This window comes from Petromyzon marinus, chromosome 80, assembly GCF_048934315.1.
Source record: "Petromyzon marinus isolate PM22_M1 ecotype Great Lakes invasive population chromosome 80, UKy_Petmar_22M1.pri1.0, whole genome shotgun sequence".
NCBI classification, from domain to species: domain Eukaryota; kingdom Metazoa; phylum Chordata; class Hyperoartia; order Petromyzontiformes; family Petromyzontidae; genus Petromyzon; species Petromyzon marinus.
Genome location: NC_133746.1, coordinates 4,643,173 through 4,715,261, shown reverse-complemented (window position 1 = coordinate 4,715,261; position 72,089 = coordinate 4,643,173). Strand labels below are relative to the sequence as shown.

Genomic DNA, 72,089 nt, shown 5'->3' with positions numbered 1-72,089 from the left:
GGTGAAGAAACAGGACTGTCCAGAAGACAGCGCTCCAATGAACACTGCTAAGCTTCGCAGCGTCTTTTAAGCTGGGTGGGAGGAGCAGAGCACCTTGACAAAGAAGTTTACATATCAACAGAATAATTTAGCATTGAAGTAGCTAAGTTAATGTGATAGATTAGCAGGATGTTAAAGTCATAAATTAGCATGTAACTGGGAAATTATATTAAACATTACACTGAAAGGTACTAAGAGATTAGCAGGATGTCAAAGTGAGAAATTAGCATGTAACTGGGAGATTAGCATGATGTTAATGTGAGGATTTAGCATGTAACTGGTCACGGAAGTGGCTATTTTAAAGTCAGAGTTTACATATCAACAGAGGCATTTAGTATATTAACGCTAAAGAACTGCAACTACCCACCTATCATACACTAAACCGATGTGGAATAACTAAATATAAACTACATCAATATAATCAATGTACTCACTATATTTTACAATAAGTTGAGCTATTAACATTAAGTAACTGAGTATACACTACACTATATAATGAATACTATATAGTAAACTGATTAAAGAAAACTAAAATATAAACTACATCAATATTATCAATAAACTCAATATACTATCCAATCAGATGAGCTACTAGCAATAAGTCACTAAACATTACAATTCTACGTCGAAAAAAGTAGCGGTTTCTTTTCAACGTTAGCACCATGGAAAGCGGCGAGCGTTCAGACGGACGAGTCCATCTATGCTCGGAATGGAGGAGGGGGGAGAGAGAAACAACCACGGTGCGCTACTCTGTCCTGTGTTGCGTTACAACTATGCTATAAACTAGACTACTATACATTACAATATTATACCTTCCAATCTAAACTACACTGTATAATATCGAATACACAGCCCAATATAAGCTCTAACATTATGCATTATATTGATATGCCTCCAACTAAACTTTTTTCTACATTACACGACTATACACCGTACAATACACTGCCATAGACAAACCCACCATTGAATTATATCATGCGTTACTATACACTACCCTATACTTTAGACTATAATATTAGACTTGTAATATTACACTATGTATTATTCTACCAACCCTGCTGTATACCACAATGCTGTATATTCACTATATAATTACGATACTATATATTGCCTTATAAATTATATTACACATTACACTGTTATACTATGTATTATTGTACAATATGCTATAAACCATATCATTGACCGTCGCGTGAAAGGTACTAAGAGGCAATGCCAGCGAATGGACTGTGGTCTGAAAGTCACCGCAAAACACAATCAATCAAGAACCGAAATTGTTTATCACGTCCTTCCAATGATTACTAAGCCAGAATCCATCTTATCGGTTGAAATTGTCTCTGTGTTTGCATATGTGGATGGCCTCATGAACGAATCTCTCATGGTAGCCGGATGGCTTGCAGAGAACCTCCGTCTTGGAGAAGTCAATGTCATGTGAGCCCACTGAATTATAACAGTGATCTGCCACGGCTGAGGTGTTCGTCCTACCGTGTTTCAGGTCTGCTTTGTGTTCACGGATGCGGTCCGAGACATATCGCTTGGTTTCTCCAATGTAACTGCGACCACAGAGGCAACTTAGTTTGTAGACGCCCGGGTACTGTATGTCTGGAACCACATCTTTTACAGACGGGACCAGATCACGGATTTTATGTACTGTGTTGAATGGGACCTGGATATTGTGTTTATTCAGGATTTTGGAGATCTTTTTTGTGACCCCCGCAATGTAGGGTAAGGTGGTGGTTTTGAATGGCTCCTCAAGAGGATCCTTCTTCATGGTTGGAGTGATGGCTTTGCGGATTATATAGTCGGAGTAACCATTAGCCTTGAGAGCTTGGTGTACGTGCTTGAGATCACTAGCAATGTGTTCCTGGTCGGAGATGCATTTGGCTCTATGATGTAGAGTATTGATGAGGGAATTATTCTGGGATGGATGGTGGGGGGAATCCGGTTTTAGGTAAGCATCCGTATGGGTAGCTTTCCTGTAGACAGAGTGGCTCATTGAACCATCAGGTCTCCTTTTAATTAGGACATCCAAAAAGGGTAGCTTGCCATCTTTTTCGACTTCCATGGTGAATCTGATGGCTGGGTGTATGGAATTGATGTGGTCGAGGAATTGGTCTAGAGCAGGCCGGCCATGTGGCCAGATGACAAAAGTGTCATCCACGTACCTCTTCCATAAGGTCGGGCGTAGAGTGGCAGTCTGGATGGCGTCAGTCTCAAATGTTTCCATGAAAACGTTGGCTACAACCGGAGATAGGGGAGAGCCCATTGGGGTGCCCTCAGTTTGTTTGTAGAAAGTTCCATTCCAGGTGAAGTATGTGTTGGTTAAGCAATGTCTCACCAGGGGGGGTACATCAGTATGCAGTCTTTGATGAGCCAAGTCTTCAATTATTGCGATGGTGTCAGGTACAGGAACTTTGGTGAATAAGGAAACCACATCAAGTGATGAAACAGTAAATACGGGTCCATGTCCTTGACACCAGAACCTACCATGGAACTGATCTGCCCACTGACCATCGGCTTGTCATCTGTAAGATGCGGCTGCCATTCTTATACTCCAGTGGTGGATGTCTACATAGGACCCCATTCAAGCTGGCTGAGGTGCCATCTGTGGAGGAAGTGCGAGGGGCGATCCGTAGTCTGAGACCAGGAATAGTGCTGGGCAGAGATGATCTCCAAAGTGACATGCTGAGGGAGGGTGGAATTTGTGTGCAGACTGTCCTACATGACATCATCACAACTGTCTGGACCACAGGACAGGTTTCACAGTTTTGAAAGGATGTCACGGTGTTCCCCCTCTTTAAGAAAGGGGACCGCACAGATTGTATCAACTACAAGGGCATTTATCTCAGTGTGCCGGGAAAGGTCCTGGCAAGGATGATTTAATATCATTGTTTAAAGCTACTCTATTATACATGTCATATAAAACAGGTGAAATACCACAAATATACCTCTACTCACAATATTTTGTAATATATTGCATCATGCCATTATAATCTACAAGAGTTCGAGTTCATATAGGAACACTGTTGTATCAGTGGTTTCCGAATAATTCAAGTCATTTTGCATTTAGGAACACATGGCGGTGTTCATAATGAGTGCATCTGAAATTAATATGTTGTAAAGATGAAGATTGCTAAAAGAAACGGGTTAACATTACAGCAAAACTACTTCAAGATGGACTCAAGAAAGCAGAATTATTGGGGAAAGCCAAAACGCCTTTTATAAGAAACCAAAGGAATTGTTCACATGTGTGTCAAACTACTCAAGGGAGAATGATTTTAATAATAAGCAAAAAAATGTGTCCAGTGTCATATTTCAGACCGTCCAAAATCAATGGAGAGACACCTTGAAATGCTCCACTAGCAAAGAAGCTTCCGGTCAGTGGAATTATGTGCAAGGACCTTCTGACTGATCACAGCCGTCTAGTCGGATTGTGAATTGTAAGCTGTTCAAACAGACGCGCGACTTCTGTCAGAGCCTGGTGCGTGGATGCAATCTTGTATTCGATACTTTTTTTTAATTGAAGTGTGGTAGAAATTTCTGGACGTGATGCCACTGTAGCCTGCCGAAGTTGCCATATGTGCCGCACAGCAGCTAATTGCAGTAATCTAGTTGTGTGTTCGCAATACTGCAAGTGAGCGTGCTAGCAGTGGCTTTGTTCAATACCGATCGAGTATGATGTGGTAGTTGCAATAGCAGCAGATGTATATAACATGGCAGTTGAAATTTAGACGTTTGAAAAGCACTATTCCAATTATGATTACAGACTCAGAAAATGGCACCAGTGCGCCGGCGACAGAGATTGCCTGTATATTCAGCTTCTTGACTTGTAAAGTCGATGATGATGGTCTTCGATTTTCGTGCAAATAATTTGCAAACACCATCTTGACAATGCAGCCGTGAACCGATTGAAGTTGATATTGATGGCCGATGTGGTATGAGGCTCTTAACGTCACATATAGCATTGTATCATCGGCGTTATAGTGGTGCTGCATTCCGTGACTCGTTATAAGGCGACTGATAGGTGAAACACATATGTAGGAAACAGAAGCAGGCCAAGCACTGAACTCTGAGGTACACCATTGGTGCAGATGCTGGTGAGGATAGATGCTTGGCTGACTTTAACATACTCTTTGGTTCTATTGGGTAAAGTCACGTAGGTAAAAAATAAAATAACAAAAATCACGACGTTTCGGCCACAACACAAGCGGCCTTCATCAGGTGAAGGGACGAGACTGTCTGGAGGACAGCGCTGGAGTGAAAAAAGCCACGCTCAGATCACGACCTTTAAGCTGTGTAAGAAGAAACAAAGCGCCTTGACAAAGGAATTAGCATATAATTTAGCATTGAAATGGCTGAGTGATTAGCTTGTGATTGGTCACAGAAATAGCTATGTTAAAAGTTAAAGCATACACATCCGCAGAGGCACCCCTTGATAAAGGAATTAGCATAGAATTTAGCATTGAAATGGCTAAGTTAAAGTATACACATCCGCAGAGGCACCCCTTGACAAAGGAATTAGCATAGAATTTAGCATTGAAATAGCTGAGTGATTAGCTTGTAACTGGTCACAGAAATAGCTATGTTAAAGTCAGAGCATATACATTCACCGAGGCACCTAGTACAAATCAAACAGGAGTATTTAGCGAAACACAACCACGCTCAGACCGCGGACCTTTAAGCTGTGTGCGAGCAAACAAGGTGTCCTGACAAAGAAATTTGCATAAAAAATAGCATTTGATTAGCCGATTTTAGAAAAGAGGTGGTGTACGTGCCGGTGGACTTGCCGTTTGGCGCGGGGGGGGAGGGGAGGGGGAGTTTACCTATTGATGGTGTGAAAAAGGAATTTATAAGAGCTGCGAAAGTTTGGGGTACCACTACTTGAAAAATATACTGTACCATTGAAATTAGTTTAATGTTTAGTTCGATTTAGAACATCTTTCCAATGTATTCTTAGTTTTTTCGGTAAAGTCACGTTGAAGAGAAACAACAAAATAACAAAATATATATAAAACAATAAAAAATTCTCACGACGTTTCGACCATAACTCAAACGGTCATCATCAGGTGTGTTGGTTTGCATAAATTTATTTTTAAACGGCACATTTATTTATTTATAAAAAAACGTTGGCGTCACGCGCAGCGATTTGGCAGTTTGCCCAGGACTAGTCCATCTATTTTTTGAAAAGAGGAGGGGGGAGACGAAATTTTTTATAATGTATGCTGTCTGAAAGCCACTGTAAGCGTGAACAATCAATTAAGAACTGAAATGGTTTATCAAATCTTTCCAATGATTGCTAAGATAGAATCCATCTTCTCGGTTGAAACTGTCTCTGTGCTTGTATATGTGGATAGCCTCATGAACGAATCTCTCATGGAAGCCAGATGGCTTACAAAGAACCTCCGTCTTGGAAAAGTCAATGGCATGTGAGCCTACTGAATTAGAACAATGATCTGCTACGGCCGAGGTGTTGGTCCTACCGTGTTTAAGGTCTGCTTTATGTTCACGAATGCGGTCCGAGACATGGCGTTTGGTTTCTCCAATGTAACTACTACCACAGAGGCAACTTAGATTGTAGAAACCAGGGTATTGTATGTCCGGAATCACATCTTTTACAGACGGAACCAGATCACGGATTTTATGTAATGTGTTGAAACGGACCTGGATCTTGTGTTTATTCAAGATTTTGGAGATCTTTTTTGTGATCCCAGCAATGTAGGGTAAAGTGATGGTTTTGAAAGGCTCCTCAAGAGGGTTCTTCTTCATGGTTTGAGTGATAGCTTTGTGGATTGTATAGTCGGAGTAACCATTAGCCCTAAGAGCTTGGTGTACGTGCTTGAGTTCACTGCTTATGTGTTCCTGGTCGGATATGCATTGGGCTCTATGATACAGAGTCTTGATGAGAGAATTCTTCTGTGATGGATGGTGGTGGGAATCCGGTTTCAGATAAGCATCCGTATGGGTAGCTTTCCTGTAGTCAGAGTGGCTCATTGAACCATCAGGTCTCTTTTTAATTAGGACATCCAAAAAAGGTATCTTGCCATCTATTTCGACTTCCATGGTAAATCTGATGGCTGGGTGTATGGAATTGATGTGGTCGAAGAATTGGTCTAGAGCAGGCCGGCCATGTGGCCAGATGACAAAAGTGTCATCCACGTACCTCTTCCATAAGGTTGGGCGCAGAGTGGCAGTCTGGATGGCGTCAGTCTCAAATTTCTCCATGAAAATGTTAGCTATAACTGGAGAGAGGGGGGAGCCCATTGGGGTGCCCTCAGTTTGTTTGTAGAAAGTTCCATTCCAAGTGAAGTATGTATTGGTTAAACAGTGTCTCACCAGGGGGGGTACCTCAGTGTTTAGTCCTTGATGAACCAAGTCTTCAATGATTGCAATGGTGTCAGGTACAGGAACCTTGGTGAATAAGGAAACTACATCAAAACTGACAAGCAGGTCGTCTGGGGACAGGGAAATACCCTTGATTGTCGATACCAGGTGAGTAGAATTTTGTACCGCAGAGGTGGTCTTTCCAGTGAAAGGACGCAGGATTTCAGACAAAAAACGAGCTAGTTTGTAGGTGGGGGAGCTGATAGTAGAGACTATGGGACGAAGAGGTGTATCAACTTTATGTATTTTTGGTAAGCCGTATAATCTTGGTGGCCTGGCAGCAGAAGGTTTCAACGAAAACTGTTTAGATTGATCAATTAATGCGGTTGAATCAGAAATTATTTTGTTGGTTTGTGTGACGAGGCTGTTGGTGGGATCTCTTTTTATTTTTGTATAACTACCATCGTCGAGTAATTCTTTAATTTTGTTGTTGTATTCTATTTTATCCATGATGACAGTAGCATTGCCTTTGTCAGCTTTGTAAGCCATCTGGCTTCCATGAGAGATTCGTTCATGAGGCTATCCACATATACAAGCACAGAGACAATTTCAACCGAGAAGATGGATTCTATCTTAGCAATCATTGGAAAGATTTGATAAACCATTTCAGTTCTTAATTGATTGTTCACGCTTACAGTGGCTTTCAGACAGCATACATTATAAAAAAAATTCGTCTCCCCCCTCCTCTTTTCAAAAAATAGATGGACTAGTCCTGGGCAAACTGCCAAATCGCTGCGCGTGACGCCAACGTTTTTTTTAAATAAATAAATGTGCCGTTTAAAAATAAATTTATGCAAACCAACACACCTGATGATGACCGTTTGAGTTATGGTCGAAACGTCGTGAGAATGTTTTATTGTTTTATATATATTTTGTTATTTTGTTGTTTCTCTTCAACGTGACTTTACCGAAAAAACTAAGAATATGAATTACTGCAGTCACGAAAGCTTTAAATCAAAATCTTTCCAATGGTTGCTTAATTTGAAACCATCTTCTCGGTTGAAATTGTGTTTGTGTTTGTAGATCTGAATTGCCTCGTGAACAAATCTCTGATAAAAACCCGTGGGTTTGCAAAGAACCTTGGTATCGGAGAAAATTATATCGTGATCACCCACAGCGTTGTAACAGTGATCAGCCACGGCAGAAGAATTCGTTTTGCCGTGTTTCAAATCTGATTTGTGCTCGCGAATTCGGTCAGAGACATGTCGCTTTGTCTCCCCGATATAGCAATCACCGCAGGTACAACTCAATTTGTAAACCCCGAGGTACTGTAAGTCAGGAATGACATCCTTCACGGATGGGATCAGATCACGAATTTTGTGTACTGTATTGAACCGGACCTGGATCTTGTGTTTGTTTAGAATTTTGGAAATCTTTTTAGTAACGCCTGCTATATATGGTAGTGTGATGGTTTTGACCGGAGTATCAAGTGGTTATTTCTGTATGGAGGGAGAAACAGCTTGGCGGATGGTACGGTCAGAGTAACCATTCCTTTTGAGGGCCAGGTGTACATGTTTTAATTCACTGGTCAGGTGGTGTTGGTCCGAAATGCAATGAGCCCTATGGTATAAAGTTTTGATGAGAGAATTCTTTTGGGCTGGGTGGTGGTGGGAATCAGGTTTCAAGTAGGAATCTGTGTGGGTGGGTTTCCTGTAGACAGAATGCCCCAATGAGCCATCAGGTCTCCTCTCAAACAGAACATCTAAGAATGGTAGCTTGCCATCTTTCTCCACTTCCATGGTGAATTTGATGGCGGGATGTCTGGAATTGATGTGGTGTAGGAAAAGGTTCAGAGCTGGGAGGCCATGTGGCCAAATGACAAAAGTGTCATCCACATATCTCTTCCACAGGGAAGGTCTGAGGGTGGAAGTCTGGATGGCGTCTGATTCAAATTTCTCCATTAAAATATTGGCTATCACTGGTGACAAGGGGGATCCCATGGGGGTACCCTCATTTTGTTTGTAGAAGGAGCCATTCCAAGTAAAGTAGGTATTGTTGAGGCAGTGCCTAACCAGTGCAGGTGTGTCGGGGTCTAGTGCATGTTCGACCAAATTTTGATATTATTTCAATGGTATCAGGTACTGGGACCTTGGTGAACAAAGAGACCACATCGAAGCTGACAAGGATATCGTCAGGTGACAGTACAACGTCTTTGACCATAGAGACCAATTGGGCTGAGTTAAGTACTGCTGAGGTGGTCTTGCCAGTGAAAGGCAACAAGGTATCTGACAGAAAACGGGCTAGTCTATAGGTAGGGGAGTTGATCGCGGATACGATGGGTTGTAGTGGGGTGCCTTCTTTATGAATCTTGGGAAGACCATAGAATCTAGGGGGTCTTGCAGCAGAAGGTTTTAGGGAGGGACGTTTAGTTGGGTCGATTAGGGAGGTCGAACTTGTGATGATCTTGTTGGTTTTTATCGCTAGGCTATTGGTAGGGTCATTTTTGATTTTTGAATAACTTCCATCGTTGAGCAGATTCTGGATTTTGTTGTTGTATGAATCTTTATAAATAATAACAGTAGCGTTGCCTTTATCGGCTGAGAGGATGACTATATCACTTCTGTTTTTCAAATTCGCGAGTTCAGAGCGTTCATTTTTGCTGATGCTACTAATGGGTTTCTTAGCATTCTTAAGAATAGTGGCTATTTCAGCTCTCGCAACGTCTGCTTGGATGTGTCCTACGCCTTTGAGGGCTACATCGACCTGAGAGATGATATCATCTACTGGTATGTGTTTTGGGGTGACAGCAAAATTTAGTCCCCTAGCCAGTATTGTTTTCAGATAGTCCGAAATCGGGGTATTACTCTGATTAATGACGATTTTGTTAACATCTAGTTTTGTTATATGTGGAACTGGGTTCTTCTTTGATAGGTGGTTGAATTTAGAAATCAGGTTAGCTTTACATTTGACTGACAGTGACTCAGCAGAAGAAGCAGTCATGTTGTCTACGTGATTCCAATCAGAAGGTGACATTTTTTGTGTTAACATTAAATGAGCTTGTAGGAGAGTCCTGTCTAAAGTATCGAGTTCAAATCGGAGTAGCCTTATCCTCTCTGAGATTAAAGATAGGCTGGCCTTAAGCAGAATCTGTTTAGAATTCGGAGAAGATACAGCAGCAGAAGTGAGTGTGAAAGCGATGGGTATTACCTTGTGATCGCGGCATCTTTTGAGGAAGGTCAGCGTCTCGATGAGCTGTGACTTCTTGTCCCGTTGTCTGTTAAAAGCTCTAACAGATAGGTGAAAGCCCTCCCCATAGAGGTTATCAATTCTAGATTTAATGCTAATTCCTTTGTCAAGGGGTGCCTCTGCGGATGTGTATACTTTAACTTAGCTATTTCAATGCTAATTTCTATGCTAATTCCTTTGTCAAGGGGTGCCTTTGCGGATGTGTATGCTTTAACTTTAACATAGCCATTTCTGTAACCAGTCACAAGCTAATCACTCAGCCATTTCAGTGCTAAATTACATGCTAATTCCTTTGTCAAGGCGCTTTGTTTCTTCTCACACAGCTTAAAGGTCGTGATCTGAACGTGGCTTTTTTCACTCCAGCGCTGTCCTTCAGACAGTCTCGTCCCTTCACCTGATGAAGGCCGCTTGTGTTGTGGCCGAAACGTCGTGGTTTTTGTTATTTTATTTTTTACCTACGTGACTTCACCCAATAGAACCAAAGAGTATGGATCATTGCAGTCACGAAAGCTTTAAATCTAGAATTGACTTTAACATACTGAGTTTGGGCATCCCATTGCTCGTTGACTCAAACAACTCTGCTGAGGATTTGTCGATGAATTATTGTGTCGAATGCTACTGTAATATTAAGAGACACCAAAATTGATGCACTACCAGAATAAATCATTGTGGTTAGGTTATTCGCCACGAGTACAGCTGTTTCTGTAGAATTCTAAGACTCATCTGAAGATTAAAATGTTCTAAATTTGGCGCTAGGCTGGATGTAGGAGCAGAGTCGAGAGTACCAGGCATTCTAAAATATTGCTGATCGTGCTCAGATGAGATATTGGTTGGTAACTGTGGAGATCGTCACGATTAAGATGAGTTTTTTTTTTAAGATCTCTTACAGGTGGATGGAAAGTAACGTCGAAAGAAGGAAGGCTTGGCTAAGTCGTCAAGCATTGGCGAGAATATGTCAGAGCAGTATTTGACGATAGTGGTTGTAATACAATCTCATGGCGGTGATTTGCGCAATCGGTTGACCTCATCAACAGTGAGTAGTGGGAATGAGTGAAATTGGGTTGATGGATGAACAGGCATATGGTAGAGCAGGCTATTGTTGTGTCATTCTGAGTCGAATGGCAATGTCTAACCCAACTGGGTCAACTTTTGGGACTCAGCATAGGCGAGAGTGAATTGTTCCTTTCTGGCATGAATATTTTTTTTACTGCATGCCATAATCCCCGTCACCGGCAGATTGTGTGACGTGCGTCCCGCCATAAGGTTCAAATAACGGTTCAAAAAAGCCCCTTATGAATGGTTCTGAAATGTTATGCTGATGCATTTTAATGTGTGTTTCGGCGATGCACGGTTTACTTATTGAGGTACATTTTCCGGAATATGGGGCGCTGTATCGGCAATATGTAAGACTGCATTTTCCAAGAGGTACAGTAGGTGCTGTCCCTGGGGCCTACATAAACTTGTTTTTATTTTATGATTTACCATGTTTTTATTTTTATGATAAAACATGTAACCAATATATTAACCTTATGGCTGGACCCCGGGGTCCCATAAGCCCCCGGCTCTCGCATAAACTGCGTTGTGACGTCATTATATGTCGAAGGCGACCGCTACTGCAATATATTCCTCTCGACGAGCTCTACACGATGCGCTAATCAAAGTTTCAAAGTTTTGTTTCTTCTGCACATTCGTCCTCGCTGCGCTTGGACGACATGACAACAGAATGATCTGCCCCTGGTGGGTCGCGGCGTTTATATGCGCAGTGGGACAGAGTCGCCAAAAAATAATGAAGTACGATTTTGACTCCCGTTTATTTGGGACCCCGGGGTCCCGCCATAAGGTTCAATTAACGGTTTAAAAAAGCCCCTTATGAATGGTTCTGAAATATAAAAATCGGAGAACCTCGTCCTGACAAGTTATACTGGGACACCCCGCTGGAGCTTTGCCTGGGAGTGGTGTTCGTCATCAAGTGCCTGGTGGCCAGGTGACCCACATAAACCGGTTTGACCGAGCCTGAAATGGCTACGTGGCACTGTCCTGTGAGCTCACCATCCGCAGGACAAACGGTGAGGGGTGGGTGCGATGCTAATATTCCAGGGAGAGTGATGGTCTCGGACAAACTGGACCTTCGCAATGGACACTAGCTATTGGGACATGGAATGTCACATCACTGGGGGGGAAGGAGCCAGAGCTGGTGGAGGAGGTGGAAAGGTATTGACTAGATATGAGAGAGCTGTGTGGAAATCCACCCGCGGCGGCAGGGGGAAAGAAAGAGCCAATTGACCTATGAGAGCCTGGTACATTTTTAGAGAGAGAAATAGGCAGTTTGAGAAAACAATATTAGCAAATGCTAAACAAACTTAGCAAATGCTAATGGAAAATTTTGAGACAGATGCCATCTAGACATCCACCCTATGTCCTTCCTTGTGGAAGAGATACGTAGATGACACATTCGTCATCTGGCCACATGGCCTGCCAGCACTGAACCAATTTCTCAGCCACATCAATTCCATACACCCATCTATCAAATTCACCATGGAAGTGAGAAAAGATGGCAAGATACCATTCCTGGATGTTTTGATCGAGAAGAGACTTGATGACTCGTTGGGACACTGTCTACAGGAAAGCCACCCACACGGATGCCTATCTAAAGCCTGACTCCCACCACCATCCAGCCCAGAAGAATTCCCTCATCAAAACACTACACCATAGGGCCCGTTGCATCTCCGACCAGCACCACCTAGCCAGTGAGTTGGAGAACGTACACCAAGCCCTCAGGATGAACGGATACTCTGACTGTACAATCCGCAAAGCTGCCTCCCCAGCCATGGGGAGACAACCCTCTGAGGATCCAACCAAAACCATCACTTTACCATACATAGCAGGGGTTACCAAAATATTTCCAAAATTTTAAGCAAACACAAGATCCAGGTTCGTTTTAACACAGTACACAAATTCCGTGATTTTATCCCATCTGTAAAGGATGTGATTCCTGACATGCAATACCCTGGTGTCTACAAACTGAGTTGTGGTTGCGGCAGCAGTCACATTGGGGGAACGAAACGACATATCTCGGACCGCGTTCGTGAACACAAAGCAGATCTGAAACACGGTAATACCAATACCTCTGTCGTTGCTGATCATTGTTTTAACGCTGTGGGCTCACGCGAAATTATTTTTTCCAAGACTCTGCAAACCCACCGGCTACCTTCAGAGATTTGCTCATGAAGCCATCCAGATATATAAACACAGACACAACTTCAACCGAGAAGATGGGTGCAAACTGAGCAATCATTGGAAGGACGTTATTAACCAGCGCAGCAGCCAGCTCCGCAGCAGCCAGCCTCGCAGCAGGGAGCTCCGCAGCAGCAAGCTCTGCAGCAGCAGCGAGCTCCGTAGCAGCCAGCTCCGCAACAGCGAAGCTCTGCAGCAGCAAGCTCCGTAGCAGCGAGCTCCGCAGCAGCAAGCTCCGCAGTAGCAAGCTCCGCAACAGCGAAGCTCTGCAGCAGCAAGCTCCGTAGCAGCAAGCTCCCTAGCAGGAGTTTGCACGGCCATCTTTTGGATCTAGCACAGCTGCTTTCGTCACATATGGACATGCAACCAACAGCATGACTGCATCGACTTGCTCATCTCTCATTGACTTTAACATGATATTCTCATTAACTTCAACATGCTATTCTTTGTTACAACTTGCTCATTAAAATACATATTCTAAATCCGACATGCTAATCTAATCTGAGTTCTTATGCACTACAAAAGCTCATTAACTTTGCACGATAATCCAACATGCAATTCTAAGTGAATTTCCTTTAACATGCCACTATAATACCCCATTAACACTACTTCGGCTGCTTTTGTTCTCAAAACTGATTTAAACTCTTGCTGGTAACAGCTTCTCTTCACAAGGGAGCAGACATCGTGCTGATCACAGCAGACATCACAGCTGTCGTGATTTTCTCCTAAAGACGGGCGCTTGTGTTGCGTTCGAAACGTGATTTATTTTATTGTATTTCTACCTCCGGGACTTTACCATAAGAACCAAAGAGTATTACTGTGACTGTTTTGCTGCTGTTATTGTATATACACAGATAGTCCCCGAGTTACGATGGTCCGACTTACGATATTTCGATCTTACGATGGCGATAGCGATACGACAAAATTGTAAAATATTCTAAATTTCGCGCGGCAGGAAAACGCAGCAGAGTACGAATCTTGGTGAGTACAGTACAATATGATACGTTACAATACGTTCAATGCATGTATGATACGTAGCTTTAGCGATTTTATTTTTAAGGTTACCACGATACGATATGTTCAATGAATGTTAAAGGTTTTTATAGCAGACATGATTGTTTCCTGAAAAACCTTGCTATTAAATTGCAGTTCATATAGGTAGGCTAAGAATTTACCTTGTTTTTTTACTTTACATTTTACTGTGCAATACAGTGTTGTAATTAATAAATACATACAGTATATAGTTTAGACAGTACAGATCTGTAAATTGCTCTGTTTTGCTAAATTATCACCATTCTTTAAGACTCTCGGGTAGGCTAGGCCATCTTTGACTTACGATATTTTTGACTTACGATGGGGTCGTCGTAACGCATCCCCATCGCAAGTAGAGAACTACCTGTATACAATTTTACTTATAAGCTCTGGGAGGACACCTACCACCCCCTACAATAATTACCAACAATGCAATACTAGAAAACGTTCCCAGTTTCCCATACTTAGGCAGCCATCTCTCTTGCAATTTCTTATTTGATTATGAAATCCAACATCGGATTGCCCGAGCTAGTGCTGCCTTTACCAACTTAAGAACAGGGTCTTTGGAGACCATGACATTACCACCAAGACCAAAGTGGCTGTGTATAACGCTGTGATCATTCCAACCCTCTTATATGGTGGAAAATTCTGGACCACCCATTGTGATCCCATAAAATCTCTCGAAATGTTTAATCAACGCTGTCTAAGGAAAATACTAAGCATCACCTGGGAAGAAAGACATACTAATGTCAGTGTCCTGGAGCGATCTAACTCATCCAGCATAGAGGCAATCATGATGAAGTATCAACTCAGATGGGCAGGTCACCTTGTGAGGATGATTGACTCGAGGCTTGCTAAGCAAATCTTCTATTCCCAGCTCAGCGATGGATCACGTGCCTCCGGAGGTCAAAGGAAGCGTTTCCGTGACAACCTTAAAATGCACTTCGATTTAAAGCTTTCATGACTGCAGGGAATCATCTTCTTGGTTCTTTCGGTAAAGTCACGTAGATTGGAAATAACTTTACCGAAAGAACCAAGAAGACTTAAAATGCACCTCAAGAAAAGCCACATAGATCCAAACAAATGGGAACTCTATGCTCTTGATAGACCATCATGGAGGGCTAAAATAAACAATGGAACTCAGCATTTTGAGGCCGAGCGAAGAGAGTTGATAGCCAGGAAAAGAGGAAGCCGCAAAGCACATACACCAGAGACATCAAGTGGGAGCTCCAGGATGGACCATTCGTGCCCCCACTTTGCCAAGATCTGTAGATCATGGATTGACCTATTCAGCTATCTCCGGCCCCATTGCCAGCCAGGTCCACCTCACCACACAGACAAATGACACTTGGAGGGAAAGGCGACTCTCTACCCGTGCATTAATTGATCTGTTCAATAAACACCACGCGTCTGGAACTTATCTAGAGATGTAATAGAGAGGGCGATGTTCTAATGGGTGGGAAGAGTGTGCAGGATGGAGGGGAAGTTACCCAGATAGGAATTGGAGTGGTACCCAGAGGTTGCGAACCAATTAGAAGACCTAAAGCCAGACGCTGTGATACTTTAACAGAAAACCGTAAAGGGCAGACGTCGATTCGACAGCAATTGTGGTGTTGGGTCGGCGAAAGCAATGTTGAGGTGCGGCAGCATCAGAGGCACTGGTCACGGATTCTACCGGTTGAGTAATTTGAAAACTTTACTCAGGAAGTCCAATGTTACATTTTTTAGATTTATTTTCAGGACAGTTTCTTTGCCAATTCCTCGATAACAGATCGTGTGTGTGTTGTGAGGGTGAAAACAATGCCCAGAGAAAGCCTACACAGGCGAGAAAAGTCATTCTAGCCAAGGGAGTGGATGTTTGATGCTCATGATCGTCACAACGCGTCAACCTGTGTGATCCACCAACCCGACCACCTCGTTGCTGGATTCGAGGTTCACATCAGTGGGGCGCCGCTGTGGTGAGGAGATGTCCGTCTCCCTCGCCTCTTCTGCAGGTCGTAAGTTCGATCTCGACCCTGACGATGGCTGTCGTGGGAAGTTGCTTGTTCACTCCCAATGATTGGGCGTGTGGATAATTCTCTAGTTCTTCCCATTTGCCCCCCACATTTATAAAACATACATTTAGATTATTTGTCTGTGACTATAAATTCCCACGTGTGGTGATGATATCAGCCACTTCAATGAGTTATTATATGTGGCCAGTCATCTCTGAAAACAAGCGAATAGCTCTTGCTGGCGCACGCGGTGTCGGAGCTGCATGCACCACGCTGGGTGGTACCCGCACACTCCAGCGTAGCACAGTGTCTAGAGACCTCGCCCAGCACTGCGCGACACGAGGTGCTGTTGGGTCAGTGGCACTCAGCTCGAGTCCTACTACTGTGTGCACTCCGGCTGCAGCACCGAAAGTCAGAAGCAGCGGAGAAGTCTTGAAGTCGGTGCACAGCAGCAGTCACAGGCTGCAGGTACAGGCTGCAGGTACTTGCTGCAGAAGTCCAAGGGGTTGAATCGCGGAAAGTAGCTGGGCAGCCGCACTTCATCCTCGCTGAACAAAGTCCTTGGGCTCTGGCCAATGCCTGTTTTCTAACATTTGTTGAACCACTTGGGACGAGTGGTAACTGAGGGAGATTTGGCATTGGCGGTGGCGATGGCTGTGGGGGTGATTGCCGACTGGTTCTGGCACTTACATTTCGAAAAACTCTTCCACCATATGGGATGAGTGGTGACTAACGGAGATCTGGCGGCAGTGGGCATGGTGGCTGTGGGGGTGGTTGTGGGGCTGGCAGTGGCGATGGCTGTGGAGGTGGTGGTGGTGGTTGCAGACCGGTGCTGGCACTTTAATTTAGAAAGTCTCTTCCACCATTTTGGACGATTGTCAACTGAGGGAGTGTAGATTGTGGCCATGGAGGTAACAATGGCGGTAACGGTTAAGGTGGTGGTGGTGGCAGTGGAGTTGGTAGTGGTGGAGGTGGCAGTGGCGGTGGTGGCAGTGGTGGTGGCGACGGTGCCAGTGGGGGTGACAGTGGTGTCAGTAATTGTGGCAGACGTGGTGGGGGTGATGCTGGCCGACCGTTGCTGGTGAACAACAACGACTGGCCGGTTTCTGGAGAATGATGACTTTTGGATAAAGGTTCCAGCACTCGGTACCACGGGTTGCTTCGTCCGCTCTGGAGGCCTTGGAGGTGGCGGCGTGGTCATAGATCTGCTAGAGGCTGCCCCGGGAGGCCATGTTGTCCTCCAGCCTCTCGGATGAGATCTTGCGTTGTAAAGCTGCGGAAGGTGAAATGGGTGGCAGACGATGAAAATAATTTTCAACCACGGCCACATTCCCTTTTGTGTTTCTGGCATCAGACTAGATGTTTTTTTTTCTTCCAGAGATTCTGGAATTATTCCATACCACCGATTAGCACGGATGGCAATGTACAGTGTGAAATAAGTTCAGCATACATAGACATAACTAACGATGAGTGAACATCACATGCATTGGAGGCCCACACTGGTTCAGATGTTCGTCACATATGTTGTACGTGATCTGGATTCGAAATCCGGTCGTATTATTCTTAGCACAGTGTGCTAACAACTACAATATCACTCCCTCATGCAGATCTTGTGGTAAGTAATATTAGCTATCAACTATGAAGGCCGGCACGGAACATGAAGGAATGGGTGGACAGCGCAATGCTCAACCGCCTTTATCATCCCAGTGGCAATGTTTATCCATCGCACCAGGTACTGGTGTTGGCTGTGAGTGGGGATCGATCTCGGTGTGCTAATCACTATACTACCACTCCCCACGCAGATATCCACACTTAAACGCACGAACAAAGTAATACCTTGCACACGGGGTAAAAGATTGGCATAGAGACTGCGACATGGCACCAAAAGCAAAGCAGAATACAATGGAGTGTTGGGTCCACCTGTAATAGGGAATGCGGGTGATTTAAAATTAGAACCACCTGCAGCAAACAAGGTGTCAATCACCATAACAGTGGCCGGCTTCCTATGATAAGGGACGACCCCACCCCCACCAGAGTAGCGCAAAGAGTGAATGAAGCAAGATTCCAGCCATTTATCCTCTCGAGCTCCAGCCAGCAAGCAACAGGAGCGTTCCCAGAAAACATCCAAGCTTCCAGCTGTAAATAGCAGCTCGGCAAGACTTTAGAGTTTCAGTGGGGATATTAAATTAAATCTTTTTCTGTAATGCACTGGGGTCTAATTAACAATCGCTGTGATCCTGTGGTTGCTGCTTGTCTTTGCTATTTCTTCTTTACATCGTGGTGAGTTCCGTCTGTTGGCGTTGGCTCTGCTGGTGCCATGCCAAGTCTCGGCTCCCTGGCTGCCTGGCCAGCGGCAGCCTCGAAAATCCTTGGGGGCATGGAGACCAAGCGCTCTGGTGAGGTGAGCCAAGGTGAGCGGGCCGGTGTGCCTACTGCAGAGGCAGAGGAGGGTGAGATGCAGCTGTCTGGAGGACGGAGGCGAGCAGAGGAGGACGCCTGGTGGCAGCAGGTGAGGAAAGGAGAGGTGCCACCGCGGAGGGAAGCAGTGTCAGCCAGCCCGAGAGGGGAGGCTGAGGAAACGCTGAACTCTGCTGGCCGGCAGGCGCAAGGTGCCCAAAACGACACTGTACAGGCAAGTCCTGGACCTGTGGGGGCAGGACGGCCCCAGGAGCGCGCAGGGCGGTGGCGCGGAGGACCGGGGGTGAATTCCACACCGACACACGCCAGGAGGCACAATTGTGTATGGGTGGCTTTCAAAGAGGACGTGCCGGAGGAGGTTACTATCGACCGACCGAGTTTCACGTGGACTGTAATGGTAGAAATGCTACGAGTTGATCCTGTGGACCTGTTTTGTTTGAAAGCCTTGCCGGGTGGCAGGGTTGCTTTTATACAATGAGACCCTGCCAGATCACGACGTGGAGGTGTGGCTGAGGCAACACTGCTTGTTGATGTCAGGTTGCAAACGAGTCCATGACTCTCTAGGTATCTGGAAGGGCACCAGACAATGGCGAGTGAGGCTAAAAACGATGGAAGGGGCCCTACAGCACATCCCGAGTGCCCTGAACATTGGTGGCAATAGGGGCTATGTTGTATACGCAGGGCAGCCCAAACTTTGCAGACGATGTAGGAGAAGCGGCCATCTGGTCGCAGCATGCGAAGCACGGATATGTTACCGCTGTAAGGCGCAGGACCACGTTGTGTAGGAATGTTGTGCCCCAGCACTGTGCAATCTCTGTGGGAGTAAGGAACACCTACATAGGGATTGCCCGCTATCGTATGCAAATAAGGTCCGGGTGCACAAGAGCAGGGCGACCGAGGGTGGAGAGAGGAAGGCGGCTGAGGCCGGGTCAGAACAAGCACCAACCAGATGGACGATGGGTGATGGGAGGGGAGAGACGGGCAGACAAGGAACGTCGCCACAGGACGAGAGGGAGGAGGGGGAGATGTCGTCGGAGGAAGGCGAAGAATCTACGGGCTGCAGGGGGAAGGCCCCATGGACAAAGACAAAGAGTCGGTGGAAGAGCCCCCCAAACCAACGGTGGCCAACTGGGCTGAGGCGGTAGAGGCGGGAGAGGACGGGGAGGAGTGGCAGAAGGCGGGCATCAGGAGAGAGAAGTTTGAGAGGGTAACAAAAATTAAACAGAGGGCACCGCGCGCCCCAACGCGGGCTACCCCCACACATGGTCCTGAGTCGTTGGGCTCCTTGACGGACACGTAGACGTCAGAAGATCGAGTTGTAGTGGCAAAGATTGGCTAAGGGAGGGAGATGCCCCCGGAGCTTAGGAGTGCGGAACAGCTTTTAGACTTGGTGGACGATGTGTCAGGGTAGGGATTGGCATTTTTGAGTATGGACCTCTCCTTAGCATCGGTGAATGTGAGGGGAATTCGGGGCAGGGCCAGGAGGGGAGCCATACTGCATTATCTACAGACCCTTAAAAGAGATGTGTACTTTCTGCAGGAGTACCACCTGCCAAATTCCCTCGGTCGGGAGGAGCTGACCAAGGACTGGGATGGACGCTGCTTTTGGTCGGGAAGTAATGCCAACAGGAACTCGGGAGTAGCCATCCTCCTGGGTAGAAGGAACGTGGAGGTACAGGAGGCCGAGAAGTTGTCCCGGTTCGACTACACTATGTCGACGTTTCATACGATGGCACAGCGGTCTGGTTGGTCAACATATATGCCCCCATACGGGCAACTGAGCGTGTGGAACTGTTGGACAATGTGGCAACCTTGCTGGTTACGCGAAGACACGTCATCATGGGGGGGGGGGGGGGGGGGGGCGATTTAAATTCTCCTTTCTGCTTATCAGACGTGCTGCCAACAACCAGGGGTCGGAGTTTGGACCTCTCCTTTACGAGGCTGGGTGCTCTGGTAATAGATTTTGAATTAATAGACACTTTCCGGTCGATACACCCAAAGCGGCCGGGATTTAGGTGGACTAGTTGTTCGGGAACCTTGCACTCGAGAATTGACTTCCTCTTTGTCTCCACTAAAGTTAGGACAGAGCGTGGAAATTAAGCCCTATTCTTTTTCTGATCATAAGCTGATAGCCGCGAGGCTTAGAATCCCGGATGGTCTGAGGCTGGGAAGGGGGATCTAGCGAATGAACACAGGGCTGTCAGTGGATGTAAAAGTGACTAGGGACTTCGTCAGGCTATATGGGGAATGGAGGAGCCTGCGCTGCAGCTTCGGCACTACAGCTGACTGGTGGGGAATTATGAAGTATCGGATTAGGACCTTTTTTCAGACCCAAAGCAGGAGAAAGAGCGTGATTGAATGCGCTGTGGGGATGGAATGGGCGATTGTAAAGAGCACATCAACTGTTTGAAATAGGTTTTCCGGTCATGGGCGAAGGAAGACAACTGAAAGATAGGATCTCCACGTTGCTGGAGAAGCGTGCTGCACAGCTTGCCTTTAGGGCACGAGTGAAGCCAGTGGAGGAGGGAGAGCGATGTACGCAGTTCTTTTTTAAGAAATGTAGGAAGGCGGAGAATATAATCCGGCAACTGGGCAGACTCACACACACACACACAGGGGGTAGTGGAGGCGGCTAGGGATTACTTCAGGGAGTTATACATGAGCAGGTCGTCGGAGGCGGAAGCACGGGGCTCCTTGCTGGGGGAGGTAGAAAATGTCATCGAAGCTCCAGACGAAATTAACAGGCAGATCAAGATGGCAGAATTAGATGAGGCGGTAGGAGGGTTACGTCGGCACAGAACACCAGGAGAAGACGGGATACCGGCGGAATTATATATTTACTTTTGGGATACCATCAAGTACGACATATTGCAGATGTACAGGGAAGTATTAGAGGAAGCCCCAGTGCCGGATTCTATGAAGAGGGGTGTAGTAACCCTCATATATATAAGGGGAAAGGGGAACGCAGTGACCTCGGGAGCTGGCGCCCAATCACCCTGCTGCACTCTGATTATAAGATCCTTGCCAAGACCATCGTGGCACGTTTGGGGAAGGTGGTGGGGGAGGTGGTCGGATCCGACCAAAAGTGTGTGGTTCAGGGCAGGCGGATGTCAGGTAACGTTGTCCTGTTGAGGGAGGTTGTGGAAACCACGGTGGAGAGGGGCGGATCCTTGGGGCTCCTCAGTTTGGACCAGGAGAAGGCCTTTGACAGTATCTCGCATGATTTATTTTTTGCGGTTCCGGGGCGAATGGGGGTGGGGAAACATATGATCGGCTGGATAAGGCATCTGTATCATAAGCTCACGGGCAGCCTGCTGATAAATGGAGTCCTCTCTGAGGAGATATCAATTTGGTCAGGTATGCGACAGGGGTGTCCTATGTCACCGGTGTTATTCATATTGTGTATGGAGCTCTTTGCCCAGGTGGTCAGGGGAAATCAGGGGATTAAAGGGGTGTACATGCCGGGGTATAGGGAGCCAGCAAAAATAGCCATGTATATGGACGATGTAATTTTCTGTGGGGATGTCTCCTCGGTATGGGAGGCCCTAGGACTCGCGGATAGATTCTTTTTGGCCTCAGAATCTAAGGTAAATGTGAGGAAGAGTGAGATGCTGATCTTCGGCGTCCCCAGGCTATTCGAGGGCCGTCCACCAGGTATAACAGTTCTGGTAGAGGGGATCAAGATCCTAGGGGTCACTTTCTATCGGGAGGACTCGGCGACAAAGAATTGGATGGCAAGGGAGAGGGCGGTGAGGGGCAGGCTGGCCGGCTGGGCAGACGGGCGCCTTTCAATGGAATGTAGAATTTTGGTCCTGAGGGTGGAAATCCTCCCGGCGAAAAGACTAGAGGGAATGTTCTTCAGGTTCATCTGGGGGGGCGGGATGGACCGAGTGAAACGGGAAACGATGTATAAAAGCGTCGAGAATGGTGGGAGGGGCGCCCCGGATATCACGTGTACCCTCGCCACGGTTTTTGTCTGTGATACGCTGCTCTAACAAAACGGGAGGGCGAAGGAGCATGTATTTATTTATTTTTAACTTCTTTCACACCATACATAGCCAGCCGTGCTAATCGGAGGTGTGAACGATGCTCGCAAAAAAGAGTAATACGTTAGGTGACTAAAACAGCACGATGGTACTGTGGGAAGCACAAGCAGTGCATCTGTCAAAGTGCACATAGGCTGGGCAATTGCTGTGAAGTCAAAGCCACTTAGTGGCGCATGACAGCTGTGTATGTGTGTGTGTCTGGCAAAACAACCCCCTACCTCCTCGTGGTGCCGGACGGGCAACGCTTACATGGACAGTGCTGTGGGGGGGAGGGCCAATTCCGATTGTCCTTTCCCCTCATGGCGTTTGTATCCACCACAGCGGTCAAATGGGGGCTCTGGACTGGTGCGAGGGGCTGGTAACACCTCCGCCTTCAATTGATTACCACAAAACCACGTAAAAGTCATCTAATTAATAAGCTTGTGTCGGAGGCCCCGGGGAGACAAGCATCTATGACGTCTCCTGGCCAAACCCCATTTGGCGGAGCCAGGAGTTTGAAACGTTACCCTCGGGGCTCTTCCAGAAACAACAAAAAGCCACTACGGATGGCCACGTAGAATGTTTGAATGCTCACTGTGGAGGAGAGGCTGCCATTCCTCTGTTAGGAGCTGGACCGGTACTGCCTGGATCTCTGTGGTATTCAGGAGGTCCGGTGGACCAGCTCTGGCTCCTGCCACAATGAGGGGTGAACAGTCCTCTACTCGAGGCAGGAGACTACCAAACAACAGGGAGTGGCTCTTCTGAACAAAATAATAAAGGGGGCGTGGGAACGTGGCAGTGAGGTGTGGGAAGCGGTAAGCCCCAGACTACTTTGGGCTTGCCTTCCCATCAACCGGAGGCGAGGAGTGGTGGTTGTGGTTACTTATGCACCCACCGAACCGAAAACGAACATCTGTGGAGGGATGCATGCAACGCCGATGAGTCAGATGCCTTCTATGACCTCCTGTCACAGGTGCTAGCTAAAGTAGCCCCTCGCTATAGAGTCATCCTGTTGGGCAACTTCAATGCTCCAGTTGGTCATGATGCTGGCACCTGGTCTGGAGTGATTTGAAGGCATGAGCCAGATCAGCTCAATATCAACGATAGGAGGGTGCTAGATTTTTGTGCAGCCCATCGGATTACCAATACGCTGTTCCGTCATCGGCGCATCCACACAACATCATGGATGCATGTCGGGTCCAAGCAAGAACATCTACTGGACTACGTAATGATGGAACAGCGGATGCGGGTCCATGTCCTTGACACCAAGACCTACCGTGGAGCTGATTGGCCCTTTGACCATCGACTTGTCATCTATAAGATGTGCCTGCCATTCTTCCACTCCGGTGGTGGTGTACACCCCGGACCCCATTAAAACCTAAGGTGGCCTGGTCTCAGCTGTCTGCTAAAAGTTGCAAGCGAGAATTTAATCATTGCTTGTGGCTGGGGTTGGCATCGTCCCCCACTCCTCCAGATGTCGAGAGTAAATGGGCGAGGTTTAGGACTGTGACTCACGCAGCTGCAATGGCTGCTTTGGGTACGCAGTCCAGACATCCCCAGAGACCCTGGCTGACAGAGGAGGTGTTCAGGATGGCTAAGAAAAAGCGACAGGCCCACTCTCAACGTCTACAGCATCCCACGTCAGAGTATTAGGAGGCTTACCGCAGCCTTCGATCAGAGGTTCGGAGAGCCGTGAGGCTGAGGACATGGAGTGTGCCTCAATGGCCCGCAATCACAAATCACTATGTAACTCCATCAAAAAGTAACCTGCAGCGCCACACCTATTACCATCATTAGGCAAAAAAACGGTGATCCAATCTACGACCAGCAGCAACAGGTTTACAGATTTGCTGAGCATTTCTGTGAAGTCCTGGAGGAGGGGAAATCCCTCGACATGGAAAACATCGTGGGACAAAGTGGGGATGACACTGCAGAGGCTGCGGTGCCTCAAATATTGGAAGAAGTCACCCCCTGTGAGTCGCTGGCTGAGGTGCCATCTGTTGAGGAAGTACGGATGCCCACTTAGAGTCTGAGACGAGGAAAAGCGCTGGGTAGAGATGATCTCCCAAGCGAAATGCTGAGGGAGGGTGGCGTTTGTGCACAGTATGCCCTACATGACATCATAACAACAGTCTAGACCACTGGACGGGTTCCACAGGATTGGAAGGATGACCTGGTGGTCCTCCTCATGCCTCAGTGTGCCGGGAAGGTCCTGGCAAGGATTCTTCAACATCGCCTTGCCAGGCACGCTGAGGAGAGGCTTATGGAGCCCCAATGTGGTTTCAGGAAAGGGCGGTCCTGCACAGATGCCATATTTTCTGTCCGTTTGCTACAGCAGAGGTGTAGGGAATTCCAACAAGACCTACATCTCTGCTATATTGACCTGGGCAAGGCCTATGATAACATCAGTAGGCCTGGGCTCTGGGTTGTTCTTCATGCTTTCGGAGTCCCTGACCCTCTGCTCATGATCATTAAAGACCTTCATTATGGTGAGCCGGCACGGGTAAAACTACATGGCCGGGAGACAGAGCCATTCCCTGTTCACCTTGGGGTGTGACAGGCATGTCCTCTGGCTCCCACATTATTTAACATATTTTCGACCACGTAGTTCGTGAAGCCATTGATGGCTGTACCAATGGAATTTCCATCTGGTACAGATACAATGGGATTCCCGGGTGCGGCCAAGGGATGGCTCCCTATTGGTCAACCACGTTATGTATACTGATGATCTGGTAATTGTCGCTCACTCAGTGGAGGAGTTTGAGTTGCTGCTGCTGAACCTGGAGCGTATCACTAAGAGGTGGGGCCTCACCATCAGCCCCACCAAAACTAAGCACCTGCTTGAGTATTTTGTACCATCGGGCACTCCACCCCCATAACTCCCAATCGGTGATGGGGCAGTTGTGGAGAGAGGAGAGTTTTCCATACCTGGGCAGTGTGCTCATGACCGGTTCCGATTTGACAGCAGATGTCTTACTCAGAATCAGTCGAGCAACATTATCTTTTCATTGATTGCGTAACACTGTGTGGAAGCTACCTGGTCTGTCGCTCCGCACAAAGCTTCAGGTCTTCTCGGCCACGGTCATTCCCTCCCTTCTCTACGCTTGCGAAACGTGGACCCCCCTAATGGAGCATTTTCGCCGGTTAGAAACATTTAGGCTGGCCTGCCAATGATCTATTCTGGGTTTAACCAGGCTGGATTGTATGAGGAGCTCACAAATCCTTGAAAGATCTGGGCAAAGTCCCATCGGTGGCTGAGTAATGTCGCCCGCATGCCCAGTCACTGCATGCCTAAACAGCTTTTGTTAGGCCGGATAGAGGGGGCTAAACAGGCGCGGCACGAGCTAGAGAAGAGATGGAGTGATGTGGTACAGGACGAAGTGGAGCTGAGTGGATTTGCCGATGACTGGTACCAGCCGTGTCAATATCGGCCTCTGTGGAGGAGGCTCGTGAAGGACACTACTGGGCAGTTGAAGGCAGTCACCCTCAAACAACAACAGAGGGCAGAGGAGCGACTCCTACAACAAGGAGCAGAGCGCCGGGTGGCTAAAGCACAGCAAGTTGCCACAGTAGGGGGCACAGGTGGTGCATCTGCCAGTCCTCTCAGTCAGTCGACCTGTGCCATCTGGGTCTGCCCCGTGACCTCCTGCCAGCGGGCGTTCGACACTTCACGTGGTCTCAAGGTGCACATAGCCTGGTACAAGCGTTGTGGTGATGTCACCACCACTTAGTGGCGATTGGCGGTTGTTGTTGTTCAGTCTATGTATGTATGTGTGAGTCGATATGTGTATGTAAGCCTATGTGTGTGTGTGCGAGTCGATTTGTGTGTGTAACTACATTTGTGTCTAAAGTCGATGTCTGTGTGTGTGAGTCCATGTGTGCATGTGCGTGTAAGTCGATGTGTTTCTATGTGTGTGGGTCGATGTCTGTGTGTAAGTCCATGTGTTTGTCTGCCTTTTTCGCCCGGGCAATGCCGGGTACTTACCGCTAGTTGTTAAATAAAAGACACAAGCCAACAGTCGTCGTGGAAGTGCTTTATTACACCTTTATAACTCGCTTATCCTCTGCCATTACCAAGTCAAGGGTCGTAAATACTGACCCAGTAGCATATCTTGAAAACTGGAGCAAATCAACAATTTCAAGTATCTGTGGTGCCGCCGCAGCGGAGCCGCTCCGTCGGGGCCGTACCCACCGGCGTGACGCCGCCATCGGCGCCTCGGATTTCCCGCCACTCTCCCAAGGCCGGTGCTCTCTCAGACGTCCGCTGTTTACCCTCTACACAGTTGTGGTGCCGCCGCAGCGGTGCCGCTCCGTCGGGGCCGTGCCCACCGCCGTGACACTGCCACCGGGGAGTCACGGCGCCAACGCGGCGCGCCCCTCGCCCCCCCCCCCCCCGCACGAATGCACATACACCCACGTAGAGCCGGGAGGGAAGGTCACCTGGCCGACAGGGTTTTTATCCAGAAGCCCCTAATGGGATCATGCTTCATGGTTTCCTGCGGCTGGGAAATTGGGCGACCTACCCCCGAGGCTGAAGAGCACTGGGATTGTAATGGCATGGTCACGGCAGGGGCTGTTTAGCCACCGCGAGTGGAACCACACACACACAAACACGAGTCAGTGGACTGGTAGCGGGAAACCAGAGAGTGGACGTCCAAGAAACCACTGTGGTGACGTCACCAGACCGGTGATCCAAGGGCGGGAAAACCCAGACATCTGATTGGACAGGGGGGCACGGGGTGCGGGAATAGCGGGACGCATTTGTTATAGGTAGGATTAGGGATCCAAATAACAAAGGGACAGGAATATCCCAGCCTCTGATTGGACAGGGGGGCACGGGCGCAGGAACAACTGAATGCCTTTTGTTATAGGTGGGATTATAGATCCGAATATCAAAGGGCACGGGTGCATGGGTGCGTGCACCGCGGAATGCCTTTGTGATAGGGAGGATAAAATTAAGAGGATTGAAGCAGTAAAGACAGAGTTCTTCCAGTCATCGAAGTCCACGGAGCATTGGAGCCGGCCGTTCGGATCGTCCGTGTGACGAGCTTCAGCGCAGCCAGGCACGATCTTCTACGGAGACGACCCACAGCATCGCCATTCTACAACTTCCAGCGCATCAGAGTGGAAGTAAGCGTAAGTAAGAGAGAGAGGTAAGTTTGGGCTATTTAATCGAGGGTAGAAAGCGGAGCGATAGGCAGGATAAATTGAATCTAGGATCCTCGAAGGATAGGCTAGCGTCTACTGACCCACGCAAACCCACATAGTTTAGCGGGTTACTCACGGTGAATAAAATAGCTAGTAGGGGGGATAAACTGTGTCGTGTGGTCTTTGTGAGTGTGAAGAGGAGGGTGGAGTGTCTTGCGTTCGCGTGCACGCGCGGTTGTTTACAATGAGGCGGAGTGCTCCGCGTGCGCATGCCTACACGGCTGATTACGGGAGAGCTTAGCGTTCACGCACCTGTGCGACTGTTCACGGGAGTGCTTGGCGTTCGCGTGCCCGAGCGGCTGTTTACGGGAGTGTTTAGCATTCGCGTACCTGTGCGACTGTTTGCGGGAGTGTCTAGCGTTCACGTGCCCATGCGGCTGTTTATGGGAGTGCTTAGCATTCGCGTACCTGTGCGACTGTTTACGGGAGTGTCTTGTGGTCGCGTGCATGCGCGGTTGTTTATAGCGAAGTAGAGCGCTAAGTGCCTGGTGTGCGCGTATACGCGCGGCTGTTTAAACGGCCCTTTAAATCGGAGCAGAGTGACTCCCTCCAATCAACGCAGATGCCCCTGCCCTCTCACCCCCGACCCCAACTCCCTCGTGTGTGATTGGTGTACGGGGCTGGGCAGGTAGTGGCGTCGGGTTTGTTATTGCCCGGGCGCGTAGAGCGTGGGTGTGAGGGAGTCACGCGTCGGCATACCGTACCCGTTTGTTCATGTGCAGGATGGAGTCTTGCTTCGCGAGCACGCTCACCGCAGCATCCCGCCACTGAACCCGCGTAGCGCACCGTAAACGTAAAGCCGTCGGTCTCATCAATTGAAACATGCCTAAGCGGGCAGCCACAAAGTCGGGGGCACAAGGGGGCGAGGAATTGGGGGTCGGTAGCCCGGACCCCTCAGGACAGCCGGGGGGTAGTGGTGCGAATGTAGCGGGGGAGTCGGGGGGTAACGGCCCCGACAATTCGGTGATGGCGGGGGACGGTAGCCCCCACATATCATTTCCATTCTCAGTGACCCAGAATTAGTAAAGTTGGACTACATTTATTTCGGAAGCATTTTGGCTGTAGACCAGTGTAATGTCTCCATTAAACACCTTTTGCAGCCCTTCCTCGTGTCTGTTGACAGGGCCTCGTGCTGTAGGGTTGGTCTTTATAAGACGAATGACTTGTATAGACGTTATGAGGATGTCAAACTGTTGGCATGCATCATCACAAAACTAGATGGGACAGATCGAGCCAAAGTAGGTGAGCAGATATCCAGCGATTCTGACTTGCGGCTGCAGTTGATTCAACAATATGGTGTGTGATTAATGTTGTTAAATGCCAACGACAAATCACTCAAGCAATTATCGGATATACGTCAAGCTGCAGTCATAATATAAAAAGGTAATTTATGGGCTAGAGAAGGGCACCCAGAAACCCTGATTGCATGGGGTCAGGGAGATTGTGTGTTGTTACAGACAGTGAGTTAAAAAAAGCATTTAATAAGTAATATTTCAAAATATTTTCTTAAAAACACTCTTTAATGAAATGTACCGTACGAGTAATGGCAGAACTCCACGACTCCAGGAAGTGGCCCCGAAGCTTGCCATAACGTAAGGAACTGTGGTGATTTACAGCCAACGTGAGTTAAGCGTGGACAATTAGATCCAAGCCGAAACATAAGATATAAAAAAAAGATTGCTTAAAAATATATATTTGGTATTTTTAATGATAGAATATAGTATTGTCATCAGTATGACATACGTATACCAAGTTTGCAGTCAATACGATATTGGGAAGTGGGTTAAAATTTAGTTGCAAGATTTGAGGATATGGCAACAGACAGAGTTGAGGATACAAAAGAGGGAGTTAAATAAAAGCGTGTAATAATAATAATAAAAACCGGAACAATCACAAAACAACGGCTCACTTCAACTTACGCCGTAGCTCCGCCCACTGACAGACACGCCATAGCTCCGCCCCTTGTCTAAAGCGGCGGAAAGAAAACGGCTCCGCCCCTTTTCCCGAAGTGGAGTTCATCACGAACACAATCTGATAAGGGAGGCTGTTTCGGTTTTATTTTACAAATTATGCTAAATATGTATTTTATAAACTCCTTTTTTCTATATTTTGAACTTTGCATACCTTTTTTAAATTTTGTGTATTTAAAATGTTGATGGTGCAACGTTTACATTCCTATGTTATCGTAAAAGTTCGCCCCTATTACACATACAATGTGTTGGCATTTAACAACATTAATCCTTTGCCAGTATCAAAATATAAGACTAGGGTTTTTCCCCTTTTTTCTGGCAACAAAACTGAAACCTTTTTACAAGGAATCATGTGTGCATTAACCACAATATTTGCGGTCAAAATGCAAACAAAAACACACTGATAATATATGCCTTGTCCTTGAAACTGATTGGTCCACACCATAGACAGCCTTATTTTTAGCCTCGTCTCAAACGGTGTCCGACCAGAAGACGCCAAAAGGCGTGCAGCTCAACGACAATACACTATCAGAGTAATGAGGCTCGGGGTAAGCATTTACATCATGAGACCTCCTTTGCCAGTACAAAAATATAAGAATAGGGTTTTCCCCTTTTTTTCTGGCAACAAAACTGAAACCTTTTACAAGGAATCATGTCTGCATTAACCACAATATTTGCGGTCAAAATGCAAACAAAAAACACACTGATTATGAGGAAGCCACTTGAGCTATGCCCTTTTAAATCCAGGTGGAAAATGAATTTCATTTCAACTGCTTTTTGCGTTTAGTTTGTTGTCGTCGTCCCCCCGCCTCCGATTAGCACGGTTGGCTACAAACGGTGCAAAATAAGTTCTACGTACACACACAGACTTACAAAGACCCATAGACTCACACAGAAAACCATTGTTTGTTGTCCATCCCTTGCACCTCCGAACTAATATGGTTGTCTACGTACGGTGGTGCGAGGAAGTTCAAGATTAAATACACGATCTTCATTTAAAGCTTTCGTGACTGCAGGAAACCATACTCTTTGGTTCTTTTGGTAAAGTCACGTCGGTAGAAATAAAACAAAATCAATCACGACGTTTCGGACGCAATACAAGCGTCCGTCAACAGGCGCTTGTGTTGCGTCCGAAACGTCGTGATTGATTTTCTTTTTTTTTACCTACGTCGCTTTACCAAAATAACCAAAGAGTATTAAATACACGACCCGCTGTGTCGTGGTTGCTGCATCTTCGCCCTGGCCGCATTAATAGTTTACAGGCACGAGGGGGCGCTCACGCAGCATTCGAAAGCTACCGGTTATGTCTTCTTTGGTTCTATCGATAAAGTCACGTAGAATGAGAATAAAATAATAAATTTATAAAATAAAATAACACAATAATATTCTCACGACGTTTCGGCCACAACACAAGCGGCCTTCATCAGGTGAAGGGACGAGACTGTCTGGTAGGACAGCGCTGGAGTGAAAGAGCCACGTTCAGATCACGACCTTTAAGCTGTGTGAGAGGAAACAAAGCGCCTTGACAAAGGAATTAGCATATAATATAGCATTGAAATGGCTGAGTGATTAGCTTGTGATTGGTCACAGAAATAGCTATGTTAAAAGTTAAAGCATACACATCCGCAGAGGCACCCCTTGATAAAGGAATTAGCATAGAATTTAGCATTGAAATAGCTAAGTTAAAGCATACACATCCGCAGAGGCACCCCTTGACAAAGGAATTAGCATAGAATTTAGCATTGAAATAGCTGAGTGATTAGCTTGTAACTGGTCACAGAAATAGTTACGTTAAAGTCAGAGCATACACATTCACCGAGGCACTTAGTACAAATCAAACAGGAGAATTTAGCATCGAAATAACTAGGCGAATTTAGCATTGAAATAACTGAGTGATTAGCTAGTGACTGGTCACAGAAATGACTATGTTGAAGTCAAGGCCTACACATCTGAGCTATTCACAGTACTATATAGTGAACCAATAAAAAACTAAAATATAAATTACCTTAATGTTATCAATAAACTCTATATTCTCCAATCAGCTAAGCTACCAACAATAAGTCGTTATATATCACAATGCTATATGGCGAAAAAATGGGTGGATTCTTACCCTCAACTTTAGCACCGGATAGCTACGGGCCCCGTTCAGACGGACGAGTTCATCCATTTAGATTATTTAGCCAGGAAAGCATCACTGTGCCTTAAGAAGTTTTTTTTTTTTTTCTGGAGGGTCCTGCGAGGTTTTTGTTTTTACAGTAAACGGGCAGTGGTTGCTGTGTGTAATCCCAAATTAGTACAGTAATTTGCGGTGGCAAGTTGTTAACTACCTCGCCTGGCATACAGGAGGTCGTGGGTTAGATCCCGACCCTGACGCCTGCTGTATATTTGGAGTTTGCATTTCTCTCTCTCCCCGTGGTCAAATGGATTTCCTCCTGGATCCCCTGGTTTTCCCCTCCACATTTTAAATCAATGGGCGTTTTGAGTATTTGGATGCTATACATTTCCACATAATCCACTGAATTGGGCTATAATTTTAGCCAGGTCGCGTCTGAAAAAGAGCTTTATAACTCAGTGGGTCTTACCTGCTTAAAAAAAACTTGTTTAGATACTAAATTTTGATTTAAAGCTTTCGTGACTGCAGTAATTCATATTCTTAGTTCTTTCGGTAAAGTCACGCTGAAGGGAAACAACAAAATAATAAAATATATATGAAACAATAAAAATTCTCACGACGTTTCGACCATAACACAAACGGTCGTCTTCTTCAACACCTGAAGACGACCGTTTGTGTTATGGTCGAAACGTCGTGAGAATTTTTATTGTTTTATATATATTATTATTTTGTTGTTTCCCTTCAACGTGAGTTTACCGAAAGAACTAAGCATATTTGTTTAGATACTGTTTACCGTTGCTTGGGGATTATGATAAACAATAGGCTTAACCCTTTTCCGGGAGTTATACATTATAACAGCTCGGCTGGATCTATTCCTGCTTTGATATTTGCGATAGGTGTCTGTTTGGTGTTTGAACATCATACACTGTTTCCGGAAGACTAAAGCCGATAATTGTTTCATCATCTTGATAATGGCAAAATAGTTGCCGTACATATTGATTGGGATGTTTGGCCAATACCGCTTACATCGCACATTTTTTGTTTCTCATTCATATCAACAACAACAATAATAATAACACATGTGATGGTGTCATCATTAAGCATTGAATACAAAATATAATTCCAGCATCTTGTCAATACAGCACTGGGTATCAGTCACGTGCACTTGTTTGACCATCCTTCACAGCTCTGGTCAGTGCAGGTTCTTGAAGAAACAGCCGCCTCTCTGTTTGACTGGCCTTTCAAAAGCAGAAGTGTATTATTGTGTGCAGTAAAATGAAACTCAAAGAGAGAAGTTAAAAGTATCCATCTTAACATTTTTTTGAATGGTATCAGACACTTCGTAGACACGTACATTATTACATGTTCGGCGTTTAGCGTACACGTCAAGGATATTTTAAGTGGGGTGCCATTGTGGCGAGATGTTAACTTGCTCGCCTGGTATCGATTCAAACCCTCACGCCTGCTGTATATTTTGAGTTTGCGTCTTTCTATCCGTGGTCGTGTGGATTTTTCTCCAGGTCCTCTGGTTTTTCCCTCCACATTTGGAAACATGCGTTTCGAATATTTGGCTGCTATACATTCCCACATGATGATAAGCCATTTCGTTGAGCTGCTATAATTTGTGATGCCATATCGCTTCTGAAAAAGAGCTATATAGCTCATTGGGGCCTTTTCTGGTAAAAAAAAAATATTTTAGTTTCAATGTGCGGCCGTACAATTTCCTGGCCACACCACTGTTGGCAGAAGGGGCGCCACTCAAGAGGCTACTTTTGTCTACTCTTCAACACTGTCCAGATGTCTTGGACGATATGGAAATATCTACACTAACCCAACACGTGAGACCTGCAGATCGACTGTGTGTGGTTGCTACCAGTGTATACTGCCTGGTGGACAGAGGTGGAAAGGGGGGTTTGAAGAAACGTGCCTATGGATTGCAAGTCCAGTGTCACAACTATGCCATGCATATTTGGTAGATATTCCAAAAGCCATGCTTCCTATGTTTTATCTATACATAAAAGGGAAATTTGTGAATGTGTGTCTGTTAGAAATGTTTAGCATACTTTCCGACATGCAACAAACTTGAAATTTGGCATGTGGGTAGCTTCTAGACTGTACACAATGCAAACGGTATAAAATTCGACTTTTGTATTTTTCTTTGGGGGGGGGGGCGCAATAATGCACGGCAAGTAAGCAGCAAGTGAGCGGTACTTGGTGGCAAAACTCTTGTTGGCAATCACAGAGTTCAAACGTTTCTTGTAGTTGGCCACCAGGTTTGCACACATCTCAGGAGGGATTTTGTCCCACTCCTCTTGGAGATCTTCTCCAAGTCATTAAGGTTTCGAGACTGACGTTTGGCAACTCGAACCTTCAGCTCCCTCCACAGATTTTCTATGGGATTAAGGTCTGGAGACTGGCTAGGCCACTCCAGGACTTAATGTGCTTCTTCTTGAGCCACTCCTTTGTTGACTTGGCCGTGTGTTTTGGGTCATTGTCATGCTGGAATACCCATCCACGACCCATTTTCAATGCCCTGGCTGAGGGAAGGAGGTTATCACCCAAGATTTGACGGTACATGGCCCCGCCCATCGTCCCTTTGATGTGGTGAAGTTGTCCTGTCCCCTTAGCAGAAAAACACCCCCAAAGCATAACGTTTCCACCTCCATGTTTGACGGTGGGGATGGTGTTCTTGGGGTCATAGGCAGCATTCCTTCTCCTCCAAAAACGGCGAGTTGAGTTGATGCCAAAGAGCTCCATTTTGGTCTCAACACTTTCACCCAGTTGTCCTCTGAATCATTCAGATGTTCATTGCCAAACTTCAGACGGGCATGTATATGTGCTTTCTTGAGCAGGCGGACCTTGCGGGCGCTGCAGGATTTAAGTCCATCACGGCGTAGTGTGTTACCAATTGTTTTCTTGGTGACTATGGTCCCAGCTGCCTTGAGATAATTGACAAGATCCTTCCGTGTAGTTCTGGGCTGATTCCTCTCCGTTCTCATGATCATTGCAACTCCACGAGGTGAGATCTTGCATGGAGCCCCAGGCCGAGGGAGATTGACAGGTCTTTTGTGTTTCTTCCATTTGCGAATAATCGCACCAACTGTTGTCACCTTCTCACCAAGCTGCTTGGCAATGGTCTTGTAGCCCATTCCAGCCTTGTGTAGGTCTACAATCTTGTCCCTGACATCCTTGGAGAGCTCTTTGGTCTTGGCCATGGTGGAGAGTTTGGAATCTGATTGATTGCTTCTGTGGACAAGTGTCTTTTATACAGGTAACAAGCTGAGATTAGGAGCACTCCCTTTAAGAGTGTGCCCCTAATCTCAGCTCGTTACCTGTATAAAAGACACCTGGGAGCCAGAAATCTTTCTGATTGAGAGGGGGTCAAATACATATTTCCCTCATTAAAATGCAAATCAATTTATAACATTTTTGACATGCGTTTTTCTGGATTTTTTTGTTGTTATGCTGTCTCTCACTGTTCAAATAAACCTACCATTAAAATTATAGACTGATCATTTCTTCGTCAGTGGGCAAACGTCCAAAATCAGCAGGGGATCAAATACTTTTTTTCTTCACTGTATGTATTTATGGGTCTAATTCTATGAGGCTATATGTATCTATGAGTATCTAAGTATGTCTATGGGCCTCTATGTATCTCTACGAGTCTTTGTTTTTCTGTGAGCCTCTGTTTTCCTGTGCGTCTCTATGTATCTCTATGAGTCTGTATGTGTCTCTGTATCTCTCTGTATATCTATAGGTCTTCGTAACTTTATGAGTCTCTATGTATCTCTATGAGTCTATGTCTATCTCTATGGTTCTCTCTTGGTCTCTGTATCTCTATGAGATTGGCTACAATCGCACGAAATTACTGTGACCTGTCAGTCACAATCGCTAAATGATTGTTGTGCTTAAGCGAAGTGGCAACCCGAATTGGCCAGCGTGGTGAAGTATGATCAAGCAAACCCACCAGATGTGTGTGTAATATTATTCATATTATTGACTGTTCTTGGGCACAGCAGCCATCTCAAAACACCTGTCTCTGGCGCGCTACCTCCTCCTGCACCTTGCCTGGCACAGCAGTCAACCCATAGCACCTGGGTCTGTCCTCTTGCACACAGCTGACACAGAACTCAGGTGGCCGGGTTTATGGCAGGAGGTCACGGGGCCGCGTTATTGATTAAACGAGATGACAGGTAGATGCAGAGACAAAGATCCCCCGTATAGCCTTTAACGGGCGGTTGGGGAAAAGTGCTGTGAGCGAGTAGCAGTGCACACGAGGGGTGGCTACCATAGCGCCCGACCGCATTTGTCCCCCCAGTAGCGATGTTTACTCCACACCACCGTACCACGTGCGCACACGTAAGCCGCACGCGTGGTGTTTTTTTCACTCTTCCTGTTTTTCACTTCCCTTCCCGCTTCTTCGAGCGCTACTATGGGGAAACCCACGAATTTCTTTGGCCTTTAGTGGGGGGGGGGGGGGGGTAAATTGACGTCTGTGGGAGTGCTCACAACGCCCGACCGCCTTTGTCTCCCCGGTGGAGATGTTTACACACCGCACCAGGTACTCCTTTGAGGGTGAGTCCACCTAGGGGATGCCATTGACCGGTTCAGATAATCGAACCCGGGTCTCCGGGTTCAAAGCGCAGCGCTAACCGCTACACCACCGCTCCCCATAGGTTGAAGCACACACGTACACACACATACACACAACAACCGCCATTCGCCACTAAGTGGCGGTGACGTCACCACGACGCTTGTGCCAGGCCATGTGCACCTTGAGGCCACGTGAAGTGTCGTTCGCCCACTGACAGGAGGTCATGGGGCGGACCCAGGTGCCATGGGTCGACTGACAAAGATGACTGGCTGATGCACCACCTGTGCCCCCTACTGTGCCAACCTGCTGTGCTTTAGCCACCCGGCGCTCCGCTCGTTGTTGTGAGCGTCGCTCCTCCGCCCTCCTTTGTTGTTGGAGGGCGACTGCCTTCAACTGCCCAGTAGCGTCCTTCACGAGCCTCCTCCACAGAGGCCGATCTTGACACTGCTGGTACTAGTCATCGGCAAGTTCACTCAGCTCCACGTCCTCCTGTACCATATCACTCCATCTCTTCTCTAACCCGTGCCGCGCCCGTTTAGCCCCCTCGATCCGGCCGAATAAAAGCTGTTTCGGCATGCGGTGGCTGGGCATGCGGGCTACATGACCCAGCCAACGCAGCCTTGCCTGCCGGAGGAGCTCACCGATGGGACGTTGTCCACATATTTAAAGGATTTCTAAACTCCTCACAATCCAGCATGGTTAAACCCAGGATCGATCGTAGGCAGGCAAGCCCAAATGTTTCTAACCGGCGAAGATGTTCCATTAGGGGGGTCCACGTTTCGTAAGCATAGAGAAGAGAGGGAATGACCGTGGTCGAGAAGACCTGAGGCTTCGTGCGGAGGGATAGACCAGGTAGCTTCCACACAGCGTTACGCAACCGATGAAAAGATATTGCCGCTCTACTGATTAGGAGTGAGACCTCTGCTGTTAAACTGGAGCTCACTGCCCAGGTATGCGAAACTCTCCACTCTCTCCACAACTGCCCCATCACCGATTGGGAGTTATGGGGGTGGAGTGTCCGATGGTACAAAACACCCAAGCAGGTGCTTAGTTTTGGTGGGGCTGATGGTAAGGCCCCATCTCTTAGTGGCATGCTCCAGGTTCAGCAGCAGTGACTCCAACTCCTCCTCTGAATGAGCAGCTATTACCAAATCATCACACATACACAAGTACACACACATACAGTGAGGGAAAAAAAGTATTTGATCCCGTGCTGATTTTGTACGTTTGCCCACTGACAAAGACATGATCAGTCTATTATTTTAATGGTAGGTTTATTTGAATAGTGAGAGACAGAATAACAAAAAAATCCAGAAAAACGCAAGTCAAAAATGTTATAAATTGATTTGCATTTTAATGAGGAAAATATTTGACCCTCTGCAAAACTTGACTTAGTACTTTGTGGCAAAACCCTTGTTGGCAATCACAGAGGTCAGACGTTTCTTGTAGTTGGCCACCAGGTTTGCACACATCTCAGGAGGGATTTTGTCCCACTCCTCTTTGCAGATCTTCTCCAAGTCATTAAGGTTTCGAGGCTGACGTTTGGCAACTTAAACCTTCAGCTCCCTCCACAGATTTTCTATGGGATTAAGGTCTGGAAACTGGCTAGGCCACTCCAAGACTTAATGTGCTTCTTCTTGAGCCACTCCTTTGTTGCCTTGGCCGTGTGTTTTGGGTCATTGTCATGCTGGAATACCCATCCACGACCCATTTTTAATGCCCTCGCTGAGGGAAGGAGGTTCTCACCCAAAATTTGACGGTACATGGCCCCGTCCATCGTCCGATTGATGTGGTGAAGTTGTCCTGTCCGCTTAGCAGAAAAGTACCCCGAAAGCATAATGTTTCCACCTCCATGTTTGACGATGGGGATGGTGTTCTTGGGGTCATAGGCAGCATTCCTTCTCCTCCAAACACGGCGAGTTGAGTTGATGCCAAAGAGAGCTCCATTATGGTCTCATCTGACCACAACACTTTCACCCAGTTGTCGTCTGAATCATTCAGATGTTCATTGGCAAACTTCAGACGGGCATTTATATGTGCTTTTTTGAGAAGAGGGACCTTGCGGGCGCTGCAGGATTTAAGTCCTTCACGGCGTAGTGTGTTACCAATTGTTTTCTTGGTGACTATGATCCCAGCTGCCTTGAGATCATTGACAAGATCCTCCCGTCTAGGTCTGGGCTGATTCCTCACCGTTCTCATGATCATTGCAACTCCACGAGGTGAGATCTTGCATGGAGCCCCAGACCGAGGGAGATTGACAGGTCTTTTGTGTTTCTTCCATTTGCGAATAATCGCACCAACTGTTGTCACCTTCTCACCAAGCTGCTTGGCAATGGTCTTGTAGCCCATTCCAGCCTTGTGTAGGTCTACAATCTTGTCCCTGACATCCTTGGAGAGCTCTTTGGTCTTGGCCATGCTGGAGAGTTTGGAATCTGATTGATTGCTTCTGTGGACAGGGGTCTTTTATACAGGTAACAAGCTGAGATCAGGAGCACTCCCTTTAAGAGTGTGCTCCTAATCTCAGCTCGTTACCTGTATAAACGACACCTGGGAGCCAGAAATCTTTCTGATTGAGAGGGGGTCAAATACATATTTCCCTCATTAAAATGCAAATCAATTCATAACATTTTTTACATGCGTTTTTCTGGATTTTGTTGTTGTTATTCTGTCTGTCACTCTTCAAATAAACCTACCATTAAAATTATAGACTTATCATTTCTTTGTCAGTGAGCAAACGTAGAAAATCAGCAGGGGATAGAATACTTTTTCCCTCACTGTACACACACACACGTACACACACATACACACACGTACACACACATACACACACGTACACACACGTACACAAATAACAATCACCATTCACTTTACGACGTGGTCGTGTCACTGACGCGCTTATACCAGGCTAGGTGTATTTGAGGCCGCCACTTGACGTGGGGAAGGCTCAGATATCATGGGTTGACTGCTGTGCCAGGCTAGGTACAGGAGGTCAGGTGACAGACCCTGCATGTGTCATGGGTTGACTGCTGTGCCAGGCTAGGTGCAGGAGGAGGTAAGGTGACAGACCCAGCAGGTGCCATGGGTTGACTGCTGTGCCAGGCTAGGTGCTCGAGGTCACGGGACAGACCCAGCAGGTGCCATGTGTTGACTGCTGTGCCAGGCTAGGTGCACGAGGTCAGGTGACAGACCCAGCAGGTGCTATGGGTTGACTGCTGTGCCAGGCTTGGTGCACGAGGAGGTCACGGGACAGACCCAGGTGTTTTATGGGTTGACAGATGGAACATTTTGGGCAATGTTGTTAGCGATCACATACAGTATTCTTTTTTTAACCACACGCACTTAGACAAAGATCACCCGTATAGCCTGAACAGACTTTTGGGCAAGTACAAGCAGCACCTAATAAGGCCGGCACGGCACACGAGGGTACACACACGTACACACACACACACACGTAGACCACACGTACATACACACCTACACACACGTATACACACACGCACACACACAGGCTAGGTGCAGGAGGAGGTCAGGTGGCAGAACCAGCAGGTGTCATGGGTTGACGACTGTGCCAAGCTAGGTTCAGAAGGTCACGTGACAGACCAAGCAGGTGCCATGGGTTGACTGCTGTGCCAGGCTAGGTACAGGCGGAGGTCAGGTGACAGAACCAGCAGGTGCCATGGGTTGACTGCTGTGCCAGGCTAAGTGCAGGCGGAGGTCACATTACAGACCCAGCAGGTGCCATGGGTTGACTGCTGTGCCAGGCTAGGTGCAGGCGGAGCTCAGGTGACAGAACCAGCAGGTGCCATGAGTTGACTGCTGTGCCAGGCTTGGTGCAGGAGGAGGTCACGGGACAGACCCAGCAGGTGCCATGGCTTGACTGCTGTGCCAGGCTAGGTGCAGGAGGTCACATGACAGACCCGGCAGGTGCCATGGGTTGACTGCTGTGCCCGGCTAGATGCAGAAGGTCACATGACAGACCCAGCAGGTGTCATGGGTTAACTGCTGTGCCAGGCTAGGTACAGGCGGAGGTCAGGTGACAGAACCAGCAGGTGCCATGGGTTCACTGCTGTGCCAGGCTAGATGCAGGAGGAGGTCACGTGACAGACCCTGGTGTTTTATGGGATGACAGATGGAACATTTTGGGCAATGTTGTTAGCGATCACATACTGTATTCTTTTTTTAACTACACGCACTTAGACAAATACAAAGATCACCCGTATAGCCTGAACCGATTTTTGCAGCACCTAAAAAGGCCGGCACGGCACACGGGGTACACACACACACACGTACTCACACACACGTACACACACAGGTACACACACACGTACACACACACGTACACACACACAGGTATACACACACGTACTCACAAACACAGGTACACACACAGTCGTGTATACACAAGACAGCGACGTAGACACACAGACGTACACATACACACACACAGTCGTACACACACACATACACACACACAGTCGTACACACATATATACACATTCGTACACACACACAGTCGTACCTACACATATACACAGTCGTACACACAGAGTTGTACACATACACGATACAAAACAAAGATCCCCCGTATAGCCTGTAACAGACTGTAGGGGCAAGTGCTGTAAGCGAGCACCTATGAAGGCCGGAACGGTACACGAGGGGGTGGGTGGCCAGCACCACGCCCGACCGCCTTTGTCTCCCTAGTGGCGATGTTTTCACACCGCACCAGGTACTCATTTGAGGCTGAGTCGACCTATGGGGAGGCCCGGGACCGGTTCAGATAATTGTCACTGGTGTTGGCCGTGAGCGGGAATCGAACCCAGGTCGCCAGGTTCATAGCGCAGCGCGCTAACCGCTACACTATCGCTCCCCACACGATACACACACTCACACACACACACAGTCGTACACACATACTCACACAGTCGTACACACACATACTCACACAGACACACACATACTCACACAGACACACACACACTCACACAGACACACACACATACTCACACAGACACACACATACTCACACAGACACACACAGACACACACATACTCACACAGACACACAAAAGATAAAGACAAAGATCCCCCGTATAGCCTTGACAGACTGTAGGGGCAAGTGCTGTTAGCGAGCGCCTATGAAGACCAGCACCACGCCCGACCGCCTTTGTCTCCCCAGTGGCACTGTTTACACACCGCACCAGGTACTCATTTGAGGCTGAGTCGACCTAGGGGAAGACCGGGACCGGTTCAGATAATCGTCACTGGTGTTAGCCGTGAGCGGGAATCGAACCTGGGTGGCCAGGTTCATAGCGCAACGTGCTAACCGCTACACCACCGCTCTTCACACAGACACACACACATACTCACACAGACACACACACATACTCACACAGACACACACACAACAACAACAAACGCCATTCGCCACTAAGTGGCGGTGACGTCACCACGACGCTTGTGCCAGGCCATGTGCACATTGAGGCCACGTGGAGTGTCGAACGCCCACTGGCAGGAGGTCACGGGGCAGACCCAGGTGCCACGGGTCGACTGAGTGAGATCACTGGCTGATGCACCACTTGTGCCCCCTATTGTGCCAACCTGCTGTGCGTTAGCCACCCGGCGCTCCGCTCGTTGTTGTGAGCGTCGCTCCTCCGCCCTCCGTTGTTGTTTGAGGGCGACTGCCTCCAACAGCCCAGTAGCGTCCTTCACGAGCCTCCTCCACAGAGGCTGATCTTGACACCACTGGTACCAGTCATATGCAAGTCCACTCAGCTCCACGTCCTCCTGTACCACGTCATTCCATCTCTTCTGTAGCCCGTGCTGCGCCCGTTTAGCCCCCTCGATCCGGCCGAACAAAAGCTGTTTCGGCATGCGGTGGCTGGGTATGTGGGCTACATGACCCAGCCAATGCAGCCTTGCCTGCCGGAGGAGCTCACTGATGGGACGTGCCCAGATCTTTCAAGGATTTGTGAGCTCCTCACACAATCCAGCCTGGTTAAACCCAGGATGGATTGTAGGCAGGCCAGCCTAAATGTTTCTAACCGGCGAAGATGTTCCATGAGGGGGGTCCACGTTTCGCAAGCGTAGAGAAGGGAGGGAATGACCGTGGCCGAGAAGACCTGAAGCTTAGTGCGGAGCGACAGACCAGGTAGCTTCCACACAGCATGACGCAACCGATGAAAAGATATTGCCGCTCGACTGATTCGGAGTGAAACCTCTGCTGTTAAACTGGAGCCGGTCACAAGCACACTTCCCAGGTATGGGAAACTCTCCACTCTCTCCACAACTGCCCCATCACCGATTGGGAGTTGTGGGGGTGGAGTGCCCGATGGTACAAAATACCCAGGCAGGTGCTTAGTTTTGGTGGGGGTGATGGTAAGGCCCCATATCTTAGTAGCAACAGCAGCATCTCCAACTCCTCCTCTGAATGAGCAGCTATTACCAAATCATCAGCATACATAACGTGGTTGAGCAATAGGGAGCCATCCCTTGACCGCACCCGGGCATCGATCAGCCTCCCATTATATCTGTACCATATGGAGATTCCCCCGGTACAGCTATTGAAGGCTTCACGAACTACGTGGTCAAAATAGATGTTAAATAATGTGGGAGCCAGAGGACATCCCTGTCGCACCCCAAGGTGTACAGGGAATGGCTCTGACTCCCGGCCACGTAGTTTTATCCGGGCCTAGCTCACCATCATGAAGGTCCTTAATGATCGTGAGCAGAAGGTCAGGTACTCCAAAAGCACGAAGAACAACCCAGAGCTCAGGCCTTGACCAGGTCAAAAAAGCAGAGATGTAGGTCTTGCTGGAATTCCCTACACCTCTGCTGTAGCAGACGGACAGAAAATATGGCATCCGTGCAGGACCGCCCTTTCCTGAAACCGCATTGGGGCTCCGCAAGCCTCTCCTCAGCGTGCCTGGCAAGGCGATGTTGAATAATCCTTGCCAGGACCTTGCCCGGCACACTGAGGACTGAGATGCCCCTGTAGTTGTTACAGTCTGTGCGGTCCCCCTTCTTAAAGAGGGGGACCACCAGGGCATCCTTCCAATCCTGCGGAACCCATCCAGTGGTCCAGACTGTTGTTATGATGTCATATAGGGCAGTCTGTGCACAAACGCCACCCTCCCTCAGCATTTCGCTTGGGAGATCATCTCTGCCCGCTGCCTTTCCTGGTCTCAGACTCCGGATCGCCTTCAGTACTTCCTCAACAGATGGCACCTCAGCCAGCCACTCACAGGGGGTGACTTCTTCCAATATTTGAGGCACCGCAGCCTCAGCACGGTCATCCCCACTTTGTGCCACGATGTTTTCCTGGCTGAGGGATTTCCCCTCCCCCAGGACCTCACAGAAATGCTCAGCAAATCTGCAAACCTGTTCCTGGGGGTCGGAGATTGGATCACCGTTTTTTCCACTAATGATGGTAATAGATGTGACGCTGCAGGTTACTTTTTTTATGGAGTTAAATAGAGATTTGTGATCACAGGCCACTGAGGCAGACTCCATCTCCTCAGCAACCCGCGACCACCACCCATCCTTGCAGCGCCTCACGGCTCTCCGAACCTCCGAGCGAAGGCTGCGGTAAGCCTCCTCATTCTCTGACGTGGGATTCTGTAGCCGATGACAGTGGGCCTGTCGCTTTTTCCCAACCATCCTGAACACACACATACTCACACAGACACACACAGACACACACATACTCACACAGACACACACACACAGACACACATACTCACACAGACACACACACATACTCACACAGACACACACACACAGACACACACAGACACACACACAGACACACACATACTCACACAGACACACACACACACATACTCGCACAGACACACACACAGACACACATACTCACACAGACACACACACATACTCACACATACTCACACAGACACACACATACTCACACAGACACACACAGACACACACATACTCACACAGACACACACATACTCACACACACATACACATACTCACACAGACACACACACAGACACACACATACTCACACAGACACACACACACAGACACACACATACTCACACAGACACACACACTATACTCACACAGACACACACACATACTCACACAGACACACACACAGACACATATACTCACACAGACACACACATACATACTCACACAGACACACACACAGACACACACATACTCACACAGACACACACAGACACACACATACTCACACAGACACACACATACTCACACAGACACACACATACTCACACAGACACACACACATACTCACACAGACACACACACAGACACACACATACTCACACAGACACACACACACACAGACACACATACTCACACAGACACACACATACTCACACAGACACACACACACATACTCACACAGACACACAGACACACACATACTCACACAGACACACACATACTCACACACACACACACATACTCACACAGACACACACACAGACACACACATACTCACACAGACACACACACACAGACACACACATACTCACACAGACACACACACTATACTCACACAGACACACACACATACTCACACAGACACACACACAGACACATATACTCACACAGACACACACATACATACTCACACAGACACACACACAGACACACACATACTCACACAGACACACACAGACACACACATACTCACACAGACACACACATACTCACACAGACACACACATACTCACACAGACACACACACATACTCACACAGACACACACACACACAGACACACACATACTCACACAGACACACACACACACAGACACACATACTCACACAGACACACACATACTCACACAGACACACACACACATACTCACACAGACACACAGACACACACATACTCACACAGACACACACACATACTCACACAGACACACACACAGACACACATACTCACACAGACACACACACATACTCACACAGACACACACACACACATACTCACACATACTCACACAGACACACACATACTCACACAGACACACACAGACACACATACTCACACAGTCACACACATACTCACACATACTCACACAGACACACACATACTCACACAGACACACACAGACACACACATACTCACACAGACACACACATACTCACACAGACACACACACATACTCACACAGACACACACACATACTCACACAGACACACACACACAGACACACAGACACACATACTCACACAGACACACACATACTCACACAGACACACACACACATACTCACACAGACACACAGACACACACATACTCACACAGACACACACACATACTCACACAGACACACACACATACTCACACAGACACACACACAGACACATACTCACACAGACACACACACACATACTCACACATACTCACACAGACACACACACACATACTCACACAGACACACACACATACACACATACTCACACAGACACAAAGATAAAGACAAAGATCCCCCATATAGCCTTAACAGACTGTATGGGCAAGTGCTGTTAGCGAGCACAGACACACACACATACTCACACAGACACACACACACATACTCACACATACTCACACAGACACACACATACTCACACAGACACACACACACTCACACAGACACACACATACTCACACAGACACACACACATACTCACACACACATACTCACACAGACACACACACAGACACACATACTCACACACGCCGCCAGAACCGGTCGACCTAGTGACGCGCGCGTTCGCGCTCCCGACTCACGCGCTTCGACCCCCGCCCCCCCCACAGGCGAACCACCCTCGACGCCTCGAGCCGCGTCGCCTGCCGCCTCTGGAGCCGCGTGTTGGGCAGCCTGCGCCACACGCTCGCTCTCCCACCCCACCCTCTGCGTCTCCGTCGCATTACAAACGAGGGCCAGTCACTCACAGAGTCACTCCACCGAGTCACTCTCAGAGTCAGAGTCACTCGCCTCCTTCTCTCGCGTTTACTCAACCATGGCTCGCGCCGCCGCCACGACGGACGAGGAGCGCGACATCTCGTGCCCCATCTGCCTGGAGATCTTCGTCCAGCCCGTGTACCTCCACTGCGCCCACTCCTACTGCTCGGCGTGCATCGAGCGACACTGGGACGGCGAGTCGGGCGCCAACTCGGGCGGCTTCTCGTGCCCGCAGTGCCGCGCCTCGACCGCAGAGAGGCAGACGCCGAGCAGGAACGTGGTGCTGGCCACGCTGGTGGAGCAGTACAGCAAGAAGACGGAGCGCCTCTGGTCGTTGTCTCTGCTGGAGGATGGAGGAGACGCCGAGGCACGAGATGACATCGCGCCTGGCAGGGATTCGCGCGAGGCGCCCGCGGTGAGTGGAGCTGCGCCGCGGTGGCCAGGAGACGTTAATTACCTCGCCTGGTTTACAGGAGGTCGTGAGTTCGATCGCGACCCTGATGAGATGTTAACTATCTCGCCTGGTGTACAGGAGGTCGTGGGTTCGATCGCGACCCTGATGAGATGTTAACTACCTCGCTTGGTGTACAGGAGGTCGTGGGTTCGATCCCGACCCTGATGAGATGTTAACTACCTCGCCTGGTGTACAGGAGGTCGTGGGTTCGATCCTGACCCAGAACGACGCCTGTTTTATATATTTTGACTTTGCATGTCTCTCGCTCTCCCCCCCAAGGGTGGCGTGGTTTTTTCTGGATCCTCCGGTTTACCCCCTCCACATTTAGAATCAACAGCAACCGTTCAGAGCAGTGTGGCTGCTATGCATGTGCACGTGATGAGCCCACTTCGTTGAGCTATCATTTGTGATGGCCAGGTCGTTTCTGAAAGAATAGCTACGTAGCTCAGTGGGGGGGCTTACCTGGCAAAATAAGAATAGTTAAGTTCAGTGTCCGAAATTGACTTTTCCGCTTCCGACCCTGAGGTCTATTGACGTCTCGGCAAGCGTCTTGTGTCTGTGTGCGTGTGGTCCAGGCCCGTGTTGTAGGAGCAGTAGTGTAGCGGTCAGCGCTACACTACTGCCCTACGGTCATCAGTGACGATTATCTGCACCGGTCCTGGGCCTCCCCTAGGTCGACTCGGCCTCAAATGAGTACCTGGTGCGGTGTGTAAACATCGCCACTGGGGAGACAAAGGCGGTCGGGCGTGGTGCTGGCCACCCACCCTCTCGTGTGTCGTTCCGGCCTTCATGGGTGCTGCTCGCGAACAGCACTCGCAACAACAGCCTCAGGGAGGCTATAGAAAGGGGTTAATCCCCCTCCCCCACACTGTTCTGCTGCAAACATCGCAGCGTTTAAACTTCAGCGTACTGTCCACTTACTCTTTAAGAGACACTTAAACAGGTGGAAGAGGTGGGTCGAGTATGTGCAGGGATGTGAGCGTGTGTGTTTGTGTGTGTATTTGTGTGTGACCTGCCAGCGGGCGTTCGACACTTCACGTTCATAGTTCAAAGTTCATTTATTTGGTATAGCCCTGTGAGCCATTCGGCTCTTGAATCGGGTGCAACCGCAACAAACAAAAAACATGAACAAGAAAACATCTTAAAGTGATTTTGTGACTGTGCAAACAGAAAATACAGGAAAAAAAAATATCAAAATATTCCTGAAATAGCACCGTACACCAACGCTGTGTGCAAAAATCCCGTGGCCTCAAGGTGCACATGGCCTGGCACAAGCGTTGTGGTGACGTCACCGCCACTTAGTGGCGAATGGCGGTTGTTGTTGGTGTGTGTGTTTGTGTGTGTGTGCGCGTGTGTGCGAATAATGGGGAACTGCAATGTAGTGGGGTTCGCACACTGCGCTACGAACTCGGAGACCAGAGTTCGATTCCCGCTCACGGCCAACACAAGTGACGATTATCTGAACCGGTCCTGAGCCTCCCCTAGGTCGACTCGGCCTCAAACGAGTACCTGGTGCGGTGTGTTAGTAAACATTGCCACTGGGGAGACAAAGGTGGCCGGGCGTGATGCTGGCCACTCACCCCCTCGTGTATCGTGCCGGCTTCCATAGGTGCTCGCTAGCAGCACTTGCCCATACAGTCTGTTGAGGCTTTTACGGGCGATGTTTATTTTTATCTTTGTTGTACAATGGGGGCGGTTGTGGGGAGAGGGGGAGGAGTGTGCTTTTGACCAGCTGCAGTTTGGCAACCGAGGTCTCACTCCGAATCAGTCGAGCGGCATTATCTTTTCATTAGCTGCCCAACGCTGTGTGGCTCTGTTGCTCAACACTGTCGGAGTTATGCCCTCCCTTCACTATTCTGGTGAAACGTGGAGCCCTTTTTAAAGAAGGAACATCTGTGCCGGTCAAAAAAACATTCAGGCTTGTCCTGCCTACGATCCCGTGCTGGGTATTAAACACGCTTGTTTGTGTGAGGAGCTTACAGATCCTTGAAAGATCTGGACACGGTACCATCGGTGAGATCCTCCAGCAGGCAAGGCTGCGTTGGCTGGGTCATGTAGCCCACATGTCCATCCAACGCATGCCTAAACAGCTTCTGTCCGGCCGGATAGAGGGGGCTAAAGGGGCGCGGCACGGGCTAGAGAAGAGATCGAACTTTTGAGTGAGTGGGTGGGTGAGTGGGTGAGTGGCATGGGCTAGAGAAGAGATGGGGCTGGTGGCTGAGTGAGTGGGTGACATGGGCTAGAAAAGAGATAGAGCTGATGGGTGAGTAGGTGAGTTTGTGAGTGGGTGAGTGGCACGGGCTAGAGAAGAGATGGAGCCGATGGGTGAGTGGATGAGTTGGTGAGTGAGTGCATTATTGGCACGGACTACAAAATAGATTAAGCTGATGTGGTACAGGAGGATGTGGAGCCGAGTAGACTTGCTGACCGGTACCAGCGGTGTCAAAATCGCCCTCTGAGGAGAAGGAGGTTCTTGAAGGTCGCTGCTGCGCAGTTGGAGGGAGTCGACAGGTTTGTCGGGCAGTGCGCTAACCGCTGCGCCACCACTCCACCCCTCTCTCTCCTTACGTGAAGCCGCTCGTTCATTGTACTCTCCGAATGTCGATGTAGCCAAGGCACAGCCCCAAATTATTTCGTGAATTTTTTTGTCATTGGTTGTATTTCCCAGTCATTAATTTTAACCGTGCCCTTAAATCATTGCTCTCTCTCATATTCCTGTATTTATAAACAATTGTGTCAACGCACAGTTGAGACTTTCCTAGCTAAACAATCATAATAATAAAATCGTTTCCACGTCCAGGTACGAACCAGTCGCTTCCGAATGTCACGTGAGCGCCGCCTGGTGCCGGCCATCTATTAATGCGGACAGGGAATCTCGCGGATGTGCAGCAACAACCACATCAGAGATGCGGGGAAGGACAACAAACTATGGGTCTATGTACGAGTCTATGCGTCTCTGTGTGAGTCTATGTACTTATGTATGTTGAGCTAATTTTGCACTACCGTACGCATCCAACCGTGCTAGTCGGAGGTTTGGGGGAAGGACAGCAAACTAAACACAAAGCAATTCTGAAGAAATAAGTTATCACTGTAGTATAGTGGTGTAGTATATAGTGTGGTATATAGTAGTGTAGTGTATCGTGTACTTTATAGTAGTGTAGTATGCAGTACTGTATGGAATAGTGTAGTGTATATAGTGTACCGGAGCAGCAATGGGCTCTCCTTTATCTCCTACTATAGCAAATCTGTACATGGAAAACTTTGAAATAAGAGCACTTGCCTCGAGCACATTAAAACCATAATTTTGGTTTAGATATGTGGATGACACTTTGGTTGTCTGTCCACATGGTAAAGATACACTTAATGATTTTCTAAATCATCTCAATACACAAAACCCGGCCACCCAGTTCACCATGGAAATGGAGGTGAATAACACACTCCCGTTCCTAGATATTTTGCTTGGACATGGCATAAACAGTAAAATAACACACAGCGTTTACAGAAAGCAAACGCACACTGATGCCTATCTGAATGCAGATTCGCATCATCATCCAGCTCAGAAATCCTCTCTTATCAAGACGCTCATACATCGGGCTAAAACAGTGTCAGATGGTGAAAGTCTAGTGAGAGAGATGGAACACGTTAAAGAGGCATTACGACAGAATGGCTACAATAATACTCAAATTAACAGAGCACTGAATGCCAAATCACGATCGCAAAGCAACACTGCTGAAAGCGATCAGATTCTTAAAACAAGTAAAATTCCATATCTCAGGAGTAACTGACAAATTAGCCCGTGTTTTGCAAAAGCAAAACATTACAGTAAGATTTGGTACAGTACACAAAATTCAAAAATTTGTATCTTGCACGAAAGACGAATTACCTAAATTATCAACAGAAGGTGTATATCGGATTAATTGTTTATGTGGCAGATGCTATATTGACAGACGGGACATAACACCAGCATAAGACTAAAAGAACACCAAAGAAATACTAAATTATCTCAAACACAACTTTCGGCAGTGGCAGAACATGCTTGTCAACAAGGACATTCAATTGATTTTTATAACGTTGAAGTGTTGTGTAAAACAATTATTACTGGCAAAGACTAATTAAAGAATCCATTGAAATTGAGAGAAACAGAAATAACTTTAATCGTTCTGATAGCTATAGGCTTAGTGCGGCCTGGAATCGTATTATTAAATAATACATATTACAATTCCTTATAGGGAAACACATTAATTAACGGATTGCTAATGTAGCATATAATCACAATAACACACATTACAAATAATTACTAATCTACAACTCATTACTAATCATAACCATTGACTGATTACCAATCGATTATATAATGACAATACCCCCCCTCCACCTCAAATCACTGCACCTGAAATGAGTTAAATGATTATGTCACCCTGCTGCTCTATTTAAGACCGAGAGCAAGTGAGGGCTTTACCATTCTGGCGAATTGCCCAATAATGCTGAATGTAATTACCAGCGAAACGTATTCAAACTGTAAATGTTGTGGATTCACTCTTCAACACACCGGTGGGCTAAAGTAGTGAACTAATTGTCTTTTGTCAACGTGACACTTTATTTTGCTGATTGGCCGTGTCGGGTGGTGTAGGGTTACGACACATTTATAAATAACGCGATCTAACCCAAAAACCTTTATTATGAATAATATTGGTCACGAAAGCCTACGTGTTAAACTGTATATAGTGTAGTTTATAGTAGTGTAGTATACAGTATTGTAGCGTATAGTGTAGTTTATAGTGTATAGTAGTGGAGTATATAGTAGTGTATCGTGTACTTTATAGTAGTGTAGTATGCAGTACTGTAGTGAATAGTATAGTGTAGTTTATAGTAGTGTAGTAGTGTTGTATACAGTATTGTAGCAAAAATGCAGATCAGGAGGAGGTTAGAGATGATAAGTGAAGTCGCGCGTTCATTAGCGGCGAGTGCAGTATAACGTAAAGACCGTTTTAAACCAAGCAGACAAAATGAAGGCTTCTATGCAGAAACCCGTTTCCTCTTGTACCCCCCATCTCTGAAGTCATGCTACGCACTAAAGGCCACCATGGGCCGCCAGTGGCCGCGGACCTTGTAATGAAGAACACTGCCCTCCAGGCATCTGCTAAGTGGTCGTGGTGCTTTGTTTTAGTGGTTCACTCAGCTCCCTTTGTCGTTACCCTAGAAGCCCACTTGGCCCTACTGCTACCCATCATAGCACAATATTCGGTCTACGAGGCGCTGACCAGGAGGAACAACGTCATTTGTTTCCGTGCGGTGGCGAGATGTTATCTCTCTCGCCTGGTATCCAGGATGTCGTGGGTTCGATCCCAACCCCGATGCCTGCTGTATATTTTGAATTTTCGTGTTCTCTTCTTGGTAGCATGGATTTTTCTCCCTGGGTGCTCCACTTTTCATAGAGAGCCTGCAGAATGGTGAACTGCCGCAGAGCTGCAAGAGGGCAAGAAGGATGGTTTGCGCCTCATTAAGAACTGACGGCCTGTGTCCCTCTTTTGCACAGACTAAGATCTTATCCAAGGATCTGGTGAATCGTGTTTGAGTCGGCAATTGGGCAGCTGGTCCAGTCTGAGAAAATCGTATTGCGTCCCAGGCTGATGGGTATACGACAACAATGCACGCACACATCAAGGACGCAATCTCTCTTGCCGAGAAGGGTGGCCCTCGAGTCGTCAGAGTTTCTCCTCCTAGACCAGGAGAAAGCATTTGACTGAGTCGGCCAGGAACAGTTTAAACAAACCACTAGTCATTTGGGTTTGGCAGGCGTTGGTTGCTCACGACAGACTTCCATATGCGGGTACATCCAGCATCCCGAAGGTTAACCGGCAGCTCAGCGCTCCTTTCTCTGTGACAAGGGGAGTGAGGTGAGGCTGTCTTCTATTGGGGCTATTGTACAGCTCAGACGTCATCCGGCTTCAGGCTTCCCAGTCCAGAACACGCGCTTATTAAGGTATCGGCTTACAAGGACAATGTCTGCATAGTTATTAACCCTTTCTCCGTTCTGAAACGATTGCTAGAAATTGCAGAGTGGGTGTCCCATTCACCGCCGAATCTCAGAATGCACATGCGCTTCAGCGTTAGTTTTATTTAGAGAGGGCATAGAGCTGCTATTTTTAATGACATTGCACTCACCACAGAGAACCGTAGTGACACTCTACGATAGCTGGCGCCAAACTGAGCCACACGCCTTCCCATGTTGCCTTGTGGAAGCCTCGGTACTGATAAAATTATTTAATTAAAAATTTATTCTGATTCTGTTCCGATGACATACGTGCATGTCATCAGTTTCCCGTTCCAATGACCTAAATGTACTTACACGAACATCATTGGAACGGAACAGGCTTATTCATGCACAGGACTTGTCCGCTCTGTGTGAACCGGTAGATCTGTATGAGAGCAACCTCCTCTGCGCGGGTAAGCTAGGAGGAAAAATCAAGGTGCTCTACTTGGGGTCACGGTGCACGGTGTGATCCTTGTCTCTCTCCCAGGCGGAGTTGGTTGGGAGATGGACGGTGTAAACTACCGCAGCGTCCATTTGGGGAAATCACTCGTCATGGAAAACAGAAAAATCTGGGAAGAGGCATTTGAAAAGAGCGAGCTCCAATTGCGGACTTGGGCACGACTCGCCACCTCGGATGTCATTTGAGAGGGTCGAGTGCTCGTTATTCATAACTTTCTGGCATCCATGCTGGGGCATAAAGTTGTAGTCCTTCAGCCTCCTGCTTGACACGTGCATTTATTTGGTTATAACAGTTTTCTTCGTTGTGTCTCCTGTCCAACGGATATACAATCTTTTCCTAATATTCTGCACAGGCCACCGCTTATGGTTTTGGTGTAGTGTGTTGTACGGAGGCACACACTGGAGTTGGAGGCAACACTTTATTTAATAACTCCCCAACAGGGTAACTTAACTAAATGTACACTGGTTCTACTGCTAAATTATAGCTACACAGTTAACTATGTGAGTAGCGGGTTAACTACATGAACGGGTCAGTCAGCCTACACGCTGCCTGACCCACGATGCCGAGTGAAGACCGAAGACGACGAGACGCAGCACCAAGGGTTGATTCCAGAGACGAGCCTAGAACGCTCTCGGGACTGCCCCTTTATGCTCCTCTGCGTGGCCTTGCTCCGCCTTCGGCCACGCCCCCTTCGAGACCTTTCCCGAAGGATCTCGACGGAGTGTCACGTGTCCCTCAAGCCCCCCTTGGGCCCCCCTCACTACCCTGTCCCGGTCACGTGCCGTCTCGGGTTCACCCAGACTACCATGTCCTGACTTGCCATTTCTCAGACCGCCACCAGGACTATGTCCCCTAGGGACCGTTCGCATACCGTATTTACTCTATCCCCAGTCAGAGGTTCCAGACGCACAGTAGCACTCTTATGACAGTGCCTGGCGCTCCCACCATAGTGACACCCTTAACATTACTACATTGGCATTGCCAAATCTTGATATTGTCCATTGTGGTTCTGCAGGGCATCTCAGGAGATGATCCATAGTTTGCTTCTCCTGATAAGCACATTGGTTGGTTGTGTAGAAGCCCCCCCCCCCCCCCCCATGATTTTACAAGAGAGCTGCATCTGCTGAGACCCACTCTCTGCAGTCTGTTTAGGCTCCGTCATGTGTGAGCCATTTGGAATTGGAGCAAGATGCGAGCTCCTCACTGGGGGGGTGATTACTCGCTGGATCCAATCAGTAGCTTTGTTGCTTGATTTTTCCCATTCTTTTTTGCCAAAGGGCAGTTCTGGCAGATTCTGGTGATGTGGCTACACACATGCTGAACACTGTAAGGTGCGCGTGAACCCACTGCACCAATCTAGCTGCTGATGCAAGTGCTTTGCTACTGGGCAGCAATAAACTCGCATTTAAAATACAGGAATCTCTTGCCAATCACAGATTTTTCAACCGCGGTTTCATGTTTATACGGTTTATTTTGTATACCAACCGAAGCCTGAAAATTTTAGTATCCACGGATAAGCATGGTGTTAAGGAAGTCACATGACATGTGTTCCGTCACTGCATTACAGCATGACATCATTTCATGGCGTGTCGTAATTCTATGAATAACCCGTGGCACTGCTTAGCTGATCAGCTGATCAGCTGTCTCTGTTTTGTTGTACATACTGTACTGTAATTCTTGCAGCGCATAGACCACTTTGCATCACAACTGCATTCACATAAATGTTGCCCTTGATCATGGACCCGAAGCATGCAGTGAGTGGTAAAGGTGATAAAAAGGCTAAGGGAGCCAGAAAATGCAAGAGGTTTCCAGAGTAAAGTGGTAGTGTTAAATAGGCTTGTACGCAGTGAGAGAGTTGCGACTGTGGCTCGGAGGAAGAGTGGAAGGGTGGGCTGAGGCCCTCGTCATAACCAACCCTTCACCCATCATCTTATTCTCATCATCATCGTCGTTAATATTGAAGGTATATAAAGTTAAAGTAATGTTTATTTTTATGATGCTTTATCATATACTTTTATTTGGTGTTAGTTAATGAACAGGTAAGTTAGTTAGGCTCTGACGAGTCTGACCGCAGCCATTGTTCCCCTAACCCCCTATTTCCCATAAGCCTTTAGTCTCGCCCATTGCAGTTATGCCAACCACAGGGGTTTTCATGAACCTAACCCCCGCGGCTGGCGAGGGATTGCTGTATCAAAAAATCAACTCTTCTCCCCCCCGCCCCATCTCTTTCTCCCCCCTCCCTCCACCTGTCACATCATTCGAACAATAACAGAGTGACTATGAGTCGGCCCGCAACAAGCTTCAGGATATCTACCCGGAGTGGACAGAGAAGCGGGAGGAAACCATTCAGAACCTGCAGGGGATGGTGCAGGCGATACGCGAACGGCAGAAGAACGTCAACATCGCCAAGGTGACCGGCAGCGCCACAGGCATCGTCGGTGGCATCATGTCCATCGTCGGCCTGGCCCTCATCCCCGTCACCTTTGGCGCGTCCCTGGGCCTGATCATCGGCGGCGCTGCCATCGGAGTGGCCGGGGGAATCACGGGCGCCGGAGCTTCGATCGCCCTCACCGTCCTCAACAGGATGGACAGCACCGAGGCGCAGGAGCTCCTGACGCAGGACACGGAGCTCAGCGTCAGGTTGCACGAGGCCATGGTGAGACTCAATAGGGCGGCAGCGGGCAGCGGTGAGAGCATGAGTCCCGGGAGCTTGAACCTGCCTCAGGTGGCGAAGAACATCACGCAGATCAGCATCGCGGCAGCCACGGTGGTGGAGGACGTGGCAGTAGGGGCGCTGAGGGGCACAGCCGGGGCTGCGCTGCGAGTGACAGGCTTCGTGCTGAGCAGCGTCTTCCTGGTGGTGGACCTCGCGAGCGTGGTACACTCCAGCCTACACCTGAGCAACGGCAGCCCATCTGAGGTTGCCGATCAGCTGCAGGAGGTCGTGGACTCGCTCCAGGGTCAGTTGGACCAGATGCACAAACTCTACTACCAGCTGTGAGGCCACCCACACTGGCATCTCCAGATTGTACTGCACGACTTGCGTGGCGTACGTAATGATTGTGACGATGACAGTTTGGTGACCGTAATTACAATCTGCTCTCGTATAATTCGATGGTAGTTGTGGTCATGAAGAACACCACCTTATGGAAAAATCGCGTTATAATGAATAATATATAATATTGGGTAAAGCAGAGTCCACGATAACACGTGAGATGATGCGTACGCAGGCTGAACAAAACACCGAGGGGTGTGGGTAGCATCTAGAAGCATCCAGAAGCAAAACAATGCCTTGTACGATGCTACTCTGAGGCAGCCGTACAACCACTACTCATACTCGTACGACGTAGTTCAGTTCACTCAATCGCATTATAACGAATTCGCATCCGCATTATAAAACATTTGTTCCCTAATACATTCGTGTTATATTCAATTCGCGTTATGAAAACACGTGTTATATGAGAATAGACTGTATATGATGATTATGATGACAGTTGGGTAACTGTCGTCTTGTATTTCTCCTACTTGCTGCTAGAACGTGCGGTAAACTACATCCCTTGTCAATCCAGTGCTGGGATGAGTGTTGCACCATACTACGAGGGTCTATTAACTATAACCACAGTAGACTCGATTACCTGAGTGACATTTATCTGATTTGTCAATTAACAGAGCACCTCAGATTTTGACATTTATTAATAATTCATGTATTTTCCCTTAAGCCCAAATTAATAATAAAAAAATAATTATAGTTATTATAAATGTTTATTACAAGTCACGTACTGAAACCGAACAAATATGTTAATCCCAAAACCACGTGATTGCCTCTACAGTACAGTAGTTTCAAATATTTTCAAAAGTGGGCAGAGTTTGATTGATGTTGATTGGCATGGCTCTGCTGTCCACCTAGTGGGCCAAATCTTATGCTGGGCAGGACCAGGAAAGTCTTATCACTGAATACTCGTATCATCAATCATTAGTATTCATTCTTAATTTATACCAATACTAGTAGTTTTTGTCATGGAGATCTGCGGAAAATGGATACTTTTGAATTATTCATGATTTTGAATTATCTACGGCCATCCTCCCCGTCATTAGCACAGATAAGTCAGTGTACTGTAACATTTTTTTTTTATTTTACCAGGGAAGGCCCACTGAGCTATATAGCTATTTTACAGGTGTGACTTGCCCACAAATGATAGCTCAGCAAAGTGGCTTATCATGTGGGAATTTATAGCAGCCAAACACTCTGAAACGCATATTTCTGAATATGGAGGGAAAAACCAGAGGACCCGGAGATAAATCCATGTGACCACGGAGAGAACATGCAAACTCCATATATACAGGCGTCGGGGTCCGGTTTTAACCAATGAACTCCTGCATACCAGGCAAGATGGTTAACGTCTCTCGACCGTAGCACCCTTGGGAGTGGGGGTGTAACTAATTGATTGTTCGTTACTGTGTGACATCGACGGCAACGGCTTGGCTTCTTTCCGCAGTGGGGGAAAAAATGTACTAGCCCGATGCTATGTGAGCCGCATGGTAACTGCCGCATGATAACCTGGTATGTGGCCTCGCTTGCCTTCAGTGTTAGCATGCACAAGGCAATTGATTACCGAATCTACTCAAGCCAACAGATACATCGTACACAATTGGATGCTGAACAATCGGCTCCGATCGATAGCGGTAATGACCAACCAATCGTCGGTGGCAACATTTTCTTTACGAAAAAATGGGAGAAAAAGATAAATTAAATGCACAGCAGGAAAGACAGGCGGTCTCTGGTTTACAATGGTCTAATACACGGATGATCTATTTACGATGCATGAACTTGATTTTAGGACGCACCTTCTAAAACGACTCCTAACACATTTGAAGAGAGTCGGTCTGGTTTACAGTATGCATTGGCACGTGGATTTTTTGTTATTTTTTTGTGGATATTTATCTATTCAATCCTGTTACTGATGGCTGATTAAAGAAAATACACATCAGCCCAGTGATCTTTCTACTTTTTCTACTGTCTATGGGAAATAGGGTACGATTTACGACGGGGTTTTGAGCTGATGAGTCCTAATACAAATCAACATGCTACCACAGTTGCATATCACTTCTACCTGTCAGTTAGTCACATTGGCTCATTCATTTTGATGGTGACCTAAGAAATGATACCACAATGCAATACTTCAGGAAATGTTGACGATTTTTACATTATGCGCAAGGGTTGAGTGCGTTTTACATGTTTGTGTTTGAAACACATGGTATAAACCTACAATTAAGGCTTTTCAACCAAATCCTATGAATCATAAACATGTCTGTTTATATATTGAGCTTTCCAAGAGCATATAGCAATAAAATAATATTTTTGTCAAATTTTTAAGGACCTCTGATTGATTCCCTGTGATACTCGCTCATGGACAATTGCTATCTGAACCCGGTACCTTACTTGTCTTAAGCTCTCACACACACGAGGCGATTGATGACCGAGTCAACTCGAGCTGACGGATTAATCGTAGACTATTGAATACTGAGCAATCGGCTCCAATCGTCGGAGAAAATGAACAACCAATCACCGGAAACACATTTTTCAGTAAAAAAAAATTACATAAAAAATAAGACTAAAACATCTCGTACATTTTTGTGCTTGAATAACGGTAGCATTTCCCTAGTTTAACTTTTAAGCCCCAATGACCACAATTTATGATAAATGATCCATAATACAGGTTTATTGGGTTAAATAGCGTAAATATATAAATGTGTCGTTAAACCCTCCACCACCTGACACAGCCAATTAGTAAGGTTTGTCATAAACAGAACATGTTGTGGCTTTGCTCTCCAACACACCGGTGTGATGTACAAGTAACGAACTGGAATGTTTTGTTTACGTGACAAACTTTACTAATTGGCTATGTCGGGTGGTGGCAGGTTTAACGACACATTTATATATTTATGCAATCTAACCCGAAAAAACCTGTATTATGGATGATATTGGTCGAAAGCCTACAGGATCCCCCCAAAACTAAATGGTGATCACAGATGCTTATCATATCTAACAACATTTAACATACATATTATTAAAGCATTTAACAATTAACATCAAATATCTTTAGTACCTCTTAAATTCCCTAGTCCCTAATTATACTGTGTAAACGAAACAATGTCACAATCGTTGATTATGAATATTCTAACGCGTGGCTCAACCGCGTGGCAGGACCTGTTCAGATATCACACGCCAATGATTTTAGCCGTAACCGGGAATCGAACTCAAGTCGGTGAGGGAATACAACGAATAAACATTTAAAAAAGTATACAAGCAAAACATCTGTGTGTGGATGTTTGTGTATTTGATAGTATACTTTACACCCATACAGGCTGTACACATTCGTATACAAGTGTCTGCAACAATCTGCTCAATGCCTTCTGAGGGACACGTGGTGTGTGCCTGTACACCCACCCACTAATGTCCCAACCCACTTATCCACTCAACCACCCACCTACTCATCTCCCCACCCACTCAAATGTGGTGTGCCTGTGCACTCCACTATCAATCATCACCATCTTCATTTGGCAGCTCATGGTGATCTCATCATCATCATTCTTCATCATCATATCATTTTATCATCTTTTCTTTCTTCTTTTCTTTCTTATGTATAAAAGTCTCTGCACGCTTGCGAAGGATTTGGCTCTCGAACAGTGGGGTCAACATAGAAAAAATTCCAGCCGGCACGCCCTAGGCCCCGCAGAGGGAATGGGCTATTCCTTTTTCACGTCTGTCACCTTTAAATTAGTAAAATTAGCGATTTAGTGGGAAGTTGTATAATTTTTTTTATTTATTGACATCGACCGTACCAACTTACGCCAATTGCGTGGGGGGATGGACCCTGCCAAGTGATGCGCGTTCGGTCGAGCTCACGGGGGACATTTTCTTTTACGTGTTTAACATGCAATAAATATATCCATAACGCTGCGGATATTTCTTCACAGTCTGATGTCCTCTTCGTCCCCCCCACCTCCCCCACCCCCCAACACGATGCGTCCAGTTACTGCTATAAAGTCCTTACATATTAATAGTATTACAGCACTTGCATAGTATTATTGTAGCTCGGGCAGGGGGATGGTGGTGGGGGTTGGGTTGCGGCCCAGCCCCAGCCTGGCAATGTGTCAACCCCGGGTGGCCAATATCGGCCAGGACGGGGGCTCAGCACGGGACTAGGCCTCACCACGGCTATGGTCAGTACAATTTTCCTTGCTTCTTATGCTAATAACTCAGGTTAGTTGTTTAATATTAGTAAACAAATACGTTGGCAAATATTACAATAATTATGTTTGTGTGCAGATAACAACTCTGGTTCATTGTTTACTATTATGAAACATAAGTTGGCAAATATTACTATTATAATGTCTGTGTGCAGAAAACGAATTTTTCATTATTAGTTTGCTAAATATTTACCTTTTGGGTTTTTTTTTTAAATGACGCTGCAACAGTGTACTGCAATTCTGTGCTGTGGACTGCTGCCTGCTGATTAATTAACGTCAGTGCACTGGCACTGTATTTTCTACACTTAATTTAGCTTTTGCCCATTGAGTGTATGGCAGTCTATAATCTCTTCCCTGCTTCTTTACCTCACTCAGTGTACTGCCAGCCTTTCATGTCGACTGCATCCTGCTTTTTCAGTTGCTGCCTGTATTGCCAGCTTTTTATGTCCACTGTAGCAATCCTTATGCCATTGAGTCGGCATACTGCCTATCTATAATCTAGACTGTAGCCTGCTTCCCAAATTACCTGTGCGTACTGCTGCTATTTAATGTACACTTATTTCAGCTTATTTCTTCTATGTATTTATATTGTTTCCATTGCTCACGTCCCACTATTTACTGATATGTAGTACTGTGATGCTGATAGCTATGCCATCATCGGGGATTGCTGTGCACGTCGATGTGTGTGTTTGAGTCCATATGTGTGTGCATGTAGGTCCATGCGTCTGTGTGTAAATGTCCGGCAAAACAACCCCCTACCTCCTCGCGGTGCCGGATGGGCAACGCTGTCGTGGACAGTGCTGTGGGGGAGAGGGACAATTCCGATTGGCATTTTTCCCCTCATGGCGTTTGTGACCACCACAGTGGCTAAATGGGGGTTCTGGACGGGTGCGAGGGGCTGGTAACCCCTCCACCTTCAATAAATTACCACTAAACCACGACTAAAATATCTAACTTATAAGCTTGTGCCGGAGACCCTAGCGGGCCAGGCGTCTATGATGCCTTCTGGTAAAATCCCATCTGGCGGAGCCAGGAGATTGAATCTATACCCTCAGGGCTCATCCAGAAACAACAACAAGCCACTATGGATGGCTAAGTGGAATGTTCGAATGCTCACTGTGGAGGAGAGGCTGCCACTCCTCTGTCGGGAGCTGGACCGGTACTGCCTGGATCTCTGTGGCATTCAGGAGGTCCGGTGGACCAGCTCTGCCTCCTGTCACCATGAGGGGTGGACAGTCCTCTACTCGGGGCAGGAGACTGCCAAACAACAGGGTGTGGCTCTTCTTCTGAACAAATGAATGAAGGGGGCGTGGGAGCATGGCGGTGAGGTGTGGGAAGCTGTAAGCCCCAGGCTACTTTGGGCTCGCCTTCCCATTAACCGGAGGTGAGGAGTGGTGGTCGTGGTTACTTATGCCCCTAACAAAGACGAACATCCGTGCAGGGATGCAGGCAAGGCCAATGAGTCAGATGCCTTCTATGACCTGTCTGGCTAAAGTGGCTCCTCGGGATAGTCATCTTGTTGGTGATGCTGGCACTTGCTCTGGAGTGATTGGAAGACATGGGACAGATCAGCTCAATAACAACGGTAGGAGACTGCTAGATTTTTGTGCAGCCCATGGGCTTGTAATTACCAACATGCTGTTCTGGCATCAGCGCATTCACACAACATCATGGATGCATGCCTGGTCCAAGCAAGAACATCTCCTGGACTACAAAGTGATGGATCAGCGGATGTGAGCCCATGTCCTTGACACCAGAACCTACCGTGGAGCTGATCTGCCCTCTGACCATCGACTTGTGATCTGTAAGATGCGCCTGCCATTCTTCCACTCCGGTGGTGGGTGTACACCCAGGACCCCATTCAAACCTAAGGTGGCCTGGTCTCAGTTAGCTGATGAAAGTTGCACACGATAATTTAATCATCGCTTGCGGCTGGGGTTAGCATCGTCCCCCACTCCCCCTGATTACGAGGGTAAATGGGCGAGGTTTAGGACTGTGACTCATGCAGCTGCAATGGCTGCTTTGGGTACGCGGTCCAGACCTCCCGAGAGACCCTGGCTGACAGAGGAGGTGTTCAGGATGGTTTAGGAAAAGCGACAGGTCCACTCTCATCGGCTACAGTATCCCACATCAGAGAATGAGGAGGCTTTCCGCAGCCTTCGCTCGGAAGTTCTTAGAGCCATGAGGCGCTGCAAGGATGGGTGGTTGTCGTGGGTTGCTGAGGGGATGGAGTCTGCCTCAGTCGCCCGCGATCACAAATCCCTATTTAACTCCATCAAAAAGTAACCTGCAGCGCCACACCTATTACCACCATTAGGAGAAAAAACGGTTATCCAATCTCCGACCCCAGGAACAGGTTTTCAGATTTGCTGCGCATTTCTGTGAGGTCCTGGGGGAGGGAAAATCCCTCAGCCAGGAAAACATTGTGGCACAAAGTAGGGATGACCCTGCTGAGGCTGTGGTGCCTCAAATATTGGAAAAATAAGTCACCCCCTGTGAGTGGCTGGCTGAGGTGCCATCTCTTGAGGAAGTACTGAGGGCGATCCAGAGTCTGAGACCAGGAAAGGCACCGGGCAGAGATGATCTCCCAAGCGAAATGCTTAGGGAGGGTGGCATTTGTGCACAGACTGCCGTACATGGCATCATAACAACAGTCTAGACCACTGGACGGGTTCCGCAGGACTGGAAGGATGCCCTGGTGGTCCCCCTCTTCAAGAAGGGGGACTGCACAGACTGTAACAACTACAGGGGCATCTCACTCCTCAGTTTGCCGGGAAAGGTCCTGGCAAGGATTATTCAACATCGCATTGCTAGGAACGCTGAGGAGAGGCTTGCGGAGCCCCAATGCGGTTTCAGGAAATGGCGGTCTTGCACGGATGCCATATTTTCTGTCCGTCGGCTACAGCAGAGGTGTACGGAATTCCAACAAGACCTACATCTCTGCTTTATTTACCTGGTCAAGGCCTATGATACCATCAGTAGGCCTGGGCTCTGGGTTGTTCTTAGTGCTTTTAGAGTCCTTGACCCTCTGCTCACGATCATTAAGGACCTTCATGATGGTGAGCGGGCCCGGGTAAAACTACGTGGCCTGTAGTCAGAGCCATTTCCTGTACACCTTGGGGTGCGACAGGGATGTCCTCTGGCTCTCACATTATTTAGCATGTATTTTGACCACGTAGTTCATGAAGCTTTCAATAGCTGTACCGGGGGAATTTCCATTTGGTACAGATATAATAGGAAGCTGATTGATGCCCGGGTACGGTCAAAGGATGGCTCCCTATTGTTCAACCACGTTATGTATGCCGATGATTTGGTAATAGCTGCTCATTCAGAGGAGGAGTTGGAGACGCTGCTTCTGAAACTGGAGCGTGCCACTAAGAGGTGGGGCCTTACCATGAGCCCCACCAAACTAAGCACCTGCCTGGGTATTTTGTACCATCGGACACTCCACCCCCACAACTCCCAATTAGTGATGGGGCAGTTGTGGAAAGAGTGGAGAGTTTCCCATACCTGAGCAGTGTGCTCATGACTGGCTCCAGTTTAACAGCAGAGGTCTCACTCCGAATCAATCGAGCAGCAATATCTTTTCATCAGTTGCGTAACATTGTGTGGAAGCTACCTGGTCTGTCGCTCCGCACGAAGCTTCAGGTCTTCTCGGCCACAGTCATTCCCTCCCTTCTCTATGCTTGTGAAACGTGGACCCCCCTAATGGAACATCTTCTCCGGTTAGAAACACTTAGGCTGGCCTGCCTACGATACATCCTGGGTTTAACCAGGCTGGATTGTGTGAGGAGCTCACAAATCCTTGAAAGATCTGGGCAAAGTCCCATCGGTGAGCTCCTCCGGCAGGCAAGGCTGCGTTGGCTGGGTCATGTAGCCTGCATGCCCAGCCACGCATGTCTAAACAGCTTTTGTTCGGCTGGATTCAAGAGGGTAAAATTGCGTGATCCAGGCTAGAGAAGAGATGGAGCGATGTGGTACAGGAGGACGTGGAGCTGAGTGGACTTGCCAATGACTGGTACCAGCGGTGTCAAGATCGGCCTCTGTGGAGGAGGCTCGTGAAGGACGCTTTTGGGCAGTTGGAGGCAGTCGCCCTCCAACAACAACGGAAGGTGGAGGAGCGACGCTCACAACAACGAGCGGAGCGCCGGGTGGCTAAAGCACAGCAAGTTGGCACAGTAGGGGACACAGGTGGTGCATCAGCCAGTCATCTCAGTCAGTCGACCTGTGGCACCTGGGTCTGCCCCATGATCTCCTGCCAGCGGGCGTTCAACACTTCACGTGGCCTCAAGGTGCACATGGCCTGGCACAAGCGTCATGGTTACGTTACTGCCACTTAGTGTCGAATGTCGGTTGTCGTTGTTGTTGTGTAAGTCCATGTGTGTGTCTGTCTTTTTCAAATGGACAACGCCCGATGTGTGTGTGTGTATACGTCCATGTGTTTGTGTGTGTCAGCGCAAGTGTGCATGTCAGTCCATGTGTGTGTATCAGTCGCTGTGTGTGTGTTAGTCGATTTGCGTGTGTTAGTCGATGTGTGTGCATCGCTCCATGTCAGTGTGTAAGTCAATGTGCGTTTGTGTGTCTATTTGTGTCGGTCAATGTGTATGTGTACGTCCATGTGTATGTGTGTGTCAGTCCCTATTTGTGTGTGTTAGTTCACATGCGTGTCTATGTCCATACATGTGTGCGTGTCACTCGATGTGTGTGTGTAAGTCAATGAGTGTGAATTTACGTGTGTGTAACTCGATGTGTCTTTCTAAAGTATATGTCTGTGTGTGAGAGTCCATATGTGTACAGTGAGGCAAAAAAGTATTTGATTCTTTGCTGATTTTGTACGTTTGCCCACTAACAAAGAAATTTTCAGTCTATAATTTTAATGGTAGGTTTATTTGGACAGTGAGAGACAGAATAACAACAAAAAAATCCGGAAAAACGCATGTCAAAAATGTTATGATTGTATTTGCTTTTTAATGAGGGAAATAAGTATTTGACCCCTCTGCAAAACATGACTTAGTACTTGGTGGTGTTGTATATGAGCCTTTTCCAAAATTGATATTAACAATAATATTTGCCGTTATATATATCATATTTTTTTAACAAACGAAAAAATAATAATTAATGAAACCCGTAAGCCAGGCACACGAAAAACCAGGTGTCGGTCATAAACAGGCCATTAATAAATAAAGAAATAATAAAACTCTCGAGGCGAGGATGTTAGCAGCTATCTGCGAAGATCTCCAGATGAACAAGAGTTTGATGTGCACTAAGGGAGGTCACGCAGAGGGAAGCCCTCCGCAAGCCAGAAATGAGGACGCCCAAGGGTTAACCTATTTTTTTTAAAACAACGGTTCAAATTTTAAATGCAATAACAAGAATAAGCTAAAGTTAGCGGTCCTCGCGCTCACTCCAATCAAGACCAGGCCACCAGATACATCAGTGAATTATTATCCAATAATTAATTCGCTATCAAATGATTTTCACCTTTAATACTTTTACTGTTAAAACAAAGCTTGGAGACAAAATACCGAGTCACATCAAAGGTTATCGAGAAGGAATGAAGCGAACGGGCAAACTTACGAAAGAGTTTAAACAATATCCCAAGCAACCCCGACCACCTTTGTCTCTCTCACAGCGCGGAGAAGCAGGAATTACACCTTATCACAAGGGGCCATCTGGAAAAGCCAGCCGGGTTTGATGAGGAGACACACCCCACCCCACACACGGCAACCAGACAAACAAGTTTTAAAGAAATTGCAATATAACATTAATAATAACGTGTTAACCTTAAACGATATTCCATTATAGAACCTTAAAGAACCAAGGGATATGGATTCCAACAATCTGGAAACGGACTTCTTAAACTCTGGATGAAAATTATTTTTCTTTTTAATAATTCCATCATAACAATTCGAACCTCGGTAAACCGAGAGGTGTCGGGAGGACGTAGTTACAAACACGAGTCTTGGCGAACATGGGACCAAATGGTATTTGAGAAATATAAGTCGAAAGTATAAAGAGATAGGTGCTCCCGACCACCTTTGTCTCTCCCGAAGAGCGCGAGAGAGGAATTTCACGCCAGGGAAAACAGATCGTTATCGCAGGAGCCATCTGTACACACACACACGAACTCACACACACAGACCCCGCCCCCCCCCTTTTCCACTGCGCAGAGAGAATTGTCTTTGAATATAACGGTCAGCCGCATTTTTCAAAAGTCAGTGAAGTTAAGTCAAGAGTCAAGACAGATCAGCGAGTCAAGACGTCCACAGGACGAGCAGTCGCATGGAGCGGCTGGCTCCGAGCCTCGCTGAGTAGCGAGGATCGCTGAGTCGCGATGTATCAACAAAAGTGAGTCATACAGCAGTGGAGAGAAACTGCTATCAGCGAACCAGCACGGGTGCGTTTGCGCACTTCAACAGAGAGAGCACGTGCGACTCGGCTCACTCAGCAGAAGAAAAACTTGACCTGTCGCCCGCGAGCGCAGCGTCAGAAACTACAGCAGCGGAAAGAGCGCGCACCGGCGCAGCTCATCCAGCAGTGGAGGAAACTGCTGTCAGCGAATCAGCACGGGCGCGTTCGCGCATCTTCAAGGAGAAAGAGCGCGGCCAGCAACGCCAAGCAAGAGCGTGCAGCAGCTCAGCCAGCAGTGGAGAGAAACTGCTGTCAGCGAACCAGCACAGGCACGTTCGCGCATCTTCAAGGAGAGGGAGCGCGCGCCACCAGCGTGCCATCAGCACCAGCATCAGCACCAGCGTGCCACCAGCACCAGCGTGCCACCAGCACCAGCACCAGCGCGTGCCAACAGCGTGCCACCAGCGTGCCACCAGCACCAGCACCAGAGCGTGCCAACAGCGTGCCACCAGCGTGCTACAGCGCGCAACTTCGCGTCACCAGGGCTGAGAGGGAAGCGGCCCTGCAACTCAACACCCATCGGCGCGACGACGGCGAGCGTCGTGCTGACTCATCCAGCCAGTGGTGGACAGAAACTGGCAGTCGTTCGTATACTCCTCCCCCACACTCCCTCCTCACTCCCCCACCGCTACACAACGAACAAACATTTTTTTGACAAGGAAATCAACCTAGGCGTTTGCTCAACGCAAGAAATCAACAACCCTCCCATTAAACATACAAGACTCATGATAACTGCGTCAACTATTAGCTGATAACGAAAAACATCGCCACCCATTGAGTTACGTTGATGAGGCAATCAGAATAATTTCAGTCGAACGCTTTAATTGCATAATCGTTGATGAATCAATGAACGAACATCGCCGTGGTACTGTGCTGACGATTTCAAGCATAATAATTTCGCATATCGGAATGTGTTAAGGATTGGATACGAATCAAAGACCGAGTGCCGTGTTGTGTAATCATTCAAGAATACGAGTTTGCATATTATAAGGTTAAGGTTTTGATAGAATAGTTCGCTTGTTTTTAATCTCTCTCAACAACCGATCGATTGCGTTACGCGTCGGGAATTAACCACAGGTGCCGCTATCGAGGTGAAACAACGCAATCGTTATGGTATCATGTTAACGCTGTGTTGAAATTCCAAAATCCCGAGATTGAGTTTTCATATTATCCAAAAATTAAAGTTAGCTTTGAATATAATGGTCAGCCGCATTTTCAAAAGTCAGTGAAGTTAAGTAGAAATAAAATTGATTAAAGCAGAAGGTTTGTGTGCGATTCTTCCTGAAATTCTGCGTAATATTGTTCTGCGTATGAGATCTGAATCCTGGGGACCTATCATAAACACACTATCACCACACATAATCCATAACACACATAATTCTTAATGTTCCATCGAGAGTAATCGTATCCTTATCGATAATACGGAATTAAAGAGCAGAGTCGAATCGACTCTCTCTCATTCACGCTCACAACGCCTGCGTCACTGCATACGATTACTTGCGTTATTCCAATTCATAACACAATCCTCGTCACCGAGGCTCGACCTGATAATCCATAACGACCTGCATTATCCTAACCACGCCCACTCGCATAAATTAATACGATTATATCTCGAATCAGCATAATTTATGCGCATAATTACAATGATTAACATAATTTCGGATAAATTATGCAAATCTCAAATTTCATTTAACTTTCATTATTTTCATCAATTTTCATAACACCTATATATACAACAGTGGCAAACCCTTGTTGGCAATCAAAGAGGTCAGACGTTTCTTGTAGTTGGCCACCAGGTTTGCACACATCTCAGGAGGGATTTTGTTCCACTCCTCTTTGCAGATCTTCTCCAAGTCATTAAGGTTTCGAGGCTGACGTTGAGCCACTCCTTTGTTGCCTTGGCCGTGTGTTTTGGGTCATTGTCATGCTGGAATACCCATCCACGACCCATTTTCAATGCCCTGGCTGAGGGAAGGAGGTTATCACCCAAGATTTGACGGTACATGGCCCCATCCATCGTCCCTTTGGTGTGGTGAAGTTGTCCTGTCCCCTTAGCAGAAAAACACCCCCAAAGCATAATGTTTCCACCTCCATGTTTGACGGTGGGGATGGTGTTCTTGGGGTCATATGCAGCATTCCTTCTCCTCCGAACATGGCGAGTTGAGTGGATGCCAAAGAGCTCCATTTTGGTCTCATCTGACCACAACACTTTCACCCAGTTGTCCTCTGAATCATTCAGATCTTCATTGGCAAACTTCAGACGGGCATGTATATGTGCTTTCTTGAGCAGGGGGACCTTGCGGGCGCTGCAGGATTTCAGTCCTTCACGGCGTAGTGTGTTATAAATTGTTTTCTTGGTGACTATGGTCCCAGCTGCATTGAGATCATTGACAAAATCCTCCCGTGTAGTTCTGGGCTGATTCCTCTCCGTTCTCATTATCATTGCAACTCCACGAGGTGCGATCTTGCATGGAGCCCCAGACCGAGGGAGATTGACAGTTCTTTTGTGTTTCTTCCATTTTGCGAATAATCACACCAACTGTTGTCACCTTCTCAGCAAGCTGCTTGGCAATGGTCTTGTAGCCCATCCCAGCCTTGTGTAGGTCTACAGTCTTGTCCCTGACATCCTTGGAGAGCTCTTTGGTCTTGGCCATGGTGGAGAGTTTGGAATCTGATTGATTGATTGCTTCTGTGGACAGGTGTCTTTTATACAGGTAACAAGCTGAGATTAGGAGCACTCCCTTTAAGAGCACTCCCTTTAAGAGTGTGCTCCTAATCTCAGCTCGTTACCTGTATAAAATACACCTGGGAGCCATAAATCTTTCTGATTGAGAGGGGGTCAAATACTTATTTCCCTCATTAAAATGCAAATCAATTTATAACATTTTTGACATGCGTTTTTCTGGATTTTCTTGTTGTAATTCTGTCTCTCACTGTTCAAATAAACCTACCATTAAAATTGTAGACTGATCATTTCTTTGTCAGTGGGTAAACGTATAAAATCAGTAGGGGATCAAATACTTTTTTTCCCTCACTGTATGTGTATGTATGGCAATGTGAGTGTCAGTCTATGTATGTCTGTGTGTGAGTCGCTGTATGTATGTACGTCGATATGTGTGTGCAACTCAGTGTGTGCGTATCTCAAGTTGATGACTATGTGTGTGTGAGTCCATATGTGTGTGTGTAAGTCGATGTGTTTGTGTGTGCGAGTCGATATGTCTGTGTGTGTCAGTCCATGGGCGTGTGTGTTAGTCGCTGTGTGTGAGTGGCTCCATGTTAGTCGGTGTAAGTCCATTTCTTTGCGTGTCTGTAGTTCCATATGTGCGTGTTAGTCCATGTGTGTGCTTTATTGACCTGGTCAAGGCCTATGATACCATCAGTAGGCCTGGCGTCCGGGTTGTTTTTCGTGCTTTCCGAGTCCCTGACCCTCTGCTCACGATCCTTAAGGACCTTCATGATGGTGAGCGGCCCCGCGTCAAACTACGTAGCCGTGAGTCAGAGCCATTCCCTCTACACCCTCGGGTGCGACAGGGATGTCCTCGCTCCCACATTATTTTTCATATATTTGGACGTCGTTCATGAAGCTTTCATTGGCTGTACCGGAAGAATTCCCATCTACTGCAGATACAATGGGAGGCTGATCGATGCCCGGGTGTGGTCAAGGGATGGCTCCCTATTGCTCAACCACGTTATGTATGCCGATGATCTGCTAATTGCTGCTCACTCGGAGGAGTAGGAGGTGCTGCTGCTGAACCTGCAGCTTGCCACCAAGAGGTGGGGCCTTACCATCATCCCCACCAAAAGAAAGCACCTGCCTGGGTAATTTATACCATCGGACACTCCACCCCCACGACTCCCAATTGGTCATAGGGCAGTTGTGGAGAGAGTGGAGAGTTTCCCACACCTTGGCAGTGTGCTCATGACCACCTCCGGTTTAACAGCAGAGGTCTCACTCCTAATCAGTCGAGTGCCATTATCTTTTCATCGATTGCGTAACGCTGTGTGGAAGCTACCTGGTCTATCCCTCCGCATGAAGCCTCAGGTCTTCTCGACCACGGTCATTCTCTCTCTTCTCTATGCTTACGAAACGTGGACCCCCTTAATGGAACATCTTCGCCGGTTAGAAACATTTGGGCTTGCTTGCCTACGATCGATCCTGGGTTTAACCATGCTGGATTGTGAGGAGTTTAGAAATCCTTTAAATATGTGGACAACGTCCCATCGGTGAGCTCCTCTGGCAGGCAAGGCTATGCTGGCTGGGTCATGTAGTCCGCATGCCTAGTCACAGCATGCCAAAACAGCTTTTGTTCAGCCGAATCGAGGGGGCTAAACGGGCACGTGCACGGGCTGGAGAAGAGATCAAGTGATGTGGTACAGGACTACGTGGAGCTTGCCGATGACTGGTACCAGCAGTGTCAAGTTGGCAGAGTAGGGGGCAAAGGTGGTGTATCAGCCAATCATCTCAGTCAGTCGACCTGTGGCAACTGGGTCTGTCCCATCACCTCCTGCCAGCGGGCGTTCGACACTTCACGTGGTCTCAAGGTGCACATAACCTGGCACAAGCGTCGTGGTGACGTCACCACTACTTAGTGGCGAATGGTGGTTGTTGTTATGTGGCTCTATGTGCGTGTGTGAGTCAATGTGTGTCATTCGATGTGTGTACGGCAGTGTGTGTATGTGTGTGACAGTCTATGTGTGTGCGCATCGATGTATGTGTGTGTGTGTAGATCCATGTGTGTGTGAGTCTCTCTATGTGTCTGAGTCGATGTGTGTGTGTGTAAGTCGATGTGTGTGCGTCGGTCCATGTGTGTGTGCAAGTCCATGTGTCTCTTAGTCGATATGTGTGTCTTTGTAAGTCCATATGTGTGTGTAAGATTACGTGTGTGTGTGTGAGTCTATGTGTGTGTGTGTAACTCCATGTGTGTGTGTCTAAAGTCGATGTCTGTCTGTGAGTCCATGTGTGTGTGTGTGCATGTAAGTCGATGTGTTTCTATGTGCGTGGGTCGATGTCTCTGTGCAAGTCCATGTGTGTCTGTCTTTTTCACCCGGGCAACGCCGGGTACTTACCGCTAGTATATTATAAGTATCGCCTTGTGCTAATCTCTCACAATACAATGCCACCTCCTCAGCTCTGCGTCGTTGTCGTGCTTCAACCACAACCCCCCCTTCTCCCCCCATCTCGATCCCCATCTTTGGATTTTCCATTCGCTTAGGCACAATCTCTAGGGTCTAGGCCCTACCATCTTGCCCGATTACTGCAAACCCCCACTCCCCCCCTCTCTCGGCTCTATATATAAGGACTTGTTTCAGCTGCTCAGTTTATCTCTCCCA

General features: G+C 47.5%; 1 protein-coding gene across 1 annotated transcript; it reads left to right on the top strand.

The window, feature by feature from the left end:
• The first annotated feature begins 45,858 nt into the window (after window positions 1–45,858).
• LOC116958577 (apolipoprotein L3-like) lies at window positions 45,859–58,470 on the top strand. The gene is made up of 2 exons (XM_032981293.2): window positions 45,859–46,563; window positions 55,369–58,470. Exons 1-2 carry the CDS (start codon window positions 46,207–46,209, stop codon window positions 56,095–56,097), a joined length of 1,086 nt encoding a protein of 361 aa, XP_032837184.1. The 5' UTR covers window positions 45,859–46,206; the 3' UTR covers window positions 56,098–58,470.
• Window positions 58,471–72,089: the final 13,619 nt, after the last annotated feature.

What these genes read in the sequence shown, in the direction of transcription:
- LOC116958577 (XM_032981293.2), top strand. Translation starts at nt 46,207, where the DNA reads ATGGCTCGCGCCGCCGCCACGACGGACGAGGAGCGCGACATCTCGTGC. An exon ending in ATTCGCGCGAGGCGCCCGCG is followed by an intron (nt 46,564 to 55,368) that starts GTGAGTGGAGCT and finishes GAACAATAACAG; the next exon opens with AGTGACTATGAGTCGGCCCG.